At 51.6% G+C, this 70,797-nt stretch overlaps 2 protein-coding genes across 2 annotated transcripts in view; one reads left to right on the top strand and one right to left on the bottom strand.

The window, feature by feature from the left end:
- Positions 1 to 36,005: 36,005 nt before the first annotated feature.
- Positions 36,006 to 47,196, top strand: KCNA10 (potassium voltage-gated channel subfamily A member 10). Its single transcript, XM_059055623.2, has 2 exons — positions 36,006 to 36,035; positions 45,604 to 47,196. Exon 2 carries the CDS (start codon positions 45,661 to 45,663, stop codon positions 47,194 to 47,196), a length of 1,536 nt encoding a protein of 511 aa, XP_058911606.1. The 5' UTR covers positions 36,006 to 36,035; positions 45,604 to 45,660.
- Positions 47,197 to 65,769: 18,573 nt separating this feature from the next.
- LOC131751863 (chymosin) overlaps positions 65,770 to 70,797 on the bottom strand; it is an 11,559-nt gene continuing 6,531 nt past the window's right edge. The window contains exons 5-9 of the mRNA XM_059055714.2: positions 70,058 to 70,257; positions 68,261 to 68,374; positions 67,352 to 67,496; positions 66,658 to 66,756; positions 65,770 to 65,907 (exon numbers count right to left, since the gene is read on the bottom strand). Of these exons, the coding sequence (XP_058911697.1) occupies positions 65,770 to 65,907; positions 66,658 to 66,756; positions 67,352 to 67,496; positions 68,261 to 68,374; positions 70,058 to 70,257 (696 nt within the window). The remainder of the gene's footprint in view (positions 65,908 to 66,657; positions 66,757 to 67,351; positions 67,497 to 68,260; positions 68,375 to 70,057; positions 70,258 to 70,797) is intronic.

The raw sequence follows: 70,797 nt of genomic DNA, 5'->3' as shown, positions 1-70,797 counted from the left end.
ACTTCCTCCATGCAGCCCATGTGTGGCCTACTTCAGACAGGCATTTCTGAGTACACGAGCAAAACCCATCCTGCTGCTGCTGCAAGAAACTCTACTCTTCCCTGCTGATGAGGATGACCATGATTAGGATCATGAAGGCAATAAAAGTGATAAAGAGGGCTTCCCTGGTGGCGCAGTGGTTGCGAGTCCGCCTGCCGATGCAGGGGACACGGGTTCATGTCCCGGTCCGGGAAGATCCCACGTGCCGCGGAGCAGCTGGGCCCGTGAGCCATGGCCGCTGAGCCTGCGCGTCCAGAGCCTGTGCTCCGCAACGGGAGAGGCCACAACAGTGAGAGGCCCACATGCCACAAAAAAAAAAAAAAAAAAAAAGTGATAAAGAGAGGTAGATGCCTTCCATCTGTACATTTCATGGTTTGCAGTGCTCTTATACATTCAGACTCTCATCTTAGTCCCCTAACAACCCTGTGAGGTCATTGTGATCATTACTATCCGCATCGGGTTTACAGAAGAGGACACTGGGCTTCGGGGTTAAGTGACTTCATCCAGGGACAAAATCAAGGGAATGGCTAAAGCAGGACTGAGGATGTTTTCCGATGACAATTTCAGGCTGGAAATTTCAGAATGAGGAGACCAATTAGTTCTCCTTTCCTTTCTGGGGTCCCAGGCCTGGGAAACATAGTCTAGATGTGTGGATGGATGGATTTTCAAGTATTGCTACTCACACCAGTTTTTTTGGAGATGTTTGAGAGAAAAGGAGCGAAGAGAAAAAAACCTTTTTTAGTTCTAAATACATATGCAGACAGTGAGGGAGGAGCCCACACACATCCATTCTAGGAAGTCCACACACCGGCCTCTAATTCTTGCCTCCACCCCCATTCCCAAGGACGCCTACCTGATGTCAGGAAGACAGAGCTCTCCCGGGGGAACACCTGTCCCTTTAAGGCCAGCAGGAAGGCAGAGTACTCTAGGAAGAGGAAGAAAGAGGGAAGACCTCGCCCCACTGCTCCCCACAACCCGAAGAAAAGAGGGCCACCCACCTGCCACCCACCTGTCAGATCTACCTTATGCCCTAATTTGGCTCCAAGTTACCTCTAGGCCCAGGGTAGGAGCAGAAGATTGAGCTGGTTGCTTTATGCCACCTAGTGGATGGCCAATAAATGATCATTGGTGAATGAATGGAATGGAGTGGGGTGGAGTGGAGTGGAATGGAGTGGAGTGGAGTGGAGTGGAGTGGAGTGGAATGGAGTGGAATGGAGTGGAATGGAGTGGAGTGGAGTGGAGTGGAGTGGAGTGGAATGGAGTGGAGTGGAGTGGAATGGAGTGGAGTGGAGTGGAGTGGAATGGAGTGGAGTAGAATGGAGTGGAGTGGAATGGAGTGGAATGGAGTGGAGTGAAGTGGAGTGGAGTGGAATGGAGTGGAGTTGAGTAGAATGGAGTAGAGTGGAGTGGAATGGAGTGGAGTGGAGTGGAATGGAGTGGAGTAGAATGGAGTGGAGTGGAGTGGAGTAGAGTGGAGTGGAATGGAGTGGAGTGGAGTGGAGTGGAGTGGAGTGGAGTGGAGTGGAGTGGAATGGAGTGGAGTAGAATGGAGTGGAGTTGAGTAGAATGGAGTAGAGTGGAGTGGAATGGAGTGGAGTGGAGTGGAATGGAGTGGAGTAGAATGGAGTGGAGTGGAGTGGAGTGGAGTGGAGTAGAGTGGAGTGGAATGGAGTGGAGTGGAGTGGAGTGGAGTGGAATGGAGTGGAGTGGAGTGGAGTGGAGTGGAATGGAGTGGAGTAGAATGGAGTGGAGTGGAATGGAGTGGAATGGAGTGGAGTGAAGTGGAGTGGAGTGGAATGGAGTGGAGTTGAGTAGAATGGAGTAGAGTGGAGTGGAATGGAGTGGAGTGGAGTGGAATGGAGTGGAGTAGAATGGAGTGGAGTGGAGTGGAGTGGAGTAGAGTGGAGTGGAATGGAGTGGAGTGGAGTGGAGTGGAGTGGAATGGAGTGGAGTAGAATGGAGTGGAGTGGAGTGGAGTGGAGTAGAATGGAGTGGAGTGGAGTGGAGTGGAATGGAGTGGAGTGGAGTGGAGTGGAGTTGAGTAGAATGGAGTAGAATGGAGTAGAATGGAGTAGAGTGGAATGTAGTGGAGTAGAATGAGGTGGAGTGAAGTGGAATGGAGTGGAGTGGAGTGGAATGGAGTGGAGTGGAATGGAATGGAGTGGAATGGAGTGGAGTGGAATGGAGTGGAGTGGAGTGGAATGGAGTGGAGTGGAATGGAGTTGAGTGGAATGGAGTGGAGTGGAGTGGAGTGGAATGGAATGGAATGGATAGAAGAAAGGCAGAGAGCAGACCACAGCATGGCCCCCAACCTCAACCTCATGTCCACTTCCTCAACCTTCCTCCCATGGTAAGCACCTCAGTCTCCCGCTGCCCTCTCCTCTGTCTCCATGGCCTTGGACTTCCCTTCAGTGCTCTCCACAAGCCTTTCCCTTTCTGCCCCAGGGTTTCCGTGCCACTGCGGACATTGGTGTGACCTTGCTCAGCACACATACCTGTGTAGTCCACAAGCTCAGGAAACCAATGCCCTCGGAGGCAACACTCAAGCAATGGGATGGAGGAGCCAGTGGATAAACCCACACTCTCTGGTGGATGGTCATGAGATGAAGCCTATGTTCTCCCTGGATGGCCGGATGGCCTCCGTGAGACCCAGCCCCATTTCCCTGCATCAGTGTCCTCCTTAACGACCTTTCTCTTGGATGTTCCTCCTTCCCTCTCTTTCCTCGGGGCTTCCCAGATATACTACCTACCATGAGACCCCTCGGAGAGCTCTCAGGACTCCCAGCCCTCTGCTATTTTCTCGGCTCCTGTCCACAGAATAGGTAGCCTATTTCTACCTCCCCGAGAGAAATCCTGCACGCCACAGTCTCCAGAGGGCAGATTCACAATACAGCTGGCCTGGCTAGAGCACCCTGTTCTGTGCATGCAACTAGGCTGTGCTCTTTATAAACCTTATTTCCAAGCCTCACAACTACTCTCTGAGGCAAGTGTTACTATTCCCATTTTATAGACACACATATCAAGGTTCAGAATATGACACAAGTCACAACAAGATACAAGTAATTGGCAGAGCTGGAAATTGGCCCCAGGGCCAGCTGGGGTCCCACCTCAGTGTTTCACAGGATGGTAGGCCTGGCCCCAAAACAGCAGAGTGACCCCCAGGACCAGCCTGGAGACACGCAGAGCCCTGAGATTAGTTCCCCATCACCCCTGACAGAGGGGCAATAGAACAAGGCTAGAAGGCAGGAGAGAGCATGGGGTTGGGAATAGTGAAACCATACTGGACTAGAGCACGGGAGCAGGCTGAGGGGCTGGGAAAGGGTGCTGTAAGGTCTGGAGGGCCGTGCATGTTGGAATAAGGAAGGTGGATTCCTCCCTGAGGGCAATCTGGAGCCTGGGAAGGCCCTGAAACAAGGGAGTGGCAGGGTCGAGTTTCTGTTTTAGAGAGACTCCTTAGGCTGGGCGTGGTCACAGAGCAGCTGGACCCACTGTCCAGGAAGGAGATGATGAAGGCCTGAAGCAGGACAAGTGACATAAACAGCGCAGGGCGAGGAGGGGCTAAATGCAAAAGATGTGGAAGGCGAGGAAAAAGGTCGAGTTGAAGACAGCCTCCAGGGCTGGGTCCAGAGCTGCTGCATGCCCTGCCACTTCTCCTCAGGACCTGTCTGGAGCGGGGGTGTGGGTCCATGGGGGGCGTGCCCCAACTTCCGCACCCACCAGCCACAGCACAGCCAGCCTGGGCAGTAACTCTGGGCAGCCCCTCCATCCCCCTAAGCCTGGGGCTGGGCTCCTCTCCTGCCTGGGGCGTGGTCGGGAGCCTCTGGGAAAGGGTGAGGCTTCCTCAAGCCCCATCAGGGAGTCTCTGCTGGGCAATCTCTGCCCTCTGAAACCCGTGAAATATTTACAGGCAGCCAAGCACGGGAAGGGAGGGGGAGCTAGGACATGAATTATTGACAGCTCACTTTAATCCTGGCCCAGGCTGTTGGGCCGAGCAGAGACCCAGGGGACCCCCAAGGCAATCTATAGGCATTAAGCAGAGCTCTTGAGGAAGCCAGGGGTAGAGGCACATGACTGTCAGGGGAACCAGAGGTGGCCTGAGCAGTGTAGCTCCTGTCCTGGCCCCTTGGGGTGCCCAGTGTCGGGGACGGGGTAGTGAGCAGGTGCTTGGTAAGGAGCCCGGCGGCCCAGACCCTCAAGCCCGGCCAAGCATCCCCCTCCGTCGCTGGCTGCCTCTCGACACCAGGTATGTGGCCTGCCAGGGCTGCACCAAGTCTCCTGCAAGCTGCCTGTCACTACAGAGGTCCACTGCCCCCTCTGAGATGACTGTCGGTGTTGTTCCCAGTCTTGCGGGGCACCAAAGCCAGTCCCTGGGGCAGCCCTGAAGTGTAGGCCTCCTTTGCTCAAACAGCGTCTCTGCACAAACCTCTACAGAACATGCCCTAAGGAAAGGCCTCCGGGTGACCGCTCCCGACTCCAGCTCCCTGCCTCCAAGGAAAGAGCTGGATCCTGCTGTCAAGGAGCAAGGACTCAGCAGATGTGGGTCTGAGTCACAGCACCACTAGCCAGCCATGGATCCAAGCCTCAGTTTTGCTATCTGAGAAATGGCTATGAAGATGGAACCTCCCGGCCTACCCCCTGGGGCTGGCAGGCATATCCAGGAGAGCGCGTGAGGATGAACTCTGCAGACGGAGGTGTCGTTCTGACCAAGCCCCGTTCTCCCCGACTGCAGTCAGTGCCTCAACCTTCTCAGGTAGTGAAAACCTGACAGCCAGGGTGGCAGACCCCTCAGCCATGTGATCCGGCCCCAAGACCAGAAGCTTTTCATATTTTTACATTTGTCCTTCCAGGATGTGAGGCGTTGGAAGAGCCAGCCTCCTGCCTGCACATGACAGCCCAGTCCTCAGATGAGGGAAGAAACCAAGATGGGGACGGGGGTGGCACGGCTCTGGAACCCACAGTAGGACAGGCAGCATCTGGATCACTGCCCTCTTTCATCACCGAGCTGGGAGGCTCACCCAGCTCCTGTGGGCCTCTGGTTTTCTGCTGGTAGGCTCCGGAGGCCCGGAGCAGTGTGCACAGGGAGAGGTCCCCGCCCGACCCCCACGTGCCTCCCAGAAGCCCGCCCCCTCCAGCCCTGTGGTCCAGCCGCCCGCTGCAGGAGCCAGCCAGACCGACAGGCAGATGGGGGTTCTGCTTCTCACTTGCTTGCCACCTCCGTCTTCACAGCTCAGGGCACTCTGCGAACTTTCAAAGTTAGCAACAGCAGTATCTTCCAGAGGAGAAGAGAGGAAGAGAGAGGGAAGAGGTCAGTAGAGGGCTGGGTGCGTGGAAGGAGCAGCCCTGCTGACAAACCCTGCAAATCATTTGTATAAAATGTTCCATTTGACAGGACACAGTAGTTCTCAAAGGGGACCCTACAGGCCGTTGGAGTGAGACCACCCTTGGGTGTGTAGGATCATCCTTCACTGCAGGACACTTGGTTTCCCTGGCCCAGTTCCCTTATGCAGCACCTGCCCCCCACGGTTCGGTTACACGCAACCACCAAGCACATTTCCAGTGGTCTCTAAGGGCGCAGTGCTGCCCTATTAAGAACCACTGGTGGGGCTTCCCTGGTGGCGCAGTGGTTGAGAGTCCGCCTGCGGATGCAGGAGACACGGGTTCGTGCCCTGGTCCGGGAAGATCCCACGTGCCGCGGAGCAACTGGGCCCGTGAGCCATGGCCGCGGAGCCTGTGCGTCCGGAGCCTGTGCTCCGCAACGGGAGAGGCCACAACAGTGAGAGGCCCGCATACCGCAAAAAAAAAAAAAAAAAAAAAAAAGAACCACTGGTGGAGCCTCCCCAGACCAGAGACCCAGCCTCTCCCTTCCCTTTCTGCTTGACTCGCTCTGTCCATGGCACCAAGTACCCATCTCAGCCTGCAAGGTGCACACAAAACACACTCCTACCCGCCGACTCAGCGTCCACTCCAGGTGACTGCTGGACAGACTATCTCTGCCTGCCAGACTGACCGACTGCCCAGCTAATTGGATGACCAACTGAACTGACTGACTGCCTGCTTACCTAACCGACAGAAAATGCAAAAGCCTTTCCCGAACAAGTATTCCCTAAACGGGGCACAGATCTGCATTAGCCACGCCCTCTAGGGTCACAGACCCTCCACCCCCTCTCACAGGGGAGCCTCTCTTGCCTTGATTCCCTTTCTTTGGGAATCTCTGCCACCACCCTTGAGGAACAGAGGCCATTGGCCCTGGCCCTAAGACCCCAGACCTCCTCCAGGTAAGCCCACTCCCCAAGAACCCATCTCCTCCCCTGACTCAGCAACCCGAAGCTCCTGGACTCTGCCAGTCTTTAGACGGACCTCAGGGCTGTGTCACAATATGAGTCACGGCTCCCCAGCGCCTTCCCTGCAGGTGTCAACATGCAGGAGCAGCACTTCCCCACGCCTCACCTGAGCAAGATCAGAGGCCCCCAGCCCGATTCACACCTAACTGACTTGGCCTGTGTGAAATGCAAAAGCCCTCTCCTACCCACCCTCCCTCCCACCTGGACTCTTCCAAATCCTGGCCTTCATCCACACAGGGTAACATCGGTCCATCCATCCATCCATCCGTCTAGCTCTTCACCATCTATTCACCTACCCATCTGCCTGTCCAGCCCATACTCCAACCATCCGTGTAATAAGTCACTCACTCAACATTCAGTATTTATTCAGTAGGTAATAATGAGGCCACACCCAGCCAGTGTCAGTTACGCTCACTCAGCTAGCCCCCTATTGAAAAGCTTTAAGGTCGGTTTTCTCAAACTGTATCCCTAGAAGCCTACTTCTTCCACTCATTCCACATGCATTTATTAAGCACCTATTATGTGCCAGGCATTGTACCAGCTGCTGTGGATACAACAATAAAGGATATGGTACCTGCTTGCCCAGGGCTTGTCACTGAGGACAAACCACTGAAACAAAAAGGGGTCCATTTTGAAACAGTGATGAGCAGAGCATGCCAAGCAATACTAGCACTTCTACAGGGCTCGCCAAGTCTGGCACCGCTCTGAGCCCAGTACATATGTTAACTCATCTGATCAGAAGGGGGACACCTATTCCAGGGGGAGGGGGAGCTCCAGACCACGGGAAGAGCCTGTGCAAAGGCAAGGTCACAGTGACTGCAGCAGAGGAGACAAATGAAGGAGTGGCAAATAGAGGAGGCTGAGAAGAAGATAGTGTTATAGTCATTCTTCCCCAGACATGCATTGTGTTGGGATCCAGGGACTCAGCAACTGCAAGGCAGAGAGAGCCCCAGCCTCACCAAGCTTATGGTCTAGTCTGAGAGGAGTGAGGAGATCAGTAGGCATCAGAATCTACGGAGGACACTTTGAAAAATCCTCTGGATGATTCTGAAACGTACCCTTTACCCAGGCTGAGGATTATTGTATTAAGTGGTCTCAAAATTCACTTCTAACTTTAACATTCTATAAAAGGATAGGGACTTCTCTGGTGGCGCAGTGGTTGAGAATCTTCCTGCCAGTTCAGGGGAAACGAGTTTGATCCCTGGTCCGGGAAGATCCCACATGCCGTGGAGCAACTAAGCCCATGCAACACAACTATTGAGCCTGTGCTCTAGGGCCCGCGAGCCACAACTACTGAAGCCCATGCACCTAGACAAGAGAAGCCACCTCAATGAGAAGCCTGGGCACCGCAACAAAGAGTAGCCCCGGCTCGCAGCAACTAGAGAAAGCCCGCGCGCAGCAACGAAGACCCAACACAGCCAAAAATAAATAAATAAATTGATAAAAACAAAACAAAACAAAACAAAAACATTCTATAAAAGGATAGATTAGAGACAGGAATGAAATCATCCCACCTCAGATGAATCTGAGGTGCTAACGTTGGTCTTGGAGCCTCGTCAGAGTCATCAGACACTGCTGGGGGCCTCCAATCATGATGGGTGACATGGGTGTGGTGATGCATCACCGAGATCTCCCCTACAGGATGGAAGTACTCGTTCCCACAGCTGCTGACAGCTCAGAGCTGAGTCCCGCTCCAGCACTGCCCTCTGAGGAAGGGCTCCACCTCCCCTAAGCTTATATCCCAGGGCAGCCCACATCCAATGACTGATGGAGGGACATAAAGGCTTTGGCTCCCCGGCCTCAAATAGGAGTCTTTTGGAAGGGTCCAGAGCTCCCCATGGGATCAGCTGAGACCTCTGTGCAAGTGATCACAGTTCAGCCTTCCCCTTTGCCCAATACTCCTGAAGTGTTGATACTAAGTGCGCTTCCCAGTAACCCTCCTGCATGAAAATCTCTGTCTCAGAGTCTATTTCCTTGGAAAACTGACCTATGACGATGGGCCATACTGAGCTGGACCCTAGGAGGGTGCTGCCTTAACAAGCCTACCCATTCATCCACCCTCCCGTCTAAACTCCTCTTCTGACTTGAGAGGCCCACCAAGGAGACCTGCTCACCATTCCTTACACATCATTTATTCTTTCTGTATCTCTATATGCCAGGAGCCACTACCAAATCTCTCCTACCTTAAAATGATTATAAATGTGATGGCCCTGGCCTGGAGCTTCATCACCACAACCCACTACCCTTTTCTCTGTACTCCCTTAAAAAACAAAAACAAAAACAAAACCTGTTTACTCCTCCAGGAAGCCTTCCTAAACTTCACCTGAGTTTGATGAATTTAGAATCCTAGAGCACTTGAACGTCCAGCTGTTGTTAGTTTGGAAAATTTTGTGTGTTTATAGATGGACTTTTAAAGAAAAAAAATACATTTATTTATTTATTTATTTTTGGCTGTATTGGATCTTTGTTGCTGTGCACAGGCTCTCTCTAGTTGCGGTGAGCAGGGGCCATTCTTTGTTGCGGTGAGAGGTCTTCTCATTGTCATGGCTTCTCTTGTTGTGGAGCACGAGCTCTAGGCGCACATGCTTCAGTAGTTGTGGCACGTGGGCTCAGTAGTCATGGCTTGTGGGCTCCAGAGCTCAGGCTCAGTAGTTGTGGCACACGGGCTTAGTTGCTCCGCGGCATGTGGGATCTTCCCAGGCCAGGGCTCAAACCCGTGTCCCCTGCATTGGCAGGCAGATTCCTAACCACGGTGCCACCAGGGAAGCCCTAGATGGACTTTTAAAACCATGTTTTAGGGTTCTTTGAAGTCTATATTTGTGCATTCTCTGCCCTCGGGAATGTATGTCCTGCTTCTCCAATAAAGGAAGGGGTGGAGATCCCCCAAGATCTAGGAGGTCCTTCATCTATGTCTCACCCCACCTCTGCTTGGCAACCACTTGGCTGCCCACAGAAGTGACCAGGGTCTGATAACTCAACAGGAACTAGAAGTAGGCGCACAGCCTACTTGTAGCCCTTTGTTCCCATCAAAGACCTGCGTGCACAGTCTCTCCAGAACCTCTGGGGGGCAGGCAGGATGGCTATCATTATCTCCATTGATAAATGAAGATCCTAAGGCCAGAGAGGTGAAGTGACTTGCCCAAGGCCACCAGTCAGTGAGCAGCAGTGTTCTAGGCCAGAACCCAGGCCTCCCTCCCGCCAGCCCAGGGCTCCTCCTGTCTCACTCTGCAGGGAGGCGGCAGCCCAGTGCTGGTGAGACTGGCAGTGTGTGGGAGCTTGGGAATCTGGTCTGCAGCACAGCAGTGTGCTCCTGGTAGGCGAGGTGGCCCACACCCACCCGGGGGCTGGGAGATGCTGGCAGCTGCTTGCTGGGGCATCCCAACTGCCACCCTTTTCCCAAATGGCAGTGTGCAAAGAGCCCTTTCAGGAGATACAGTCACCAAGGAGGCCTGGGGAGCCACAGCCACAGGAGGAACCTGCAGAGTCCTCCAAGGACATGGCCAGAGGCTGAGCCCATCTGCAGGAAACAGGGATGTACCAAGCACACAGGACTCCATTGCGCCACTCTGCCTAGGCTCCCAGCCCTCCTGAGCTCGCCCAGACCCTGGGGAGTACACTGAGGGGCACCAAGGGCTCACAGGGGTCACAGCATGATTGGAAGTGAGACCCCTGAACCTTACTGAGCTACAAAGAGGGGCGAGAGAATGCTCCATCAGGACTGTTCTCTGGCAGGAGGCCTAGGAGTGGGTGGGCATCAGCACTGGCTTGTGAGGAGCCCTCAGAGCAGCCTCTGAGAGCTCACGTCCCCCAGCCTGCTGCAGTGAGGACCACCAATGGCTCTGTGGCCAACCCTGAGCCTCGCCTCATGCTAGAGGGGCAGACCCTGAGGCTAATAATAATAATAAACACTTATATAGGACAGAGCCCGTGCCAGGCTCCGCCCTAACATTTTACATAGAGTAGTAACACACACACACACACACACACACACAAGCATGCAGGCACGCGCGCGCGCGCGCGCGCTTTGGAATGGGATTCAGATGGACCGGGAGGCTGCTGCGCAGTGGGGGACCTGGAGAGGAAAACCCCAGACCGCCTTCTGCAGAGCCGGCAGTGCGGCGCGCAGCAGCCACGGCGCAGCCCCCGGCTCCGTCCACGCCCGCAGCGGCCCAGCCTACGGAACCTGGCCTCCATTTAGTTCAAGAATGAGAACCAGACCTTCTCCAGCCGCCCAGCCTTCCAGACTGGGCCCGCAGCAGGCAGACACCTGGGCCAGGTTGCGGGGGCGGCCGCCCACCGGTTCTGCCCCGCGTCTTCGCCGCATCCTTACCCAGCAGCGCCCTCTGCTGGTCGGGCCGGCTCTGTGCGGCTGGGAAGGCGACTCTGGGCCGGGACAGCCTGGCAGGAGCCGGCACCTTCTCCCCCACAGGGCTGTCCCAGGAGAGCACAGAGGCTGAGGCAGCCACTTCAGCCTGTCCTGCCAGTCCGGGAAAGCGCCGGCCTCGATTTATCTCGGAAGGGAGGCTGAGAAGAAGAGCCAAAGGAGAGACTTAAGATGCACAGGCTTCGGAGCAGAGAAGCCCCAGTTCTGCTTGTCCAAACCTGGTGGAAGCCACTTGGACCATCGTTTTACTGATCTCTGCAATGGGCATGACGGCTCCTTGGCCCCAGGGTTATTGGAAGGGCTGCATGTGGTGAGGATAAGGTTCAGGCTAACAAGAAGTGGTCATCATTACATGTTCCCCACCCCCAGCCCAGCAGAAGCAAAGAGGTGTCCCACTCTGCTGGAATAGTGACACAGGGCTTTGGCACTGCTGCCCCTGTGCAGCTCCCTTCCACTAACCATAAGAGTGCCCAAAAGATAGGCCCTCTGGGGAAGGTCATCTCCAGGCAGAGGTCAACCAACTCTCCATGTGAACTTGGGCAAATTAAGTCCCTTCTCTGGGCTTCACCATTATATGGGGGGACTGGACACGATTGGTGGTTCCCAGATACTAGACTATCGCATCCATAACACCTAGCGAGCTCTCAAGTAATGCAGATTCCTAGACCTCCACTTCCTGGGGTTCTGATTTATGAGATCACTGTGGAGTCTGGGAATTTGTATTTAAACATCTTCCTCAGTTTACTTGGATGTCCAACAGGATTTAAGAACCACTACTTTAGGTGTTCAGCAGGTCTTCTCCAGCTCCAAGATTCAGTAACCTTAGACATGTTGAAGAAAAGGCCTGGATTGATCCCTGAGCCTTGGTCTCCAGCCTGGAGCAGCCCACCTTCCTCTCAGAAGACAGCTCCAAGGGGTTTCTCCCTGTCTGTTTCTCCTTGGAAGAATGTTGGGAATTGGCTCCTGAGTAACAGATACTTCTGGTTGCCTCCCTAAAAATCATGCCTCTTGATTCCTTGGTAAGAGAACCCCAGTTTTGTGAAATGGTCCCTTAATCAGAGACAATGATAGTGATCTTGATTCTTCTCAGCCAGTTCTGATAATCTCATTTTCTTGTCAGCTATTTATTCAAGAAGCATCATATGAACCAGTTTTGGCCAAGGAAACATGAAGGGAAGTTTGTGGAGGTAGGGAGGGGTTGGGAAAGGTTACTTTAAAAGAGATACAGGGGCTTCCCTGGTGGCGCAGTGGTTGAGAGTCCGCCTGCCGATGCAGGGTACACAGGTTCGTGTCCCGGTCCGGGAAGATCCCACATGCCGTGGAGTGGCTGGGCCCTTGAGCCTGCGCGTCCGGAGCCTGTGCTCCGCAACGGGAGAGGCCACAACAGTGAGAGGCCCATATACCACAAAAAAAAAAAAAAAAGAGAGAGAGAGAGAGAGAGAGAGAGAGAGAGATACAGGAACAGACACTCCCTCTTCTTTCCTGGATATAGTCACCACTGGAAGTGATATCCAGAACTTCGGCAGCCATCTCTCAACTGTGAGGGGATAGTTTGAGGGAAAAAAACCCTCAGCCTGGAATTCTGTCTTCCACCTGACTCCTTCTCCAACCTGACTCTTCCTTGCTCTTCAACCCTCTTCTCAAACATCACTCCCTCAAGAAAAGAACCCGCACACTACCCTTATTCTCCTTGTTCACCCTTCTCAAGCCTCCTAAGCTTTACCTTTGAAACACACATCACAGTTTGAAACGATACATCAGTAAGATTATTTGGCCAAACCTGTCCCTCTGACTAGACTATAAACTGCACAAGGTCAAGAACCCTGTTTTTCTGGCTCATCATTTAACCCCAGCACCTCATACAATGCCTGATAAATCAGATGCTCTGTACATTGTTGTCAAATGAATGAATAAACAAACTCTCACCTTCCCAAAGATCATGCTCATTTTCAAACTCCACCCCCAGAGCTTTAGGCAAATAGACTCCCCTTCTGAACAACTCTCTTCCGTGAAATCAGAGAATGCCGATGCTAGATGAGACCCAAAGATTTTTTCAGATAAGCAGACCAAAGCCTCAGGCATTCACTGGATCATCAACAGTCCCTGTACATCCTCTCTCTGCCCGCTGCTGTGCTGGGTGTTGAGGACGCAGAGTTAACTAGGGCAGGGTCCCTGCCCTCCCAGAGTTCCATCTGGTTGATTTTCCCGATGTTTTTCTCCATTCTGCCTTCCCCTGACCCAGTTCTCCATCTGTCCTGTGAGGCACTAAAGCCAAGGCAAGTGTGACAGCAAGACACATGGGGCCCTACTCCCTCCTGGGGGTGACCTAGGGACTTCTTGAAGCTCTTGTCTGGAAGGACAGAGAGCTGTCCCATCAGTGCTGACCAGAGGCTGAAATGGAAGACTTCTGGCCAGTTCTTCTTGCCCACCAACCAAAGAAATCAGCTATCATGGAGTTTCCAGGGTACAACAGATAGCTCATAGTTGCCTCAGTTTCCCCAGGGTGACTTTCTCCCTCAGAAGCAGGGATTTCTGGGCAACAGCGGGGGTGGGGGGGGTGGGCGGAATTCAAGCTCCGTCTCCGAAGCAGATAGAGGTCCTACAGAACACTCCTCAGCTGCCACCTTCGGTGCCCCTTTGTTCCTCTCTTAGAGGAGATCAGTCTCACTGACCAGGTGGAGCTGTGCCAAACCCGTGAGGCTTGAAGTCAGGACTGACAAGGAGACGGGGGGGCGGGGGTCAGCTCAGGCTCTGGGTGGGGTAAGGAGAGACGCTCAGGTTGGAAAGTTGTCATGACAGGGTACGGGGAAGGAGCTGAAGAGGAGCTGAGAGAGGTCTGCAGGCAGGCATCTCTCAACAATGCGCTTTCCAACTGGGCACGATTACCCACGTCGGGCAGCACAGTCCAAGCTGCTGAGTCCACCAGTGCCTCTCTTTGCTTTACTCCCTCCCCTCAGATGAGGTGCCTCATGGAACATGCCCAGTCACCCAAGAAGCCCCTTCCAGATCGGCAGGCTTGGAGGGCCGGAATCAGACAGAACGTGACACCGGGGAGAAAGGATTCCTTTCTGAGAAACCTCAGGGGGTTCATCTTGGAGAGGTGGGCTGGGGTAGCAGCACAAAGGGGAGAGAAGAAAGTGGGAGAGGATATTCTTTTTTTTTTTTTAAAGATGTTGTGGGTAGGAGTTTATTAATTTTATTTATTTATTTTTGCTGTGTTGCGTCTTTGTTTCTGTGCGAGGCCTTTCTCTAGTTGCGGCAAGCGGGGGCCACTCTTCATCGCGGTGCGCGGGCCTCTCACTGTTGCGGCCTCTCCCGTTGCGGAGCACAGGCTCCGGACGCACAGGCTCAGCGGCCATGGCTCACGGGCCCAACCGCTCCGCGGCATGTGGGATCTTCCCGGACCAGGGCACGAACCTGTGTCCCCTGCATCGGCAGGCGGACTCTCAATCACTGCGCCACCAGGGAAGCCCCGGAAAGTCTTTCAAGGAAAGAGCTGCTCTGTAATCCCTTAAAGACATTCTCTCATTGCTTTCCTCCTCCTCCCCCCACTTCTCTCTCCTCCTTCTCTTCTCCCAGCTCCTTCACTCCCACTCCGTTTTCTCCCTCCTTCCTCCTCCATCTCTCATTTCCCTTTTCCTTCTCTTCTCCTTCTCTTTCTCTCTCTCTTCTCTTCCCTCTCTCCTTCCCTCTCTCCCTCACTCATTCTCCCCCTCTCTCTCACTCTCTCATTCTCTCTCTTCCACCTTTCCCTTCCAGCACTGACAGTCTATATACAATTAAAGTAGGGCAAGAATGTTTTCCAAGGCTTTAAAATATCCTTGTTAAGGAAATTCACTGAGAGGGAGAAACTCTGCTTAATTTCTTGGAAAATACAAAGCATATGGTGAGAACTGCTGTTGTTTCCCCTGTCCTCCAGATCCCCTCCTGAGGAGATCACATCTCAGGCTCACCTGTCAGGCAGGTGGGGCCTGGATGTTGATGGCCAGATCCAAATTTGCCATCTCCCATCTGGCTCCTGTCCTGCATTCTGTCTGACAGGTGAGTTTAGGGACCAGAAAAAAACGCCTTTGAACACCTGCTCACTAGAGAAAGAAAGCAGCAGCTCCTCCCATCTCCCTCAAGTGGTCCTTCTCCCTACACCCCAGGCCAGAGCTTCAGTAAATTCATGGGCCCCAACCACTTCCCAGAACAGTCACTGTAGAGGCTCACTGGGTAGGCAGAGGCCAGCTGGGAGGTGGAGAGGTGGGGAGAGGAAACACACCTAGAGATGAGGCAGCCTCTGTATCCTTGAAAGACATGGAAATGACCCAGAAAGGACCAATTTTGCCCATGAGAGTAAACAGAGTGGTTATAGTAGTGGTACTTAACTTTTCTGGACCACCTTGGGGATCTGATGAAAACTAAAGCTACTCCCCAAAAATGTACATGCACAGAACAACAAGATTTTGTATATAAGTTCTGTAAGTCCATTGAACCCAGGTTAATAATCCCTGCATCAGAGGATAGCATCACCCTTAGGCCCAGTCAAGAGGGGACCCTACCGTGTCTCAAGCTTTAAAGGGCCTCATATCAAGCATAATGGAATTCTCATTCTGTACTGATACTCATATATACTAAGAGATCATTGTTCTTTCCATCTTCCTAGTAGCCATGATTGCCTGCAGCCTTCATGTCTCCTTCCGCCTAGCCTCAGCACATATCATGGCCAAGCCCCGATGTTCCTGAGCTCTCCGCCACTCCTTCCCAATCCTCCAGTCCTTCCATCTCTCTGTGCCGCACAAGTCTGCCTGATCCCACTCTCCCTCTCACACCTGGTGGTCTGGCTTCTAGAAAACAGGAGGTAGCGTGATCACTGAGCCCACCTAGGGGTCCCAGAACAGCAGCAGCAAGGTAAGGACAACGGTGAGAGGTTGAGCCACTCCCAGACGCTGCCTTCCCCTCCGCGCCGTCTTCCTCTTGGTGGGTTCCTTCCCTCCCCAGTGCCTTTCAGGTTCTCTATGGCTTTCTGTTCTTTGCACTAAAACTGGCGTCAGCTAATATGTGTTGAGCATTTCCTATATGTCAAGTGGCCTGTACGTGCATTATATCTTTCACCCTTTACAGTGAAGCCTATGAAAAGGGTCTTCTTATGTCCGCTCAATAGGTGAGGAAGGGCACAGGCTTGGGGAGGTTACACTCTTCCCCACCAGCTTATCAATTGCAGTCAGATTCCTATTCAGAGCTTCTTCCTTCAAGTCCACTCGACTCCCCACTACTTATTAACTGACCAAAGACTGATAGTGAAATTTCAGGCTACAACCTGCCAGATGGATAAAGCATTCCAGGGTCAGAAAGATCTTGGAGTCCCACTGCAAAGCTGGCCTGCTTCCTCTGCTCTGAAAGAACTTAGCATGATCAAGGTAGTTCACACTGAAGCCTCCTGCCGGGCTGTCCAAGAGAAGCAGACCCATGAGAGCTAGTGTTAGGGCCCAGGTAGTGCTATCAGATCTCACTGATCAAAATGCAGGGCATCCAGCTCAGTCTGCATTTCAAATAAACAAAGAATCATTTTTTAGTATAAGTATTGCATGGGGTGTATTTAATCTGCACTATACTAAAAAATCATTCACTGTTTATCTTGAATCCAAATTGAACTGAGTGCCTTATATTTTACCAGGCAAACCTGGGCCCGGGCCCCTCAGGTGTGGGCTTCAGCCGGGCAAGTGGAGAGGAAGGGCAGCTGCAGTTAGTTCCCTGCACCCACCACAGGTGAGCAAAGAAGTCTGGAAAGGCCAGTCCAGCCAGGGCTGCCGGAGGAGGGAACCGGAGGCCCTCTTACTCTGAGCTGCCCTTTTCACCTTCCAGTTCCTTTGCCCTAGGTCACCTTCTGCCCTGTCTCTGGCCCTCCTCCCAGGCTTCCACCCTCCCTATCTGCTGAAGAAGCTGCCTCAGCCAAGGGGGCTCTCCTGCTTTGCTGATCCCAGTACACCCAGGTCTGTGATCCAAACATACAAGACAGCCCGGGCGTCTTTTCTGTGACCCGGGGTGGCAGGGGTGGGAGGGCGGCCAGATCCCTAGGCCAGCGCAGGTGCCTTTCAACCATGGCAAATGCCTTCATGGCAAACTTGCTCACTGGGGCCACGATTTCTTGTCCCTAGAAAGCTGAGGACTGTCCTCAGTGTAGAAGGACCTGGGTCAGAAGCCAGGGCAGGCAGGCCAGAGGCTCCAGCCTCCCTCCTACTCTCACAATCTCTCCATCTTGGCCCCTGGGGACTAGAGGGGGGGACACACGACATTTCCTGTTTCTCAAAGGAAACTGTGAGTCATTCAAAGCAAGTGCTTTGTCTGTTTGTCTTCTTGGAATGAATCTTTAAATTAGAGAAGGGTCCAATTAAGCATCACTCCAGCACCAGGTCAGCAGATGGGTTGAGGGAGTTAAGAAAGGATTGCTGAAGGGATGGGTGCACATAGTTTAAAACCAAGGGCACAGGGGTATCCAGAGCCCACAGGCTGGACAACTGGAGGAAATGGCCCAAGTATGTAGGTGCCGGCTGTGCTGAAGGCTGGTAGCTTCTTGGGTGTAAATCAAGGCCAGCAGCATGTCACTCTCATGGCTATGGTAAGTATCACAGGTGATAATGGGGAAGGAATTCATGGGATTCATACATTGCAGATGTGCTCATCTGAGGACAACCTCTGGCAAGGCATGTAGGGAAAAGCAGGAGCAGTGATTCAAGTAATTCTCGTATCAGCGTTGGTGCACAGTGGACAGGCTTCACTTCTTCCAGAACAGAAGTGCCAGTTACTGGGACCTCAAGACTCACCCCTCACCCTCCCAGCTTCTGCCTCTGGGCCCGTGCGCCCAGGGGAGAACATACAAGTTTCTCAGCTTTAAGCCATTCCTTCCTTTGCCTGGCTCTCTGATTGCCTCCTCCACACCATGCCCCACCTCAAGGCAGCAGAACCTATGAGAGGGCCCTCCGCCTCCTGCACACACACACACACACACACACACACACACACACACACACACACACTGGGAAGTTCCCCCCAACACACACAGCTTCAGAAAGACCCTGACAGCCCCATATGGCTCCAGGGACTTCGGGGACTTGGGGCACAGAGTGGGACGAGACCTCAGAGGTCAGCTCTTCTAGGCCCTTGATTTCCTCATGAGAGGGTGGAGGCCCGGGTGTGTGTGTGTGTGTGTGTGTGTGTGTGTGTGTGTGTGTGTGTGTGTGTGTGTGTGTGTGTGACTAGTCCAAGGTCACACTAGAGCCATAGAGAGACCACTCAGCTCTTAACTGGTAAGCTCCTTCTGCTATGTTACCCTGACTTTCTCCTAATTTTTGGTAAACTTTTAGCACATGTTACATTTCAGAGAAAAACAAATTTAAAGTCCAGTAATCCTGACCCAATTTGCTTTCATAACTAATAAATGCAGACGGTAAACTGACAAATAAGAAGTTGCTTTCTAAAGAAAAGAAGTGTTTTATTTAAGGCAGATATTACAATAAAAAATATATTTGAAAAGTAACTGCAGTCTTGTAACTTACTTCACTTAATTTATTTTCCAAAATAAACAAGTCTTAAAGTAGAGAGCATTGACTTTGGAGTCAGATCCAGGTCCACAGACTGGTTCTGCCATTTACCAGCTGTGTGACCTGGGGCAGGGAACTTAACTTCTCTGAGCCTCAGTTTCCCCACTCATAAAATGGGTATACGAGCAAGATAGGCTTGTTGAGATGATTAAAGGAAATAGTGTGGGGAAAGCACTTAGCCCAGGCCTAGCACACTTCAAACCATAGAAACGAGCCAGTATCCACTGAGACGTCTTCATGCTGTCCCCAGTCAGTTCTGAGGCTAATAGGAGCCTCCCACCAATTATTGTTATGAAACCACATGAAACAGAACAGTCACTGCCTGACTATAAGAAAGCTCTTTCCTGGACATCAGGCTGCTCAATCCAGAGAATGACTGTTATGGACTGAATTGTTTACCCCCGAAATTCATGTTGAAGCCCTAACCTTCATTGTGACTATAGTTGGAGACTGGACTTTTAAGAGTTAATTAAGGTTAAATGAGGTCATAAGAGTGGAGTCCTAATCTGAGGGGATTGGTGGCTTTATAAGAAGAGGAAGAGAGGGATCTCTTTCTCTCTCCATGTGCTCGCACTGGGGAAAGGCCACTTGAGCACCCAGCAAGAAGGCGGTCATTTGCAAGCCACAGAGAGGACTCTCATCAGAACCTGACCATGCTGGCGCCCTGATCTAAGACTTCTAGCCTCCAGAACTGTCAGAGAATAAATTTCTGTTGTTTAAGGCACCCAGTCTATGGTATTCTGTTAACAGCAGCCTGAGCTAAGACAATGACCAACCCATGCTGACTCCCTGGAGCATGACGGCTCCCAGCCACAGGGACAGAAAACCATACCCCACACCCTGGCAGTGGAGCCTCGTGGTGACGTACACGGGCTCTGACTCAGACTGCCTGGAATGAAATCTCAGCTCTGTCACCACCAGCTATGTGATGTGGGGCCATTTACTTAACCTATCTGTGCCTCGATTTCCTCATGTACAAAACAGGGCTCATAAATTCACTGTGGGAATTAAGTGGATTAACAAATACAGTGATCTCAGAGCAGTTCAATCAACAAATATTTACTGAATGCCTACTCTGTGTCAGGCACTGGGGGTCTAGCAGGCAAAACAAAAATATTCCTGCCCTAATGGAATGGAGGAAATGGCTGATGAGAAGATAAATGCAATAGTGATAAGTGCTAAGGAGATAAAAAGAACAGGAGGAGAGGGATAGGGCAGGGATGGGGGCTGCAATTTTGGATAGGTAACCAGGGATGGCCTGATACAAGTGCCCACGCAGACATCCGGAGGACAAGCATGCCAAAAGATGGAACAGCAAATGCAAAGGCTTCGAGGTGAATGCATGTCATGTCTAAGGAATGGCAGGTAGGCTGATAAGGAACAGAGAGAGCAAGAGAGAGAGCCCTGAAGAAGAGAAATAATGGATTACGTAAGGCTCTACAGCCATTGAAAGGACTTTGACCTGTACTCTGTCATGGGAGCCATTGGAAGGTTTTGGGAAGAGGAGACATGAGTTATGTTTTTACAGGATCACTTTGGCTGCTGTTTGGAGACTGTACTATGGGAAATGGAAAGCAAATATTAAAAGGCCAGTTAGGAAGCTACTGGAGTAATCCAATTGAGAGATGATAATGGCTTGAACTAAGGTGGAACAGTGGAGGTGGTGAGATGAGGTCAGGTTCTGGATATATTTTATCAGTAGAGCAATATGACTTGCTACAGATTAGATGTAGAAAGTGAGAGAATGGAGAATCAAAGAAAGCACCAAGGTTTTGGTCTGGGCAACTGGAAGATGTAGTTGCCATTTACTGAGCTTGGCAAGATGCCAAAAGAAGCTGGTTTGATGGGAAATATCAGATTCATTTTGGATATGTTTGTTTTAAAATGCCTATTAGCCATCCAAGTGTAGATACAGGATAAACAGTTAGATACACAAGCTTGGAGTTCAAGAAAGAAGCTCGGCTGGAGATAGTTTTGGAGCCATCAACATGTAGAAGATACTTAAAGCATGAGACTGGATGAGATCACCAAGGCAACAAAGGTATATAGAAAGAGATCAAGGGCTGAGCCCTGGGTCACTCCCATATTAAGAGCTCAGGGAGCCTGGGAGCAACCAGCAAATCAGAGTGAGAAGGAGTAGCTAGCATAGTTACCACAATTCAGTATTTGTAACTGTTATTGTTTACTGTTGTCATTCTTGGTTGTTGTTGGCTGCATTACTGCAGCACCAATCCTCAGGTCAGGGTGATGCTATCTAAGGCTGACAGAGGGTACCTGAAGGATCTGAAAATTAGAAATGCTGCCAGATTAATTTTTCATCAGAACAAAAGAGCAGGACAAAAGAAACACATACTCAGTTGTGTAGTGATAAAAGCTGGTGCAAGGAAGAGGAAAGATCTTGCCAGGGAAAGATAGAAACAGGAAAACATCCCCAATGTATAAAAGGAAAAAAAGGAGGAAAAAGGAGGAAGCTACACCACTCCCACCCCCCTGCAGCTGCCCCCTTCCACCCATCAGAACGACAGAATAACAGGAGACAATGAGAAGACAGAAGCATTTTTAACTGCTATCTTTATTTTAAAAGATCAACTATAATCATATAATTAAGGGGCCTTGTTTGATGGAAGGATGAAAATTCATGCTTGATTAGGACAGGAAATACGGCTCTTAGATGCTGTTTCATAACTAGCTGGCCCCTTTGACTTACATACCAAAGACACTTAGGAAATTGTGAATGTTTGGCCAAGGCAGTAGTGGTTGCTCAGGTTCACAGAGGATGGGAGACATCCATAAGGACCACGATGGGGTGAATATTGAGACATCTTTGAGGACAGTGATGGGGTGGATATGGAGATAGCTGTAATACTGAGAACCCAGGTAACCCTCCAGGTACAAAACCAACAGCTCAGTCTGTACCAGGAAAGATGTGGAACAAATATCCAAACAGTTCATGTGCAACCACCTGGAAGATGACAAGATGTGAGAAGATTGCTAGTGTATCCCTGAGGAAAAGCAGAAAGTGCAAGACCAAATTCAGCACCCTCATAGTCCAAGGAGGCAGGAGGGAGATGACAGCATGGATCTTAAGTTATCTGGTTATTGTTTCCAAGCAATCCACATATCATATGTACATCACATGTCTATAATAAAGAGGGCTGCCTTTTATTAGGCTATCATGGGCACAGAACTAAACCCTTTACATAAATTATCCTATTTAATTCCAACAACAACCCTGTGAGGTAGGGGTGCTATTTTTACTGCCCCCTCCCCTCTAACAAATTATTGGGTTTAGGCTTAGGAGTCAATTGACCTTTCCAAGGTCACCCAGCTATTATGCAGATAAGTTGGGCCTTGAACCTGAGGCTGACTGGCTCTAGGGTACAGGCTCATAACCCCATACCACTGCCTCTCTTCCCAAGGTTGCCAGAAACTCACCTTCCTCTTGCCTCCCAGCCCTCCTCCACCACTTTCTTGACGGGCACTCCTGGCCCCCACAGTCTTGACTGCCAGTAAGCCCTCAGCTTGCACCTGCTTCATGGTCAGACACAATGATAAGCACATGTTAAGTGCTCAATAAATACTTCCTGAATTAAATATCTGGTATCAACTTTGAATTGGGTTCTCCAGAGTGAAGAAACTCAATCCCAAGGGAGGCAGAGAAACAAAGCCTTTGATGAATGTAGACTCAAGCTGAGATGGGACCCTTTTCCATGTGGCTTTGAGAAACCCTCCACATAGGCCCATAGATTGCTCTTGGGCCATCACTAGCCTCCTGCCATTATCCAGCCTCTCCACCATCATCAGGAGGCTGATGACTGATTCATTCACTGAGAGACACTCCCCATTCTGTCACCACTATTGTGTCAACACAGTGTCAAAGAAACTGGTCATGTCAGTGGGGGCAGAGGAGGACCACTCAGACCCTCTAGTGCTGTGTAGACACCTAAATATCCCTTGTCTTATGTTTTACCCTTGTTAACGCTTATGCAATATTTAGTAGGCATGGCCTGCACAGAAATGCTTATTCCTTTGCCTTTTTACCCATAGAATGGAAGCTCATATCATAACCTAGGCATGCCCTCTAATCACAAAAGATTTTTTTTTTTTTTTTTTTTTTTGTGGTATGCGGGCCTCTCACTGCTGTGGCCTCTCCCGTTGCGGAGCACAGGCTCCGGACGCGCAGGCCTAGCGGCCATGGCTCACGGGCTTAGTTGCTCCGCGGCATGTGGGATCTTCCCGGACCAGGGCACGAACCCGTGACCCCTGCATCGGCAGGCGGATTCTCAACCACTGCGCCACCAGGGAAGCCCCACAAAAGATTTTTTTAATGAAAAAGAACAATTCTGGCAATTTCTCATCCAGAGGCTTTATAATCTCAACGGAAGAGATAAAGTGAGAAGGTGGGACGAGATGATCTGGAAGCACACTTCCTGAGTCACCATCCCAGGATTGTCTTTCTAAGTGAGACACAGGAGACTGGAAAGATACCTTAGCTACTGCATCTCTGAATCTGTAGGTCAGGCTCAGTGTCTCCCTCTCCCAACTTTTCCTACGAACCAGAAACCTAGACACATTATTGGACAAAAGATTATTAAACAACTTCCATAACCAAGAGACACAGTGGAGATGTTGTCTAGACAGCAAAATATTAGAATTTCAGGGACATTGCAACGATTTATGAAAACAATGTGATAGCATATTTGAAAATTGGGACAGTACCAGAAAACCCAGGATATATATTGTCATACCATCAAAATACAGGCTGTTCATTGAAGATATTTTGCCAAACCATTCTGCAGGCCTAGACAATACAAATCAAATTCTGTAACAATCGATTTATGAAAAAATCTTTGAGCCCCAGGTCTACAGCCTGCTAATTGAAGCAATATTTTAGGATCCAAATCTTAAAAGTTTTCAAAAATTTCAACAGTGCCTCCATTCTGTGAAGCCTATTTTTCTTTCCTAAAGTTGGCCAACGATGCAGTGCCCCAAATCTCAGCACCAAGTACAGAACTCATTATATCAGGGAGTCATGCTCAGTTTCTCAACCCTGCAGACAAGAAATTTTTGTGAGTTCAAGATGAAACCACAGAATATTAGTGCTAGAGGCAATTAAGCAGCTCAACATTTTCATTTTACAGATGAAGAATCTGGGTTCCAAAGAAATCAAATGACCCGCTTAACATCCTAAAGCCAGGGCACTAGAACTCAGGCCTTCTAACTCCCATCCCTGTGTCCTTTCCCTGCACCATACTGAGAACTGGAATCACATCCAGATCATTCCCATGCTCCTCTACAGAAAGCTTACCTGATCTGTCAGTGCTCAGTTAACATTAGTGCCAAGAGTGAATATTTGGGGTGAGAGAGAAAGGTAGAAAATACAAAGGAAAGAGAAATCTCCATGACTCCTCAATAGGGAAAGCTTTTCTTATTACGTTCTGGGAGTGTGACCAGTTGGAGAGGGAATACAGGTAATGAAGCACAAGTAAGTGGATTGCTCCTGCCAAGATCACAGCTTGAAAGAGTGGATGGCAGACGGGCAGCCCCAGCCAGCCAAACCCAGGACCGAGGAACAGGGTTTAGAGACCATTTCCCAACTCTAAATGTCAGCCAGTCAGCAGCACATGTTGAGACCCCAACAGACGTACACAGCCCCAGGTTCTTGGAGTCAAACACAGGCATGGTTCCTGCCCTCAGAGATGCATTCAGGCTGGCATGCAAGATCCCTGTGGAACCAGCCATATCACAGCGAGAACAAATCCGTGGCTCTCCCAAATGTGGACCTTCCCATGGGGAGGATGCAGGGGGCTGTGTGAATTTGGACAACTTATACTAACTCTCTGAGCCTGAGAATCCATTTCTATAGAGTGAAAGTTTAGACTAGATGGTCTGGAAGCACGCTTCCTGAATCACCATCCCATGATTGTCTTTCTAAGCAAGATATATGGGACTGGGAAGGTACCCTTAGGTAGTGGGTCTTTGAATCTCTAGGTTAAGCTCAATGCCTCCCTCCCCTAACCTTCCTTACCAGCCAGGAGCAATCACTCCCCTGATCTCACCCTAGACTTGTAAATGCCAAGGTGACAACATTAGCCATAGAATTGGAAAGAAAGTTGGATATTAATGCAGAGGTTACATGAAGCCAGCTGGCTGGACATCAGAGGCAGCTTTTATTCTGACAAGCTCTCTGCCAACAAGATTCCAGCCCTCATCCTTACAGACTCAAACTCAAACTCAAACTCTATCAGGACCCCAAATCAAATTTGATCAGATTTGGGGATACTGATATACACTAACAAACCTTACATGAAGACCAATGAATAAAACCAGAATGCCAATTAAATCACAATGAGAAATATAACTGTCAAGTGTATTGGAAACTTACTCAAGCTGACCACAGTCTCTCCGTGAGAGTCAAATCATAGCAACATTGAGGAACTGGCCAAGATAAGTTAACTAAGTTATTTGATCATTTAATGGCATCAGGCTCTCCTATCCTGCCATACCCATCTCTATAATTGGGGTTCACCTGATAGCAGATAAGCTCCTCCCAACAGCTACAGGGTGTTAGATGGACTTTGCTGCTTTTACCTGATTGATTCACCTTCCTTCTGCTTCAGTTTCTAATTTCTCTTCTGACTGGTACTTCCTTCATGTGTGTATAAATTCATTTACTATCGAGTCCTTTTGGTCTCACTGGCATTCTCTTTTTTTTAAGGTTATTTTGTATCTCTACTCTGATCTATTATATAGTGGTCATGTGTTTGGCTATTACTTGTTTGCCAAGTTCAGGAATTAGAGGAGGGACTCTGTATCAGTTAGATATTGTAAGATCACAGACTACCCTCAAACTCAGTGGCTTAAAACTACAATCGTTTATGATTTTTCATGCATCTGTGGGTGAGCTGATCTTGACCAGACCTGTTCCTATATCTGGGCGTCTTCTGGGAGTCATCTGACCTGAATGGTGCTCAGCTGAGGCAGCTCTGGTCTTCATGGCTCTCACCCTCCTTGGACTAGCAGTGTAGTCGAGGCATGTCTTCTGAAGGCAATGACTGCTGCATGAAATGAGGCAGAAACCCCCATGACCTCCTGAGGCCCAGGCTTGGAATTGGCACACTGTCACTTTCACCTCCCTCTACTGGCCAAAAAGGCACTTGGTTGAACCCAAAGTCAAGGGCTAGGGAAGAGCTACAAAGAAACTTCATAAATTTGGACTTGGTATGGTCTTCCCCACTTCACAAACAAGGAAACTGAAACTCTGAAGCATTTTGGAAAATTGATTCCAATTCCCCTATCTCCAGATGCATGCTCTTCCCCCACTTCTGCTCTGCTTCCTCCTGCCCCGACAGAGCCTTGGTGCAGAATCAGGCATCCTCTGTGCCTCTTGGACCCTGTGGCTGGTCCTCATGTGCCAGACCCCAAATCCCTGCCTGCCCCAGTTCTGAGTCAGCAACCCCCTGACTGACTGACTCTTTGAGGTCCTTGTCTGGCATCTCCCCACCCTTCCCCACCTGCTCCTCCACCCACAGCCAGCAGCCAGCACTCATTCTTTTTTTGTTGGTTTTTTTTTGGTTTTTTTTTTTGGCGGTACGTGGGCCTCTCACTGTTGTGGCCTCTCCCGTTGCGGAGCACAGGCTCCGGACGCCCAGGCTCAGCAGCCGTGGCTTACGGGCCCATCTGCTCCGCGGCATGTGGGATTTTCCCGGACCGGGGCATGAACCCGTGTCCCCTGCATCGGCAGGTGGACTCTCAACCACTGTGCCACCAGGGAAGCCCAGCACTCATTGCTAATCTGGGGAGAGAAGCATGCTCCCTGCCTCAATTCACCATCCCTGTGGGAGGCGGGTGTCCTGGGCTGTGAGGCTCTCTGCTCCACCCCTCTTGTTCCTGCTTCGTCTAAGAGCAGCCAAAGTTGAAGGGACTTGGCCTGCAGACCACAGACTGAGTGGCCCAGTGTGAGCTGGGACTGCTGAGACTTTCCTAAAACACAGAGAATTTAGAACCGGCATCTCAGGTTGCACTTTCAGAGGTTGCAAGGATGTAATTCAAACTCAAGGAGAAGAGTTATCAGGCAATAGGAACTTGTGCCTTTCCTAGGATCCTACCAGCTGTGTTTGGATCTCTCCTGAAACCTGTAGTCATTTATTCAACAAGGACTGATTGGGTACTTACTGTTTGCCAAACACTGTGCTAGTCAGCAATAATGCAAAGATGATTAGATACTGTCCTTGGACAAAGGAAGAGGGGACACAAGCAATTACAACATGACCACTGCTGTGTAGAAGAATGCACCTGGTGCTGTAGGAGCACAGAGGAAGGAGGGCCTGAGTGAGCTTGTATGTATGAATTGGAGAAAGCTCTGAAAAGAAGGTGATGCTCCAGCCAGCACTTGAAAGATACACAAGAGTTTGCCAAGTACACAGGCTTCAGGGGAATGGGCTGAGGGAAACATCCCAGACCAAGGGGACGTCACGGGCAGAGTCCAGGATACACGTCGTCCTGGCATTGTTGAAGGACCCATGCAGGAGCAATGTGAGGTGGGGCTGGTCTTGTGGATTAGGTTGGACTGAAAGGAACAAAAACAAAATAGGCTTAAACAAAATAGAATATTATGTCTCTCTTATATAAAGGCCAGATATGTGGTCCAGGACTGGTTTGGATCCCACCAGCAGGGAGCCAGGCTCCTTCTATCTTGTTGCTTCCCTGTGCATAGACTTGACCTCTGAGTCAAGAAGGGACATCTTATTCCACTCCTTAAGAAAGGAGAGCAGAGTGTGTGAGTGCTGACTCTTAGAACAGGTCTCCTAAGAAGCTACCAGCTAACACCTCACTTACTCCCTCCTTGGTCACGTGACCACACCCAGCTACAAGGAAGCTTGGGAAAAGTGGTCTTTGTTCTTGCAACCTCTCACCCAGCCAAAAATATGCTACTAAGCAAGAAGAGAGTACCAACATTCAGGGACAACAAGCCACATACATTATGAAAGGAGTTTCAATTTTGCTCGACGGCAGATGGTAAATCATTGAAGAATTTTGAGGAGGGGAGTGACAGATCTGATTTGCATCCTGGAACAACCACTCAGGATGCTATGTGGAGAAAAGACTGAAAGGGAAAAGGCAGAGGAACCTGTACAAAGACCACTTCAAAGCATCCACAGCCAGGCAGACAAGGAGGCAGGGCAGAAAGGAGAGATGCCAGGGAGGTGGAAATGATGGGTGTGGAGCGGGTGATTACTTAGAATAGAGAATGGCGCATGGGAGGGAGTCAAGAATGACCCCAAGTGTCTAACTTAAGACAATAGTAATGCTCAATAAATATTTGTTCAATAGTTCAATTTTTAAAAATGAAGAGTTGTTACGTGGGATTAAATAAATTAACATTTGTAAAGTGCTTAGAACAGTGTCAAGCACATAGTAAGCACTCAGAAAGTGATCATTAAACCTCTGGTCTCAGAAAAGGTCCTAGGTTAACAGTCTTTCTTACAGGGCAGGAAGAATGACCCTCTAGGTAGCCAGGTTTCCCCTCTCTTCCACTCCTCTCCTCCACACTCCAGGTTGAGTGAAGAACCGTCAGCATCCTGGCCCTGAATAGGTAGGACGCTGACACTGCTGGGTCGCCAAACAAAGGTAAAGAGAATGACCCAAGGGGACCCAGGCTCTTCAGCCCTTTTACAAAGACCTTGCTGAGCCCACCCAGAACAGGCAAGCAGTTCTAATTTTAAATCAGAGTAGTGGGAAATACCTGGTCAAGGGGTTTGCTCTGTGAGCCAAGGGATGGGCAGGTAGTGCAGAGTCTGTGAGCACATGCTCACGGAATTGAAGAAGAGATGTGCTTCCCAGCCCCTACCTCAGCCAAGTCAACCATATTTAGAATTAAAATGTTCTTTAAGAAATGACAACTAGTTGAGAACATCGTAGCTGTTTTCTTTGTACTCTTCTATTTTCTTTTCTGTTGTGAATGTGTATTTTTAAAGAGGAGGAAAATAAAATTTAAAACACACACACGCACGCACGCACACGCCCCAGCCCAAAATGCTGGCCTGCTGTAGCTCTGATGAAAGATGGGACCCCTAGCCAAAGAGGAAGCTTACTGATTCTTGTCAGCCGTCACGGAGGAGAGCACCCCTCTCCCCAGTAAACCTCTCAGTCCAGGAGCTAACTGACTTTGCTATTGGCCTGTGGATGTTCCTTTCATCCTACTGGTCAGCCCTGGGCCCTGCCCCGCCCCACTCGGAGACTCTTAATTTCATCAAACATTTTTCAGGTGCCTCCTGTGTGCCAGCAGCTGAGGACACAAAGATGACTAAGACTTGGCCCACGGCCTGGAGGCGCTCACACGGAGAGACCTATTAGGGCTGGTCTGCTCTGGCGGTCGGAATCTGGCTGGAGCTGAATGTTCGCGCTCCTTTGGCAGATGGCGATGGAGGGGTCTGGACCAGAAGGCAGTACCTGCGGAGACAGAGCTGAGAAGGGAGCTCAGATTTTCTGTTACCACCCCCACCTTCTGGGAGAAGCCAAATTAGAAATAAACAGAGCCCTGGCCCCGTCTCGAGGACAGAGACCCAAAATGCTGTGTCTGTGCCTAAAGCACACTCCCCTTTCCACCTTAGGATTCAGGGTGGGGTGGAGAGGCGGCCTCCAGCCTCGCTCACTACTGCATTGTTAGGAGAGGGACTTGTGAATTATGGGCGCCAGGGCTGCCCTGCAAGACCTTAGTTGGACTGGGTGGGCATTTTTCTTCATTAATGCGCCCCCTACAGGACTCTAATGAGAATGCATCCTCTCAATTTCACCTCGGCATCCTCGAGCTTCCTCAGGGCTAGGGCACCCCGCCCTCCCCACCCTGTCAATCTTGAAAGAGAGCCAGTTGGTCAGTGGGGTTGTTTTGTGAGGGTCAGAGAGGGAGGCCGGAGCCTGCTGAGGGGACTGAGCTCCCATCTGCCTTCACCAGACTAGAAACTGAGCCACTCAGAACCTGATCCAACGTGTTTTTTTCCAACCCAGTTTGATTACAGCCGTGGTCACCTGAAACCCTAGCCTAATGGATGACCACAAGGACTCACAGGTGGCCCTCTCAGCCGGGCACTCTCCTCCCTGCAGCCCCTTGGAACCAACCTCAACAGGCAGGAGGCGCCGTTACCACGGGGGCCAGGAGCTGGGCCTTGTCTGAGCGAGTCAGAAATGCCACTCTGGAAAGTCTCAGGGCATCAATATTTCATGCCACTGGAGCTGTCTTTGTATTTATGCCAATCGCTCAAGCTGCCAGATGGGCAAGGGCTGGCAACATCATCCATCACCAAGCTATCCCCTCCCCGCAGCCTTGCTCACTGCCAGGGCCCCTCAGGCTGGCCCCAGCTGTGGCCCACCATCTCACTCACTCTGCACAGCGGGCCACGGCCCTGTCCTGAACGCTGAGGGATGCAGAGGAAGCCAGAGGCCCGGTGGATGCACTGAGGGACTCATAAATGGAAAGACTTCAGTGATGAGACGGGAGGCAGCTCGTCACTTCAGTCCAGTGAGGCGGGCATCACAGGGCTTATCATTCCCAGTTTGCAGATGAAAAACCAAAGTTCAGGGCAGCTAAAGGGGTTGCCCAAGATCACGCAGCAAGTTGAGTAGCAGAGCTGGTCCAGTTTGCCCTCCAGTCCTCCAGCCACACCTCTAATCTGATACCACTGTGAGCTGTGATCTGGAGGCTCTGCCTTCCTGTCCCCGCCTGCCCATGGTCTGCACAGTTCCAGCTTACACAGCTTCCCTCCCCACAACTGGGCCACCTGACCCCGCCAGCAACCTCAGCCAGGCCACGACTAATGCTTGCCTGATTCTCAGGACCTGAGCCCACATCCAGGAACCTAGCCAGTGGCCGCTTCCCCGAGCTGGGGCTCTTGCCCCAGCTGTGTCTTGCCCCCTCAGGATGGGGAATGAGAGATAACCTAATGCCTACTCCCACCTGGTGGGTCCACCTATGCCAGGACGCCATGGGGTCTCTGGGCTCTGCCCTGTGGGGATACATAGACCCCTGTGCCCAGCCTCCAACACCAACTTCTAAGCTGGAGTTGCACACCCTTGGGATTCCTCAGCATGACATCCTAACGCTGCTACCAGCCTATCCCACCCCATTCAGTGGGTTTAGTCCCATCAGCCTGCCCCTTCTCCCCAGTGTCCCTGACCATGCAGGGACAAGGCCCCAGTCACAGCTTTCAGTCCTGCCTGGTCCATCCCACACCTCCAGGGTTCCAAGGCAGTAAAGGTGATGCAAGTGACCCTCAGTGTGGGACCCTCTAGATCCCAGGGGCAGAGCATGCAGGGGTGGGTCAATTCTCTGTGATGTCACTAGGCTGGAGCCAGCCCAGCCAAAGCCTGCTGTAGAACAGCTCTGCCCAGGGAAACTGGGAGACCTGTGGCTAACTCACTGGGGAATCATGAGTAAGTCACAGGTTTCTGGGTCTCCCTAACTGAGAAGTTGGGATCAGTGACTTCCAAGGTGCCCTCTAAGTCTCTGCATCTATGAACCAGTGCTCACTACTCCTAACTGCTCTCTTCTCCTTTTTACCTCTCCTCTAGGACAGGGTCAGCGTGAGATGCTATAGGGGATCACAATAAATGGCTATAGCCAGAGTTGTGCTGGGCCAGTGACCTTTGCACAAGCCCAGAAGTGTCATGCAGTCTTGTCGACACCTGGCAGTGCTGCTGTAGAGGGGCTTCCCGCGTTGAGAAGAGGCTAGAGCAGACCACTCCTGACACCTCCCGACTCTAGAATTCCAAGTGTCAGTTCCTGCATCTCGTAGAAAAGGTACAAAATCCCATGGACCATGTCCTGTGACTCTATGTTTTCATTTCATCCTTGCATCACAACAGCCTAGCAAAGTAAACCGCAGACTCCCTTTTACAGTTGAAGAGCTGAGACTCAGAAAGGTTAAGAAATGCCCCAAGGCCACAGCCCAAAAGCTTGAACCCAGGTGTGTCTGTGTCCAGAGCAGCTCTCCACTACACAGCGCTGCATGGAAGGGACCCTGATGTCATGTGGACGGGACATTCCCAAGCCTGGAGTTTGCCAGGTAAACCAGGCCTTCACATGCATCAGTGCCTTCCTCTGCACATGCTATATTGCACTTGCGTGGAATGCCCTTCTCCCTGTCCCTCCTTCCACTCCACAAACCAAACCTCTTCTCTGCTTTGGGAGATCCCATTGAGTTTACAAGACTCAGATCAGCCTGCTCCTGAGAGATGAGATCTTCCCCTCCTCCCTTTCTTTGTCTCCCTCCTCCACCCCAACCTAAGTGCTCCCTTCTCTGTGATCCCCTAGCAAAGACTCCCCTTTTATTTCCCCAGGCAGCAGGCTCAGAGCTGGGTGCTGGCTCATGCAGCATCCATCCGGTCCTCTCTGCATCCTGTGAAAGCAGCTCTTGCTACTTCCATTTTACAGTCATAGACCTGCACCTTTTTGCTCTTCCCCCCGCTTCCCCCAACCACATCACTGTCTCCGACACTGAGCACAGAGCCAGGGTGTGCATTAGGTGCTGAGCAATCCTGTGCTCCGATGACAAGAACCTACTTGCACCACTAACGTCTTCAGGGGCTGAGATGGAGCAGGTCTGCGCTATGGAACCGTGAGCCTGAGACATTCAGACCTGATGGTGGTTTGTTCTCTGACCTGTAGAAAACAGCTCTTTTTTCACTTGCAGTCTTGACTCCCTCCCCTCCTGCCCAGGCTGTCCCTTTCTCTCCCAGCCAAGTCTACTCCCAGAGTACAGAGTTGGGTGACGGAGGCTCCCTTGAGGTGTGTGCAGCCCTGCTCATCTTTTTTCCCCAGAAACTGGAGCACAAGGGTTTAGGTCAGAAGTACGGGTGCAGACTGAAGCCTGAGAGGCCCCCAGGATCTGATAGCGGTGTTCGTTTTTCATGGCTCGGTGTCCAATTGGTCAGATGAGGGGGCCCGGGCCCCTGGCCTTGCTCGCAGCAAGTGGTGGTAACAGAGCCAGAGGTCAGAGTGGAGAGCAGGAAGATCAGGTTCTTGGGCAAAGAACAAACTGGACTGCATCACTGGCCTGTATGCTGGGGAGAAGGGGGGTCACAGGACACATCCAGGTGAAGGGGCCAGGGTGACTGGGGAGGTCAGGCCTCAACTGGGAAGCATCGGAAACAGTAAGCACTTTAGCCCGGGGGTGTCAAATTGTGTTCCAGGGAGCTGGAGAGGTTCCAAGGACCAGTGTAGAAAGGGGTCCGGCAGGCAAGGTTCAGGACCCCACCCCATCTCTAGCTCAAGCAGAACAGCTTCTCTTTATCTGTTTTCTATATCGGACTTGCACACAGAATATCCTTTGAAGAAAGAAAGGGTTGTGCTGTGATGGCAATGAGGAAGGAGGAGGACTCACCCTGCCCCGGATGGTAAATGCCCTGGGTCTTGGTCCTCAGCTCTTTCTTCCTCCCTGTCACCCAGTCTCAGGCTCAGCAGAATGTGGAAACTACCAGCAGGTGCCCCAGTTGGCGAGCACCATCACTCTACAGCCAGGGTGGCCCATGGTAGACACTACCTAACGTGATCACTATCTTTCTGAGCACCCACATGCCAGTCTTCAGATAATCACTCTTCTGGACCTTCCCGCCATCACACCGCCAGGTCCCCTCTCCACGCGATGACTTCATCAGCTGCATGTCTTCTCTCGGAGCACGTTTCCTTTAGCTCAGATGCTACCCTCTGCCAACCAGGAGCCCTCACTGACTTCCTCAGGCAGAGTTCGTCCCAGGCACCCCACCTCCACCTGCTGTGCTGCACGTCATACACAACCTTCCGCCCAGAGGTCATCGGGACAGGTAGATCCACACTTCAGCTCTACCATCTCAGGAGCTATGTGAGCTGAGTTTCCCTAGAGATAATATTTGATGGCACCTGCTGCTATTGCTGGGGGTTGGAGGAGGGGTGTTCAAATGAGATAATATACCTAAACACTAGGCCCTGTACCTGGCACAGAGTACATGCTCAATAAATGGTAACTGCTGTAAATATTCTCATTGTCCAGTGAATTTTTGTGCGCCATTCCAAGCTCCGTCTCCTGCACCTTCTCCCCACCATGATTTTTGCACATGCAGCTGAATTGGATTTGCATTTTCCTTTCAAGTAACTCTTGTCTGTCAACAAGTGGAGGGATGACCATTGTATCTTACATCCACACAGTGGAGTACTCTACAATAATAAAAAAGGAATGAGCTATTAAATAGCAAAATAAAGCTATTTTTTTAAAAAAACATGTGGGCAGTCACCCGGTGCAAGTTATGTCCAGGGCACAGCCTCAGCCATGCCAAGGGGCTCCACCCCATATCCCAGCCCCCAGCACAGTGCCAGACACATAGGGGCCCAACAAATGTTGCTGGACTTAAAATGAATAAATAAATGTTGGCCTATTTGACTCATGTGGACCAGGAGAAACCTTTTCTCCTGGTCCTGGCTTAGTCACATCTGCGAAGACGTTTAACAACACTCATAGCTTAAGGATGATTAATCTGATCAATATTAACTACTAAGCAGAACTGAGAGCTGAGGATACCTCAACCCACTCCCTGAGCCGGCCTCCATCTCCTGCTCCCATCAGAGGACTCACGCCTCAGAGTCTGCTCAGAGCCCCCATCCGGGTCCGGAGAGAAGAGGATGACCTGGAGCAGACCTAGAGGAGCCTCACCTTCCCCCACCCCTGCCAGCACATCTGCATCCCTATTGGGAGGGCCCTCCCTGGGAAAGGGAAGGCAGACACAGCCCTGGGCAGCAGGGTAAGTGCCAGGCACTCTGAGTCCCTTACCATCTGGGATTCTACTCTCTCATCCACTCCTCACAAGACAGGGCCACCTGGGTAACACTGAGGGGGAAGCAACAATGGGAAGAGAGAAGCTGAGGGAATGAGGAGTGAGTACTAATGAGTACTGACGCACTCATTAGCTATTGAGGAGAAAGGCCTTGGTGTTGGCCATGTGCCTGTGCCAGGGAGCTGAGCTGCAGTGGGGCCAGGGCATTCCTGGTGGGCCACAAACACTTCGTGAGCCAGAACTCAGACCTTGATTCAAGGAATTGGTAGGGTGGTCACCAGGCTCTGTGGAGCACCAACTCTCCTCGGAGATGGGCACCCAGAAGGCACTAGGCTGCCCTGCACATGGGAAAATGAGCCAGCCCTCCGTGAGGAAGAACAAAATATCTATCATCCTAAAATCACCCAGAATACCCACGAGCAGAGCCTCTGGTGCAGCAAAGGCACTGTACATCCTCAGATCCCTGAAAGCAAAAGGTGTAATTTCCATAGGCTATGTCACTATGCCAGACATTATTTTATATGTATTAATTTAGCTAAATCTCACAGCAAGGCTGTGACAGATGAACTATTATTTTCATCCCCATTTTACAGTTGAAGAAATGGAGGCTCAGAGAGGTTAGGTAGTTTGTCCAAGGCCACACAGCTAGAAACTGAGCCTGGATTTGAACCCTGGCAGTGGGCTCCAGGGCCTGTGTGCTGAATCACTGTGCTGTGTTCCCTCAGAAAGATTAAGGGATAGGCTCAAAATGACCAGCTGGTAAATGTAAAACTTGACACCAAGTCTTTTTTTTTTTTTTTTTTTTTGCAGTACGCAGGTCTCTCACTGTTGCGGCCTCTCCCGCTGTAGAGCACAGGCTCCGGACGTGCAGGCCCAGCGGCCATGGCTCACGGGCCCAGCCGCTCCGCGGCATGTGGGATCCTCCTGGACCGGGGCACGAACCCGTGTCCCCTGCATTGGCAGGCGGACTCCCAACCACTGCGCCACCAGGGAAGTCCGACACCAAGCCTTCTAACACCAATGCAGGCTTATTCTACTGCTCTGCCTCTTCTTCTTACTGTTACCCAAATAGAGCACCTATTTGGATGATGAGGGCAGAGAGCCAGGGCACTTCCCTCTCCCTGCCTGGGCCCTTTGGGGTAAGTCATCCTCTCTCCTCCAGGAAAAGGCCCTCCCAGGAAGCCTGCAGCTCTGGTTAGAGTTGGAGAAAGGACCCTTCCCCTTTTGGTCAGGTCAAGGTCCTAGCCCCCAAGCCCAATGGGACTGAAGCAACCCCCAGCTGTACCCCTATCCTGGCCGTTCTCGCAGGTGGGTGGGTGGAAGCCCAGATGGAGTCCAGGGCCCTTTCGTAAGAACCTCCATGCCAGGGATCAGTCACTGAGCAAAACCATGCCTGACTCATCACCCATTTATGGGCAAAGTGTCCTACAAGCTGGGAGTAAAGATGGGGAGACACAAACTCACCACCACCACCCTCTGCACCTACATGTTATCACCGGCTCTTAAGAAATTGGGTCATACTAATTCAGCCTCTGGATCAGTATCTGATCTGTGCACCATCAGCCATGAAGGTGGAGGGCCATCCTTTCCTGAGTTCATTTTGCCAGGTTTGCCTCTGGGGCCCTGCACTTCACACCCTGCCCACTGACCCTCACTGGGTCCTCTCTCTCTCAGGCTTCCTCCAGAGACAGAGACAGCCAGCGCGATCCTGTTTCATAGGATAGGATTTCTGCATCCCAGGCATCAGCTGGGCGAGTTCCTCCTACCACAATCCCCGTCTGCCCTGAGACGAGCAGATCCCTTTGGCCATGGAGAGCTGACCTAGGGGAGCGTCCGAGGCTCACACAGGCTGAACCTGAAGCACCTTCTCATCCACTGCTCCTGCTGGTGAGTTCTTGGCCCCATTTTTCCCTTTGACCCACACTTCAATTTCTGCAACTAGATCTTACCCGCCATATCAAAGGGCCCCAAGTGTCTTTCTCCTAGACTTCCTGAAGCTTTCCGGGGAAATTCAGCTGCATGCAGGGCAGCAAGCATGAGCTACCCAGATGGGCTCGTTTCCCAGCCTGCTCTTAGAGAGACACATTATTCTGATGGTCCACATTCCTAGGTCACCTAGCTCAGAGCCTTCCAAGAACACCAGTTTCAATCCCTCACCTAAAACTGAGCCTTGTCTTTGCACCAGAAGAACGTATAGCTGTCCTGGGATCCCCACCATTTCTGCTCCAGAAGCTCCAGAGCTTTCTTGGGGCTTAAGGAGGCCCCAGACCCCGCTGCTCAGTGTCCCACATAAGAGCTAATAGAAGAACAGGCCCAGAAGGCAGAAGCAGAAGAACTTTACTCAGAAGACTAGACAATGGCCTCTGTGGTATTTTGTCAGGCACATAGGTAGCTTCCACTGCCGGCTCCACCCCACACAGGCAGATGGCTGCAATTCCACCATAAGTGCTTTGTTCCACTAGCTCATGCCTCTGTGTACCAATCAATGAATTATTCAACAAAGATTTACAGAGGTCCTTCTATGTGCAAGGCAACATACTAGATACTGGGGTGATCCAAGGATATGAATCCTTCCCCCAGATCTCTCTAATAACAATAATGTGTGTTATTATTATCCTTGCTTTACAGATAAGGCAATTAAGGCACAGAGATGTTAAGTAACTTGCCCAAGGTCACACAGCTTAATACATCCTGGAACACAGCTATGGGGTGGTTCTTTAGGGATGTGACCCCAAGAAAATAACTCAAGGTTGAGGGTTCTTGCTAAAAGGAGAGGCTGGCATTTGGCATTTTGTTGTTCAATGTCAACTCTTAGCCCCAGGACCTATTTCCCTGGCCCTGGGCAATCCGGACAGGGAGAGGAAGGTGAAAAGAAGAATGGATGTTGGGTGACTGCCAGGTGGAGCAGGGCCAAGCTGGTCCCTCCCCTTCAGTTCCCTGGAGGGTACCACATGTGTCCACAGACCCCGGAATTGGCTTCAGAGACTAGAGGAGGGCGGGTTTCCACCGCAGTGTGGGAGATAAATGGCCCAGGACTCGTGCCAGGTTGAGGAAGGTGGAGGCTTTGATCTGGGGGTGGAGGAATCCACTGGAGTCCTTGGACAGGGGTGACTGGGTCCATCTGGCTGTGAAGAAACCACATGGGGAGGACATGGTAGCAATCAGGTGAGAGATGAGGTCTGAACAGGCTGACGGGGGTGTGGCGATAGGGAGATGGGGCCTCAAGGAGGCAGATCCACAGGGTTTGGAAGATGATGGGGTGTGAAGGTCAGGGAAAAGGAAGCCTTTACCTGAACAGAGAACCAGACTGGGGGAAGGAGAAAACAATGTGAGCTCAGACAATGATAGGGGCGCTGAAGGAAGGCCCCAGTTATGCTCTCAAAACCAGACCAAGGCAAAGCAGCTATTCCGTAGGGCAGCCAGGCCCAGGCTCCTAAACACGTTATAACCAATCTTTAGGTAGCATTCACCACGTGGCTGGTGCTGTTCTAAGTGTTTTACAAACATTCACTCCTTTAATCAGTTTGACAGCTCTAAGATATAGGTAGTCTCCCCATTTTACAGATGAAGAAACTGAGGCACAGAGACTAAGTGACTTGTGTAGGGGTAGTTGGTCACAGTTGGAAACCTAGGCCTACTGGCTCCAGAGTCCATGCTAGTAACCACTCTGCAAGCTGCCTTCTGGGATGATGAGGAAAGGGATGAGGCAGTTTTAAGTAAATTTATAATGAGGAATCGTAACATGTTATTGAGAAAATCCAGGAAGAAAATCAGTGCATCCCTAACCTTGAATAAGGCTGCAAAAGTATTTCCCCCAATGTCGGGGGGAGCTGTTCCAGTCTCATGGTCAATAGCAGTTACCTTGTAAGCCCTTATATTCCTGCTGGAAGGAATTATCCTGTGGTCATTCTCTTCAGCATTGCTGCTGCTGCTCAGGTTTTCAATGAAAGAGCTCTTGCCCATATCGTTCTGTCTCTTTCAGAAGACAGCTCTGTCCTTGAGCAGTCCCTGCAGGGAGAGAGATGCTCTGCCCACGCAGGGTCCCTCCTGCCCTAGCAAGGAAGAGAGCCACATGACGGCTCCCTGAGCCCTTCCAGCCCTCCTTGTCTTCTCTCAATCTCTCCAAGTAACAGAACATCCTTCTGTTCTAAGAGGCAGACAGACTAGATGGGGGAGGAGGTGTCAGGGCATACCTGGGACAGAAACGTCTTGTGAACGTAGGTGGTTTCTGCGGCCGCAATTTTGTACGTGGAAGCCCACTTGTGTGTCTCTACATATTTGTACATGAGCACATGTCTATCTATGTGCACAGGTGTCTTGGTAATTTTCTGTGTAGCAAGTGTGTGTCTGTGACTATTGATGAGAAGTCACACACAGCCATATTAATGTGTGTGTCTGAGTGTGTCTACGTGGGTCTGTGGCTGTGTGTGACCGTGTATGACTGTGCACGTGTGGCTGTGTGTATATCCACGTCTCTGTGTGTCTGTGTCTCGGGCACCGTCCCTGGCTGAATGAGACTAGGTCACATACAGTAGTGGATCTGCTCTTGTGGGACTATAGGATAGAGGGAAGAATGTTGGCTTTGGAGCTAGAAAACTTGAGTTTGAGTCACAGCTCCATAACTTAGTGACCAAATGACCTTTGCCCAGTCATCCGCTTTTCTATTTGTTACATGGGAATAATAATCTCTACCTGCCTTAGGGGCCACTGTGGTGCTCAAATCCTGTGTGGAAACGCTTGGCCAGCAGGAGTGTAGGTGACGGGAGTGGACAGGAATAAGCAGCTTCACCTCGGGTGAGAGGCTTATAATACGGGCCAGACAAGTCCTGTCATCCGCCTTGAATGGCCCAGAGACGTCTGCCCCCAGGCCGTCCCCTCCCCGATGAGCATGCTTGTGGCTGCAGACTCGGCCTGAGCAGGGACAGCCTCCTAGAGGGCCCAGCTGCTGCAGCAGTGGGGCTGTGACCCACACATTCTAATAGTGCCCAAGAGGAAACAGAGAAGGGTCATCCTACCCCCATCTCTGACCCATGGTGCCCCTGACCCAGGCTACCACTGAGCACCTGTCACACGCGGTGTGCTTTCTATGCGGCATCACTTCCTCGTCACACACAAGGCGGGTGCTGGTGAGGCCACTTGTCCCCCATCATACAGACAGTAAGTGGTCAAGCCAGGCTTGAGAGGGGGCTGTTCCGTCTGCCCCAGAGCCTGAGTTCTTAACTAGGATGGTGAGCCAGCCTCTCACTCCCCAGGGAGCTGACCCCTTGCAGACCCCCACCCCAGCCTGCTGACTGCCTCCACCTACCCCACTGGGTTCAGGTCTCCCGGCAGGATGCTGGTCTCAGCTTCAAGCTCTACCCCTCTGATGCCTCCCAGGCTCCCATTTCCACCTGCTGCCTTCTGCTAGGACGGCTGGGAGAGCGGAGGACTTGGGTTACCTCCCCACAGGGATAGGAGGGCTCGGGAGGGCAGCTGAGCCAGCAAGTCTTACCTAAGACTCCATCTTACTATTCCTCACATGGGGAAACTGAGGTCCTTGGAAGGTAGGGTAACAATCCCGACCACTAGTGAGGCAGAAAGGACCAGAGCCTATGTTCTTCAGGCTCCTAACAGGCTGGGCCAGTGGTTCAGGATGAGACGAAGATATGGGGCTTGGAGCGAGGGCGGGGCTGAGACGGGGAAAAGGCAGCATGAGAGCCACATGGAGAGACAGTCAGCAGACCGGAGGCCTGGCTGGTGCCGAGAGAGGAAGAGAAGCAGCTCACAGATGGAAGGAAGGGGCACTGTGGAGTCTACGCTGAGTGGACCAAGGATTGCTTCCAGCAGAACAACGCGCCCTCTTCTGTCCGGACACGAGCAGCGCCAGCGTCTGTCTTCCAGCCACTCCTTTTTCTCATTCACTGGACGACCGGCACTGAAAACCCACCCTGTGCCAGGCCCACCTGCCCATTGCCAGGTCCCCCGTCTGCAGCCAGCCCTGTGACATCTGAGCTTGCCTTCTACTCAGTTCTGCATCCCCCGCCCCTGGGGCTCTCGGGGCCCCGTCTTGCTGTGCTCACAATCGTCGGCGTGATGACTTCTTTCAGCCGTTCTCTGACTCAGGGATGGCTGCTGCCTCACCAGAAAGTAGAGGAAGTGTTGGGGCAGCTAGGCAACCCAGGGCAACTGACTGCTCCATATCACTCTGCAAACCTGACGGCCAGACCCACAGACATCTGTGGGACATCTCTCTGGGAGAGGCGCAGGGCCAGCCCCGCACAAGGCCCTGCCTGCAGGAAGTGCCCAGTCAGTCCAGGAAGAGATCACCAGAACAACAAAGCCACATCCGCAGACTGGGTGCAAAAGTGACGTGCTACAGAGGGTGGGGAGGCAGCTGGGGTCACTGTGGTCCACACCAGGCAGCCTCAAAGGTTTCCCAGGACAGACGGGGTATAAACAATAGCAGCTCCCATCCTGCATGCTATTTGCAACATACATTATCTCTTCTTCCCCCAAGAACCCTGAGGGAAGCTATGATTAGACCCATTTGGAGAGGAAGAAAGCATTGTTTATGGAGGTGATGATTTGCCCAAGGCCATGTACCTACTGAGCGCACAGCTAAGATTCAAACCCAAGCCCATCTGGCTCTGGGGGAGGGAAAGGAGCAAAGGTCAGAAGAGGGGGAGGTGTAAGATGCACTGGGGACAGTGAGTGGACCAGCCTTCCCCCGTGTACAAAGATGCCGACGGACCAGAAGATGACAGGGCTCTGGGGATGAGATGTGGTTCAAATAATGTGCCAAAACCTTGTGCAGGGATTCTCAGGAGAGCAAGAGTACTTCTACCTGACTCCTTAGGGAAAGCTGTATCTTCAGGTAAAGTCAGAAGGAAGGGATGCAAATGGCAGGACCTGCACAAAGAGTGGCCTGGAGGAAGGAAAACACAAGTATGTTCAGAGGGGAAAAGAGGTTGTTTCAACCCACCACATTGTCTCAGCACTGTGCCAGGCAAGGCGGCGATTATGAATGGAATCAGACGTCGTAGAAGACTCTTGAATACTACAATCACTTCAGCTGTGGGTGACGGTTCAGCCTTGAGTACTGGTAATTCTATCGAAGCCCTAGAATGCTGGGCAGATGAAAAGATGCAAGACTCAGGGAAAGCTATCGAGAACGGCAAACAGGAGGCTCCAGGATGCTGCCCAGCCCAGCACAATGGGAGCTGGCCCCCAAGTATCCCAGCCGGGCAGCCCACCCTCACTGGGGTGCCCCACCCCACCCAGAGTGTCCATCTCCTCCCAGGGGGCCAGTATGGGGGGAGGAGGGTGACCCAAGATCAAAACCAACTTCCATCTTGGCTCCCCTGAATGGTAATTGCAAAGGCCTATTTAAGGTAGAATGAAACTTCTCCAGAGGAGTGGATATTTCCCAGTGCAGGCAGTGGCTTGTCTCCTGCCACTGAACAGACGAAATGCCAAGCACTAAGCTGAGGGGAGCCGGCCTGCCGGGGCCAGGAGCTGCCTTGACGTGTGCACACTTCCTACTTCTCGCTCTGCAGAAGGGCAGCCTGCTGGGTGTCCCTGGGGGCCTCACTCAGCCCTAGCTCCAGGATGCGTTCACTTTCTAAATTATTTGCTGAGCCCTTGCAGCATGAGGGCATGGCACTGGCATTGAGGTGGGTTCTACGTTAGAGTGACCCCCCCCTCCTTTCACGTGACCCATGCAGTTTACAAAGCATCCCCGTATCCCCTTTAGTCCTTACAAAAACTTTGAAGACTCATCAGCGGACCATACACTTTTATTCCGTTTTTGTTTGCTGTTTGCCTTTTTTTTTTTTACAGCTGTACTGAGATAAAATGATGCATACTACATTTAAAGTGTGCAACTTGACGAGTTTAGACATATGTATACTTCTGTGAAACCATCACCACAATCAAGATAAACATAATCGTCATCCCTAAAAAAGTTCCCTGGGCCCCTTGGTAAATCCCTTCTTCTCCCTCCCCACCCCCATCCCAGGCAACTGCTGATCTGCTTTTTGTCACTCTGGGTGAGTTTGCTGTTGCTAGAATTTTGTATAAATGGAACTACTCTATATGTACCGGTTTTTCTCTGCCTTCTTTGATTCAGTGTATTTTCTTATTACAGATTTTTTAAATGGATTCTTGATGAGGACATGCAAGTTGTCAGGTATCATAAAGCAGGGGAAGCCTTGCAAGTCCAGGATGCTATCTGCCTCACTTCGTTCATTCCTCTCTCATTCATTCATTCACCAGAGGTTAATTGGGCTCAGCCCTGGGCTAGGCCCTGGAACCATAATGGTGCGCGAAACAGATATGATCCCTGTTCCTGTGAGCATGAACTTCTCACTTCTCTTCTCACTGATGCATTCACCTGCTTAACAGGTATTCACTGCACATCCACAGAAAACCCTGTTTGAACTTGGCACTGCCCACCACCTCCTACACCACCCTGACCCTCATCAGCCACGCTGAGCTGGGCACTGGGGTGATGCAGGTGGGGGTCATCAGAGGTGAATCTCGTCCCCCAAACCCGTGCAGGGCAGAAGGAAAAACCATAAGACACTCCTGCACTCTCAAAGCTCACAAGAGAGCAGAAGCGCTGGGGCTGACCCTGTGGACACGGGGGCTCCAAACTGAGTGCAAACGTGAGCGATCTGGACAGGGAGGCGGCGTCTCAGGGCAGGCAGAGGACTCTCCAAGTGGGACTGGCCAGGCCAGGCTCGTCAGATAAGCAGGACCTGAACAGTCCCCAGATGGGCAGGGAGGAAGAGGAGAGACAGAGGAAGGGAACGTGGATGCCAGGCAGAAGCAAAACAGGCACAAAGTCAAGGAGGCTGGATCGGGAGAGCGGATCAGAGGAGAGTGAGCTGAGAATTCCTCCTGGGGCCATTTGAGGCCACAAAGAATGTGCTTTCTGCCCACAAATATGTTGTATTGCCTTTAGGTATGGAACAGAGGGGAGGGGACTAGGCAGGGTAATTCCTTTCATTTTTGCAATAACTTACTAAGTGTTCTCACTGTCATTACCTCATTTAGTCCTCAGTACGATCTTTGAGGTGGGAATTATCATTATTTTCCCCATTTTACAGATCAGAAAACTGAGGCTCATAAAATCCAGTGATTTGCTCAAATATATACAACTCCTTAGTGCTTGGGGCAGAGCCTCAAGCCAGGTCTCTTGTTCCCAAGACCAGTTCTCTCTTCCCTCTGTCTATAATGACCAACATTTGCTAATCTAAATGTAAGATGTGGAGCAACTGTACAGCACACCTCTGAGACCGCAGAATATGCCGTTTGAACTTGGCACTGTTCCACCCCCTCCTATACCACCTGACCATCTTCAGCCACCCCCGTATCTATCACTTTGAGCAGGGCGTGGAAGCAGCAAAGAGGAGAGGGGGAGTGGGGAAGAGAAGTGGCCTGGCTCCCAGGAGAGGAAGTTACTTTGGCCAAAGAAGCTCTCCCTCATCCCCACATGCCTCTGCCCCCTGCTAAGAAGGAGAAGGCTCCTGACACGGGTCCACTCTAGCCACTTGGAAGTGGTTCCAAGTCCCTGCCCCAGAGTCCCCAGATGTACCTCTTCCTCTCAGTCTAGATAAAACTGGGTGGGATTCACCCCAAGAAGGAAGTACCCCAAAGCTTCACCCAGGGCCAGAATTCCAAAGAAGAAAGTGCTGCTCTGAAGTCACAAGGTGGACACAGAGCTGGAGTCCTGGTCCCACCTCTGCCCGGCAGCCAAGTGGCCCAGGATGGGACCCTCTAAATTATCACAAGGATCACTGAGAAGGAATAGCAAATATTTCTCCAGGGCTTACTGTGTGCAGAGCCAGGATTCCAGCTCACAGCAACTGGCTCAGGTCTCAGCATTCTTAACCGCTGCTGCGTCCTGCCTTCCAACCCTCCTATTCCTCACATGATACCTGACATGCCCAGCAGTGGGCTCATCCTTCCTATTCCACAGCCCAGGAAGCTGCAGCTCAGTGAAATTAGGCAGCTTGCAAAGGCTGCACACTCCCAAGAGGCAGGGCAGAGGCCACCCTAACCTGAGCTCTTCACCCCACACATTGGAACTGAGAAAGGAGGGCGTGGGACCGAAAGAGCTCTGAGCTCCCACACTTCTGAGGCCCTGGCCTGCATCTCCCCACGAGGCCTCAGCTTCCACGCAGGGCACCCATGGTCTAGTGGGTCTCCTGGGCCAGGAGGCAGGTTCATGTCCGGTCTCTGTGCCACTAGTTGTGTGACCTCGGGAAGGTCACTTGGCTCCTGTGACTCAGTTTCCCCATCTGTAAAATGGAAATAACATTTTCCAACCTCACATGATTATTGTCACTTAAGTGAATGTGAATAACTGAATGTGGAATCACTTTGAAAAGAGTACCACACTGTACCCTACAGGATACCCTTGTCATCTGTAAGTGAAACTACTTCAAGGTTATGACCACTACAGATTTTATCTCTCCCAGCCTGACCCCCAGCCTGCCTGGTTTCAGTGTTCTTATGTTGAAATCAAAGGTTGAATGGACCTAAGGAAGGACTTCTAGTCTAGGTTTGTGGATATCCAAGCTCGCTGGGCATGCTCTCCTTAACCCCACCCCCAACACACACACACACACGCACACACACACAATTACTTACTTCCCACTGCCTGAATGATTTTTAATGAAATTATTCCCCATAAGCATCTTGGACTTAGGCCATAAAAATACCAGTGTCTATTGGCTTCTAAAGTCCCTGTTACGTGGGGAAGTTCACAAAAACAATGGCTAGAAATTTAATGATCTTTCCACCAGGCATTTTACATATGCTATCTCAGTTAATGTACCCTCAAAACAACCCTAGGAGTTACTTACAGAGGAGGGGTTAAGGCACAGATGGCTTATTGCTGGGAAGACAGTGGTTGCCCACCTAGCCTCCATCTTCTTGTTCACCCTTCCCCACAGAATCCCAGCTGGCTCCAAGAGGTAGTGGTGGAGGTGTTAAGAAATGGTTGAACTCTAGATATATTTTGAAGATATAATACCCAACAGAATATGTGAGGTAGTGGCTGTTAAGTGTGAGAAAAAGAAACAAGTGAAGGATGAGATTGGGCATGAAAAGTGTTGGGTAAACTGGAGGACTTCATACAAGTACAAAATTATACATTTTATTAAGAAACGTGAACTTCTCCATTATGGCCTCTCTCCGCCATGGTGTACAGAGACCCTTTTTGGCTGGAGGAAGTTTTCCCCTCTCAGCCAGGCTCTGTCTCTGCAATTCCTTCTAATTATTAGTGTGTGCAGACTCAGAGGGAGCAAATGGATTTCAAGAAGAATGTTGCCAAAATAAGCACAAGGTTCCATCCCAAGCTAAAAATAAACCATTTTTTAATCCGTTGGAAAACTTACCTCAGTGATCAAGAGCCAGCTAGCTGTACCCTATCCTAGCTCCTGCATGATACCCTTCTTCCTCTCCACAGCTCACAGCAGGCAGGGAAGACTGAGGGTCTTCAGGCTGCTTCCCTGACTCCCCTAGAATGGATGCGTGTGGCTGGAAAGAAATGGAGGTTGCCCTGGTCAATTTTGATAACTCAGATGAAATCCAGGAAGAGCCAGGCTATGCCACAGACTTTGACCTAACCACCCCGAAAGACCAGCCTGGGAGCAGCTCCTTCTCCAACTGCAATATCCTCATCAACGACAGCACCAACCATGAGACGGCCTTCTCCAGGCTCCCAGGAGACTACATCGATCCCCCAGGGCCTGAGGCAGTGGTCTTGAATGAAGGAAACCAGCGGGTGATCATCAACATTGCTGGGCTAAGGTTCGAGACCCAGCTCAGAACACTCAATCAGTTCCCAGAGACCCTCCTGGGAGACCGGGAGAAAAGGATGCAGTTCTTTGACTCCATGAGAAACGAGTATTTCTTTGACAGGAACCGGCCCAGTTTTGATGGAATCTTATATTATTACCAGTCTGGTGGGAAAATCCGGCGCCCGGCCAATGTCCCTATCAACATCTTTGCTGATGAGATCTCCTTCTATGAACTGGGCAGTGAGGCCATGGACCAGTTCCGAGAGGATGAAGGCTTCATCAAAGATCCCGAAACACTGCTCCCCACCAATGACATCCACCGGCAGTTATGGCTCCTCTTCGAGTACCCCGAGAGCTCCATCGCTGCCCGTGGTGTGGCCACGGTCTCTGTCTTGGTCGTGGTCATCTCCATCACCATCTTCTGCCTGGAGACACTTCCCGAGTTCCGAGACGATAGGGAGCTGAAGGTGATGAGAGACCCCAGCCTCAACATGAGCAAGACAGTCTTCTCCCACACCATGTTCACTGACCCTTTCTTCATGGTGGAGTCCACCTGCATCGTGTGGTTCACCTTCGAACTGGTTCTCCGCTTCGTGGTCTGCCCCAGCAAGACCGACTTCTTCAGGAACATCATAAACATCATCGATATCATCTCCATCATCCCCTACTTTGCAACCCTCATCATGGAGCTGGTCCAGGAGACAGAGCCGAGCGCCCAGCAGAACATATGCATGGACATCCTGAGGATCATCCGCCTGGTGAGGGTCTTCCGCATCTTCAAGCTCTCCCGCCACTCCAAGGGGCTGCAGATCCTGGGGCAGACGCTGAAGGCTTCCATGCGGGAGTTGGGGCTGCTCATCTTCTTCCTCTTCATTGGCGTCATCCTCTTCTCCAGTGCAGTCTACTTTGCTGAGGTGGACGAGCCGGAGTCCCATTTCTCTAGCATTCCTGATGGCTTCTGGTGGGCGGTGGTCACCATGACAACTGTGGGCTATGGGGACATGTGTCCAACCACCCCAGCGGGGAAAATTGTGGGTATTCTGTGCGCCATCGCAGGGGTCCTCACCATTTCCCTCCCTGTTCCTGTCATTGTCTCCAACTTTAACTACTTTTACCATCGGGAGACTGAGAATGAAGAGAAGCAGAGCACCCCAGGAAAAATCGACAAACACGTCAACAGTGTGGGCTCAAGCGTGGGTAGCACAGACTCTCTTAGTAAGACCAACAGTGGCTGCTCTGCAGAGAAGTCTAGGGAGTGATGTGTCCAGGGCTTCTAGGCCCCCTGAGTCTCCCGGGTCTCTCTGTGTCTCTCTCCCCCACCCACCTCTTGCTCTCTGTCTTTTCAGAAACCAAAATGGATCATTTGTGACCACCAACAGGCCATCTTTGATTGGAAGCTATTTTAATAAATGGATACTCCTGCTGTGTTTTCTGAGCTGTGTCTTTTCAATCGACTGTAGAAAGGTCCTTTCCTATGAGGGGGTAGTTCAGGTCCTTGCTACTCACCTGTGGTCCCCAAGGCCAGCAGTATCAAGAAGCAAGGAAATGCAGAATCAAAGGCCACCTCAGACCTGCCGAATCAGAATCTGCATTTTTTACAAAATCCCAGCTGATTCATCTCACATTAAAGAGGAAGAAGCCCTGGCTCTGGTGTCCCTAAGAGGAAGCGCATTAAAAGGCCAGGGATGGCTATGAGCAATGAGTAAGTGCTCAGAGTTGTTTGATAATAAGACCATACACTTGTGTAGCATTGCGTACAGTTTCCAAAGCTCTTTCACCTACATTATCTTACTGCATCTAAAAATAACCAGTAGAACAGATTTGATTATTATTTCCCCTTTGCAGATTAACAAACCAGGAGACAGCAACTTACCTAAGATCACCCAAAAACAGTGACATAGTCAATGCTGGAGCTGGAGTCTCCTACCTACTGGTCTGGTGCTCTTTCTACTAATGAAGAGAATGTGATAGAATTGGGTGCAGGAGGAGAGGAACTTGAGGGGTCAGTCTTTCAGAGGATCCAGGAGGCAAACTTCTGGGCAAGCACACTCTTCCCGCGGGGGTCTCCCTTCTCCATGCAGCCTGGGAGGAAATGCTGGCCTGGTACCCTTGTCCCTCAGTACCCCCCTTGGATAGTGGACAAGCAGAAACATTCCCAGATGTTTTTCTCTTGGCCCATCTCCATGAATTTGTGCAAAGACTGGGATCCTGTGTTTGGGAATTATATAAACCAGGGCCTCGGAGAGCTGCTCCAGGAAAGTCCACCTGCCGTGGGGTTCAGCTCCCACTGAGTGATCAGGAATTGACCAGTAGCCTGTGGGGCAGCTGGAGCAGGAACAGCAGGACCCTAAGGCATGTGTGCAGAGGCCAGGCACCGCCCCCCACCCTCCCCAAGGAGGGCTATTGTCACAGGAACTGAGGAACTGCCCTCTTGGGAGAGGATCTTGCTCAGTCCATCTAGCTCCCAGGATGGGGAAATGGAGTTGGGATTCCCCAAAAGGCAGGAAAGGAAGTCTCCTCTCTGTCCCTCCCTCCTCACCCCTCAAGTAAGGAGGTCTGTGCCTTCCTCGGACCCAATACTCAATGTCTGGCCACGCCTCAAAGGCGAGTCAACACCAGAATAATGCCCCTGGGCTGCAGGCCACTGCCCAGCTCCACTGCACACCCACAGCACACAGCCCTGGAACACACCCAGATCCACACAACTGCAGCCCCGGGTACCATCACACAACTTCCACTTCAGGACAGTCTAACAGATGAACTGATGTGGGAGAAAGCTGCTTCTTTCCTTTCCTGTGTCCTTAGTCTGGGCCCTAGGAAGCTGGACTTAGTCATTTTAAGTCCCCCTCCTGCTCCAAAAGTCTCAGTCTCCTTCTTGCACTTTAAACCCAAGATGTAATTTAGCACTGAGTCATGGAAAGATCCAGCCTTGGCTTTACAGCCCTTGGACCTGGGCAAGCTGGACTCATGTCCCAGGCCTGAGCCTCAGAGTTCTGGGCTTTGGAATGTCTTCCTCACAATTTTCTAAGCTCCCTTTCAATTCTTCCTCTTCAGATCATTCTTCAATTCTTTACCAACACTTCACTTCCAAGCATGTGGGGTTGACCAGATGTCTTGGACTTCTACCTGTGGGATTACCCTGAACCCCTGTGCCAGCCTCCAGTGCCAAGATGGTGGTCTAGTGAACAGATTGCTCCCACTGTCTTTTGTGGCATTTCTTTTACAGGATCTCACAAGCTCAGACGCCAGGATGCTGATTGCACTCTGATTTGGGGTGATGTAAATTTTTATATACACCAGGCCCTTGCAAAAACTATTTGCCCAGAATCCAAAGCATATTTGACAAAAGAGTCCACATGCCCACATTCTGCCTTCTGAGAGCCACGTCATCATAATCTTTTACACCAAAACTTCTCCCCAGAGAGAAACCCTTTGCCCTCTCACATCAGCTCTTCAATTTTGCAATGTGAGGAAACTGGCTCAGAGAGGTTCAAGGACACATGGCCAGGAAGCAGTACAGAGGGATGTGAATTTAGATCTCTTTGATGGCAAAGTGTATCTCACCAGGCTGCCTGCCCAGAGCACCCTAACCCGGAGAATGGCTTCTGCTGGAGCAAGGAAGTGGAGCTGTGTCATGCAGACAGGCTTGGTGCATTCCTGGGAGCAGGGAGGCTCTTCTCCTAAGGCCCCTGCTTTCTTACTCTCTCTGATTCCATGTTCAGTGGTGGAGCCACATGCTGGCCTTACGCCTTCACATACTGCAAACAGGGTACGATAATGAGACCCCAGAGCAGACTGGACCAGTGCCCCCAGAGGCCAAGATAGAGCCCTGGAGCCTGCAGCCCCAGCCATTTTCTTCCTGGGATCCTGCAGGAAGAGTCCAGTCTAGCAGGACAAAGGGAGCCACTCTTTCTCTCCAGCTAATCCAGTTACCCCACAAGGTTAGGAGGTCTGATCAGAGGCTTCTGAGGTCCAGAAAGCAGGTCCAGGCCTTCAGGCCTTCAGGCTTGAGTCAGGGAGTGGGGCTGCAGAAGAAAGCCCTCCACCCCCCACCCCCACGCTGCTGCTGCCGGTAGGGCTGGTGTCACAGTCCTGTGGGCCAGCACTGAGTCATTTATTTCTTCCCCAGAAACCCAGGGAGATGGGCTATGCGAACCCCTTTCACCATCCATCTGCCCAGACTCCTGTTTACAATGAGATCTGTGGTCCACAGTGGAGCACCCAAGATGACTCACTGACAGAGGGAAAGGAGAGAGGCAGGGCAGACAGGACAGGGCTGCCGAGGGGGTCAAGTGCAAAACACAGAAGGAAGGATATTCCCACTGTCGTCAAGGAGGGAAGGACTGGTCAGCAGCTGGGCTCAGAGAAGCCTGTCTTAAGGAGGGCAGAGCAAGGCCTGAGGCTTCATTCAGCCAGTTAATATTTATTGAGCTCCTACTATGTGGCAGACAATTTATAGCCACTGAATAAGGACACGGAAAGAACGAAAGTGTCCCCTTAAATTTTCACAGTAAAAATATGCAAATAATGGAAGAGAAACAACAGAAACATTTTCAGAGAGTGCTACAATTTGCAGAAGGCTTCCAAATCTTGTGTTTTCTTTTCTACCATATCATGCCAGCTATCTTTGCGAAGAACTGTGCAAGTCTGTACTAACAGTTGTGTCTATTCATCATTCTCTTTGAAAAGTGCTTTGCAAACCACAAAGAGTTTCCAAAATTTAAGGATTTTTTGAGTAGAAAGCTCCCTAGACTTCGAATCGAAAGACCTGGCTGAATTTTTAACAATTGTGTGACTTTGGCCTCAATGAGCCTCAGTTTCCTTACATGGAAAATGGAGATGAAAAAAAGGCCAACCTCACAGCAAATGGGGCAGTTTCCCCCCTCCCTCCACAGCAAAGAGTAGTCTCAGGGTCCTCCCGGCAACCCTCTCCCACCCAAACTGGCCAACCAGGCTCCTCAGGACCTCCGCAAGTAGCCAAAGTGGCTGCTTAGGACCTGCCCTCTGTTTGAGGCATGTCCTTTTGTGACTTCTTACTTCTCTCGTTCTTATACTTGTACTCAACCTCTTTGAACTTACTTCCAAATCTAAAAAAACAGACAGAGTTACACCTGCCTCACCAGGCTGCTGGGAAGAACTTCCCTGCGACTTGCTGAGCACTCCCTGACGGGGCACAAGCTGGTGCAGGAATGCGATGGGCAGGATACTTCTGGTTGCAGGTGGCAGAAACCCAATCAAATGGAACCAAAAGAGAGAGCTTTATTGGCTCACATGACTGAGAAATGCAGGAGAGCTGGTGGTAGGCCTACTGGGCCTGGAGATTCACACGCCACCTTCGGAGCTCTCGTCACTTCTGTCCATAGCCCTTGTCTGCTGGCCTCTGTTGGACAGGCAAGCATTCTCCATGGGGAGGGAGCGTGGCAGTCCCCAGGGTCCAGCGTTATCACCATCTAACCAAAAATACGTAAATACGTATAATCATCTTTGTATCTAATTACTATCTTTAATTCCTCACATGTTAGATCAAAGAGATAGACATTTTGTCTGTCTGGTCCACCGCTATAGTCCCAGGGCCTATCTCTCCCTCCCAATGACCTTAAAGAGACCGAACCAAGCCACTCTGTCGGCCTGTTAAGATTTTGTTCTCTTCCCACTCCCACTCTCCCCCAAATCCTAGACCTTCAGGCTGAAGCCAGATATTCCATAATGAAGAGTATGATGGGCAGGTGCCCCTTGAAGACATTATGGGGGTGGGCTCTGGGGCCTGGGTGTATGACCAGGAAGGGGCCCAGGGGGGGCCTGGCCTAAAGCATGCTCCAGCCATCTTTAGGGAAATCTTCCTGTCCCCTCCCTCTGGGGCTGCTCAGCCTGGTGGACAGGATAGAGGATGGCAAAAAGCCCCCCTCTGCAGATCTCCCTGTCTCACATCCCTTCACAAGCTTTCCACTGGAAAAGCTGAGCCTTCAAAAGTTTGCTCGGCTCAAGCATCCCGGATGTCCAGCCTCCCCAGTCAGTTTGGACTGCTCTCCCGCATGCCCTGGCTGCCCAGCCCTCGCCCACCTCAGCAGGCCCTCCTCCCATGGAGTCCTCCAGGCCCACCTCCACAGCAGCTTCTGGGGAAGGAGTGTGTCCCCCACTGGTGCCAAGGCACCCAACAGCCCTCTCGCCAGCCCTACCCTTCAGGTCCTGGGATGGAAAGGAAATAGACACCCAGAGTGCTCCTGCCCAGAAGCTGATTCCAGCCCCCTAAAAAATCAAATGCATTCACCCTGCGGAGTGCAGCGCTCCAAAGTCCCTTTGAAGTGAGAGGAAGGAAGCCACCCAGTCTCCCCAGAGACCACTGAGTCTTCCCGGCCGGCACATCCTAGAGACAGGAGAACGTCTGCCCTCAGACGCAGGGATGAAAAGGAACTGGAGGTGCAGGGAGCCAGGGAGATGGGGGAAAGGAAGATCAGACAAATCTTTGTTATTGCATCTCAGGGGAAGCAGAGGTAAGAAGCTGCCTGAGAAATGTCACCGGATAATGAATGCTATTTCACTCCAGCGCTGAGGTGTCAGCCAGATGCACACAGAGGGATGACAGCCATCCCCCTTAGGGACTCTGGGTGGATCTTCTGCTCTTCTGAGCCCCCTCCTTCCCACCTGACCCTATTGTTCTATTGTCAACAGGAAGAATAAATATAAATATAACAGGAAAAGATAAATATAGCAGAAAAATAAATAATGCAAAACTCCCACGGTTATTGTGAGAATTAAATAATGTATGAAATTCCTTACCAAAAGGTAAAACATGTTACAAAGTAGGAGGAGATGGCTGAAGCCTAAGATAAAAACTCCCCCGTTGGTGGTGAACGCTTCAAGGGCCTGTGCCTTTTTAATGTTAACATCCCAACACAGTGTCTGGTGCATAATAGATGCTCAACAAATCAAGGGAGGAAAGGAGGAAGAGAAAGAAAGGGACAATCCAAAGCAGAACTGAGGCCACAGGGGGGCAGACTGAGAGGCCCCTGACTCCCCCAAATGATAATCATCGTGACCCATTTACCTGAAGAGTTTGGGTTGAAGTAATTTCTTGACACAGAATCTTCTGTTCAGGCCCTGAATTCTCTGTTTTCTGAGATTCCAAGCAGGAGAAGATAATGAACACCCACCATGTGCCCAGTTCACTTTCTTAGGCATGTAGACAGCATGCACTCTCTCTCCTCCAACATTCACCCCATCCCTGCTGTGGACCAGACACCAAAACAGGTCCTGGGGTTACAGAGACTGAGAGGGGTCTCTGCCCTCAGGAAGTGGCAACAGCCTTCTCAGAAGAGCCAGAAATCCACACCTTCCCTAAGGATGGGTCTGAGGCCTGTGCCTCCTGATAAAACATCAACTTTCTGAGCTCTCCTTGTGAATAAAAAGCCAGCCACCCCTCCCAGTCCCTGGCCCCTTCAGACTCAAGGGGCACCAAGCCCGCATGAGCCCACCCCCCTAACTAGTCCTGGGATGGAGCCCACAAAGGGGAGCCTATAACCATAGCTCAGTCTCCCCCCCAGGCGTTCTGCTCCATTAGAAGTGTCGGCACCTTCAAGTGGGAAAGAATCTAAGCCCAGGCGGGCAGTCCTGTCAGCACTGACACAAATTCTAGTCCTGGAGAATTCTCTTGCCAGAGAGAGCAAAGGGAGAGTGATGTTCCCTTCCAGTTCTGAAGGATCAACTACCAAGATGCTTCCCTTTGAGTGCGGAGAGGGGAAAACAGGGTTTTGCATTTTCCAAGAGAGGCTCATCTGGCCTTGTCTTAGAGGAAGTGAGGACCTCACTGCAGGAGATGGAGAGAGAGGCCAGGCGTGTGGCTCTCTTTCTCTTCTTTGGGGTGACAGAGAGGCACTGAGGGGAAGGGAAGGTTTTTGGCCGGGGCCGGAAGTCTAGCATGTTGGTAACGGAGGAGGCATTTTTAAAAAAGCTTAAATAAGTGAGTAGAAAGAACAAAGAGCTGCAACTCTTTGAAACTGGAGAAAGGGGCAAAAAAGAGGGGAAAAGCTAAGACTAAAAATAGTTCCTTGTAAAGGCAAGAGGTGTTCAGATGTCTTGAGGTTTGTTATAATTTTCTCAAAAACATCATCTGTAAATGAAATGCTCAAGTTCAAATGTTTAATAACAGATGGGTGTATTTTTTAAGTTAAGTAGGCTCGGAGCACTTTACTTGCTAGGGAACCACGAGCAGAAATGGCCTTGTTGGATCTGGAAAGTCAGGATGTGTAAGGAGCCCAGGCTTGTCAGTCCTTACATTACGAGTCCTAGTTGCTCAAACTCCCCGAGACTCAATCCTTTCAACTATAAATTGGGGTTATTAGGGGTAATTCTTCAAGAGAATTAAGTGAGATGTCAACTACAAAGCCCCCTTCATAGAACTGGCACTAAATAATTAGTAGATTTCTGCCCCACACCCCTCCCCTCCATGAGATCTCAAAAAAATTTCAAGACATAGGCAGGATTCCTGTTGCCACTTGGTGGCAGCATACCTGAACTCAGGGTGGCTCAGTACTCAAAGCTCCTGAACAAGCCTCTGGCTTCTGCCTCTGTGGGATCCTTAGGACGGTATCGCATTTTCCCACAGAGCAGGGATGCCTCCTTCCATGCTCCCCTCTGACACTTTGCTGTGTCTTCAGAATTCCTTCTTTTGCCAGGAGTAACCACAGTAGTAATTAATGCTGAGGGAGGTTATAAAATGATTCCATACACATCATTATCTCACTTGAACGTCACAACAACGCTTCAAAAGAGTCGAGGACATTTGGGTATTTGCCTCACGTTAGAGTTGATAAAACTGAGATTCCGAAAAGTTCAATGACTTGTCCCAGGGGTCACCGTCTACTCTTTGGTGGGTGGGGACCTGAGTCTGTGGCCTCCCCCTGACACCACAGCTGCCTCCCCTGGAGCAGGGTCTCACAGAGCACAGCTTGTCAGACGAGGAACATTTGCTCTGGAAGAAAATGGGTGCAGGAATGGAGAAGGAGCCCCTTCCTTCTACCCCAGTGGGGATTAGTCTTTCCTGTAGGCCAGATGTTTGTTCTGCGTCTTCTGGTGAGTATGACTGTATCCGTTTACTAGGGCTGCCATAACAAAGTACCACAAACTGGGTGGCTTACACATCAGAAACTTATGGTCTCACAGTTCTGGAGGCTAGATTAGGGCCCACCTAATGACACATTTTAACTTAATCACCTGTGTAAAGACCTATCTCCAAATAAAGTCACATTCTGAGATACTGGGGTTAGGACTCCAACATATCCTTTGGGAGGGGGGGATCAATACCCCATAATAATTTTGATGTCCCCTCCCAGCTTCCTTTACAAATGAGGAAACTGGCTCAGAGAGGTTAAGTCACATGCCCAAAGTCACACAGCGAGGAAAAGCAGCAGCCACTAGGCCTGATACCAGAGTCTGTGTGGGTCCTACAATACCATGCACCCTCCCTCCATGGAGCCCACTACCTGCCATGGGAACAGAGGCCACCCCACTGCAGAGTTGCCCCTCAGACTGTGTCAGGGATTAAAGTGAAGAGTAGGAGAAACGTTCCCAGCCACAACCCTGGACCTTCCCCCTCTGTCCCTGCTGCCGCCTCCTCAGGCTGAGCAGTGGGGATCAGGAGCAGCGAAGGTGGAACAGGTGAGGAGTGGGTGGGAAGGAGAGCAGCGGAAGGCAGTCAGGCGAGGGGTGCCTGGAGTGCTTGGCAAGTTCCCAGAGGGTGGGAGCCTACCCCCTCCCGAGTTCCTCAAGCCTCGTAGATTTGCAATCAGCAGAGTGCCTGAGTAGGTTCTGGAAACAGCTCCCACTAGTGACTTGTAAAATGAAGCTTTTTCCTAAACTACTTGAGTCATGTTTTGGAGTTTCTCAATGGCTTGGTTTCTGCCTCTCAGGACCCCTGAGATCAAGAATTACTTACACACACACACACACACACACACACACAGACGCACATACCCTGCAGGCCTGACTCTGCCTCCGACACAATATCCCTGAGCCCTTTTCCAGGGAATGAGAAGCATCCTGGGCTGGGAGGAGGGAAGGAGAAGGGAGGCAGGAACACCCCGGGGGCCCTGGAAAGGGCACAGGACAGAGATGAAGGTAACGTGGGGCAGCCTAACATAGAAGACGTTTCTGGGGATTCCCTGGTGGCGCAGTGGTTGAGAGTCCACCTGCCGATGCGGCGGACGCGGGTTCGTGCCCCGGTCCGGGAAGATCCCACGTGCCGCGGAGCGGCTGGGCCCGTGAGCCATGGCCGCTGAGCCTGCGCGTCCGGAGCCTGTGCTCCGCAACGGGAGAGGCCACAACAGTGAGAGGCCCGCGTACCGCAAAAAAAAAAAAGACGTTTCTGGTGGGATGATTTACACACCCTTGCTCTGCCTCTGTTGTCGCACCTGGAGGGGGCGACCCAAGCTCTGTCAACGTCCCACTCTTCCCACAACCATACCCCGCAATTCTGCCCCACTCCCCCAGGAAACAAAACTAAACAAACACTAAATTTGTGCTAATCTGTAGCAACAGCAATAGGCAACTAACACAGCTGGTATCTGTTATATAGAAATCAGCCAGGAGATAGAGTTGGTCAACACATAGCTCTTAAACCTGACCACCTGGGGATATATCACTCTTGTTTACTCCACTTTGTGTCATCCAGAGCCTGTGCACTAGAGCCGTGTACCCCTACCTGAGCCAGAGAGTTAAAGGGAGCAGCACCTTTAACTGGGGAACATGTGGTGATGGCAGGAGTGATTATCAGAGACCCTCAAAGAAGAGGTGACTTGCCAGCGAGGTCCAGCCTCTGCTGTCCAGTGAGAGAGCCTCTGAACCAGGCCCACCCTGGAGGATCAGGTCTTATTCCATCAAAGACTGAAGTCACAGCGTTTAGGGCACCCCGCACTCCACCACCCCCCCAACCCCAGACATCCTCTGCAGTGCCAGGAGGCCTGACGTGAGAGTCACCTGCTCCAGGGCCTTAGACGCTGGCAGCTGCCCACCAATGGATCTAAGGAGACAGACAAAGCTGCCAAAAGCTTCAAGACAAATCCTAGAGGCGGTGCCTCTTCCGCAGCCTCCAGCCCCAGTTTGGGCCCCAGAGCCCTGCGGAGCCTCTGCTGGAGCAGCCTGCAGCAACTCCCCCTTCCCAGATGTCCCCATCACGTCACAGCTCTCGGCTGCCCTCTTGCTTCAGCGCTCAGATCCTCCCTCGAAACCTGTTGGGACTATAAAAATGACATCTTATCTGGGGCCCTTTCCAGAGGCTGGTGAAGTCCAGGTGGCCCATCAGGAGTAGCAGAGCGGAGGGAGCTGCTCATAGGCTGCCCCAGGGAGGGAAGGGCTTCCATGAGCCAGCGTAGGGCATGCTGGAAGAGCAGCTGAGTGGGTGAGGTTTCAAGGTGCCAGGCCTGCTCCCCTTTCCTCCATGCAAAGACACACTCCACCTCAGGGGCTCTGAAGCACAGGCTGAATGGGGACCATACCTTCTCGACTAAAAACTGGGACGCTCATTGGCCTAAGAAACAGTCGGGCAGATGGAGTTTGATTTTGGAATTACCAGGTTTTTTAGGACACTGCAATCAACTGAAAGAACAATGGGACAGAGTATTTAAATTCTAAAACATAATCTCTCCCAATAAATCTCACCATGATAAAGCTGATAATTGGCACCCCTACAAAGCTCTAAGAGGGTGAAGGTTGTGTTTTGCTCACCACCGTGGCTTTAGCACCTAGTACTAAGTACGTTACATAAATATTTAATGAGAGAGTAAGAGAGCGTTCACTTCGACAAGGTCCAGGCAAATTCCCAGAATATTTGTCCCAGACGTCAGGCCAGGGCCGCCAGCTCCGTGGGAAAGGCCACAGTCCCCTGTGTCACCCTCTTCCACCTCTCTAGCTCAGGAAACTCCAGTGGGGCAAGGGATTTTTCAGTGTCCTTCTGGTCCTGTTGGGGGAGACATGCTGCATCCCACCTAGTACTTGTACCCCCTCGAGGCCTGACCAGTCCCAGAAGGAGCTGCAGCGTTTCCAAGCAGCCAAGGCAGCTTTAGCCTCCCTGCGGGCCAGGGAGGGGTTTGGTATTTACTTTTCAAGGCTGGATGGGGAAGGACAGATGAGCAGCTGGGTGATGCGGGGCTGACAGACACAGCGGGGAAGGGAGGACACCCCTTCAGGATGCCACTTGTTATGGACTGAACTGTGTTGCTCCAAAATCTATATGTTGAAGCCCTAACCCCCATTGTGACTGTATTTAGAGACAGGGCCTTTAAAGAGGCAATTAAGGTTAAATGAGGTCCTAAGAGCGGGGTCCTAATCCAATATGACTGGTGTCCTTAATACGAAGAGGAAGAGATACCTGGGAATGTGCAGGCACAGAGGAAAGGCCCTGTGAGGACATAGCAAGAAGGTGGCCATCTCATCTGCAGGTCAAGGACAGGGGACCCAGGAGAAACCCACCCTGCTGACACATTGATCTTGGACTTCCAGCCTCCAGAACCAAGAGAAATAAGTTTCTGTTGTTTAAACCACCCAGTCTGTGGTATTTTGTTATGGCAGCCCTACCGGATTAAGACACCTCTCAAGGCAAAGAAGACGCAGAGGTCTGAGTGGTCAGAGGAGACAAAGAGGCCTGAGAGACACATGCACAAGTGCCCGGTGAACTTTGCAAGGAAGCACCCTGTGGGTGGCAGAAAGCTCTTCCTCTTCCTCCTGTGTCTAAATAAATCCTTCAAATACAGTCCAAATCCATAGCCCACCAGTGACTAGAATATCCATATGGCGCCTTCTGCCCTAGCCTGTCAATAGGTCTCTCATTCCTGAAGCTTCTCAGGTCCCAGCTTCTCTCCCTAACTGGTCTGTGTCTGGGACTCCCTGGAAATGGACTCAAGAAAGTGCTTCGAGATTCTCTATTCTTTGCATATTTTCCAAACCCACCAGGGCCGCAGGTGCAGGCGCTAGAGCTCTGGCCCCAGCATCCCTCCAGCTTAGGCCTGCCTGCCTCTTTGTCTTAGGAGCTGAGGTCAAGAGACTGGCCACCAGAGTGACCCTGGCAGTCCCAGGGGCACAAGCCTAGGTATCGGACAGCCAGTTTGCCTACAGCCCACTCCACTGCTTATGAATGTCTCTCTTGATGAGAAATGCCCCCCAGGGAGTTGATCTGGGAAACTTGGCTGAGATCTGGTGCTCCCACGGGAGGGCCTGGCTTACAGGACTTCCCAGGTCACAGTTCAAAGCTGCAGGAGGTGTGGCTGCCCCTACCCAGGAAGCTCCTTGATGCCTCTCACGGGCCCTAAAAATAAAGCTTCAAGGACGCAGCTGTTCTGGTCTCAATGTTAGACGGGGCCCTGGGAAAGAAAGAGACTCTTAGGTTTCGTGGTCCGAGCCAGAGGGGTGGAAAGGACAAAACGGGGGAGGCCCAGCACCTCCGATGGAATTTTATTTTCGCCCAGACGAGGTGCAAAGGGCAGGAGCAGTCTCCAAAAAGGAGGCACAGCTCCACAAGCCAGAACGGGGAGACTCCTTTGGTCTGCATCTTACCAGCCCCAGCCCGACTCCAGGGAGTATCTCATGCAGCAGGTCCCCGCTGCTCACCAAGCTCCCTGGAGAGGGCACTCCTTAGGGTGGAGAGCTGTTCGGCCGACCTGGAAGAGCTAACACCTCCCCCAAGCCCCTCAGGCACACACTCGGCACATCCTCACCTGCCAGCTCAAAATGTAATTCTGGTATGACAGATGATCCAGAAGGATGGAGATGGAGGATCCCCAAAAAAACAAAGACTGAGAAGGGAAAGGCTAACCAGCGAGAGGTCCTGCGAGTGAGGGGTTTGAGGGCAGGGACCACATCTCCTGTGAGTCAGCGCCTCCTGCAGAAGCTGGCACCGTGCCCTGTACGCAGTAGGCACTGAGTGAATTCTATTGTTTGGTTGGCCTGGGGTGATAAGGAGGAATCTTGCCAGATACAAAAGAATGTACACAAAGTTGGCTTTTGAGATTAGGTCACTAGAGGGCGCTCCAGGACAAGTGCTTAGCTACCTCATGCTCTTAAGCGTTTAGAGGACACTTTGGAGTGTGTTTATTTGTTCAACAAACATCTTCTGAACAAATTACTCTGTGCCAAACACATAAGTGCTATGAAGGATGCAAAAGGATTGAGACATGATTATTGCCCTCAAAGACAGGGTCATCTCTTTAGAAACATAAGAGGCGTGAGCAAAAAATAATGTATCCTTAATTATCTACCAGCAACTTCTATTGGTTAAGTGCTGATTAATCTTCACACACTGTTCCTTCTACCTCTAATGCTTGTCCCTCTCGCATATCCACATGCCTTCCCACCTCTTGCATATCTTTGCTCAAACATCACCTTCTCATGGAGCCTACCCTTCTCACCTCGCTTTAGAGCAAGCGTGTTCCCCGCAGCACTGCATCATCTCACCCGGCTCTACTTTCTCCCTTGGAGCTTCAGACTGATAGGGATTGAGTAGGATGATCAAATAGTCAGCTTAAAAACCCCATTAGGGAATTGTAGATAGAGAGGGAACTTTAAGGGGCTTTGGGAGACCACAGTAAGATTAATGATCACTCCACAAAGTCATGGGAAAATCCTGAAACGATGCGGGCTTGCTTGACTCATAAAGCAGAGCTGGTCACTTAACATCAGAGCCAGATTGGCATGCTTAACAACAAAATCAAGCTAACTTGATTAGCACAAAATCATGCAACAGAGGCACGAGACATGCTCCAAAACAATAAAACAACAAAACAATGGTAGCGTGAGACGTATATCCCGCCCAGTGAGCTCAATAAGTTAATGACCCCCCAAAACATGCTCTTTGACCCCCAGGACATGCTCTTTGCACAATGCCCTAAAAACAATAAAACAGGGCTTCCCTGGTGGCGCAGTGGTTGAGAGTCCGCCTGCTGATGCAGGGGACGCGGGTTCGTGCCCCGGTCCGGGAGGATCCCACATGCGGCGGAGCGGCTGGGCCCGTGAGCCATGGCCGCTGAGCCTGCGCGTCCGGAGCCTGTGCTGCGCAGCGGGAGAGGCCACAAGAGTGAGAGGCCCGCGTACCACAAAACAAACAAACAAAAAAAAACAACAATAAAACAATAGTGGAGAGTAAGGCCTACAACCTGCCCAGTGATGGGCACACACACAAAAAAAACAATCATTTATGGAAACGTGACATCTACTCAAGAAAGACAAAGAAGGTCTTCTCCCCCTCCCCTGTCTTCTTCTGATTATAAAAATGTAACCCACTAAGCACTCAGGGCAGCACACGCTTAGCCTCACAAGTGTCCTATTCTAATAAATCACTTATCTATCACTTTGCCTCTCACTGAATTCTTTCTGCACTGAGACATAAAGGACAGTGCTCCCAGAGCCCCCTGAAACGACACCTATCGGTTTCAAAGCCATCCAACCTGCTATGCAGTTTACACACTTCTTGTTTCCACAGTCTGTGCCCCCCACAGAGTTCCATGAGGGTGGAGGTTCCATGTGCTGTGTTCACTGAGGGACACGGTGAATAGAGCAGAGCTTCACACCCAGTAAGTACTCAAAATATAGTTTTTAATAAACAAGACAGGTGACAATTCTAATTAACCTCAAGTAAACCGAGTGGCCAGGGGTCAGCCAGCGAGTATTCCTGCCATTCGGAGGGTTTGGGTGAGGTGGGCATCATGTGCAGTAAGGGGGCTTCTCAGAGGAGGGCACATTTAAGCTGGTCTTAAAGGATGAAGAGCAGCTCACAGGTCAGAGAAAGTGGAAAGGGACATCAGATGGAGGGAACAGCATAAGCAAAGGCCCAGAGGCCAGCCCCGCAGGGTGGTAGGTGTGGCCTTGGCCGAAGGCTACACCAGATGTTTCTTCTGGCCTCAGCAGGAAGCTGCTGCCCACCCTGGCCCATCGGGGGCCGCAGCTCCAACCAGAGCTACTGGGCAGTATCCAGGCCATGTTCCTCTGCCTGACTGGGGCTTTCCCTCGCCCTACCTTCCCACCACCTGCTTCCAGCCTTTGGTGTGTGTTTCACTTGCATTTCCTGCTGTCTAGGGCTTCCTGACGTGGGCAACCTCCACCATTCCCGGTGCAGAGATATTCTCCCCTTCTGCTGCTGCAAGCAAGAAACAAACTGCACAGCCCAGAAAACAATCCATCATTTTGTCATAACATTTCCATTTCAAAGACTTCCTTTCCAAGCTTCTCTCTGGCCAAAGCTTCCTCTCATTAGCAAGAGAAGAACTGGCAGGAAAATGAGTGACAAGGAGGGAGAGGAACTGGAAATAGGGCTCTAGGCCTGAGGCCTCTGCCTGTGTGTACTCAGGGCCAGGGGCGGGGCAGGGACTGGTAGGAGACCTGGAGACTCGTGTGTGTGTGTGTGTGTGTGTGTGTGTGTGTGTGTGTGTGTGTGTGTGTGTGTGTGTGTGTGTGTGTGTGTGTGTCTGTGTGTGTGTCTGTGTGTCTGTGTGTGTCTGTGAGTCTGTGTCTGTGTGTGTCTGTGAGAGAGAGAGAGAGAGAGAGAGAGAGCCCCTGTTTTTCAGCACTTATGATTCATGCCACCGGGTCAGAGACTTGCCCACTCATATCACAAGGCATAAGCCACCCTTGGGCTCTTTCTCAACCTCCACAGTGTGCCAGGAAGTTTCCTGGGCACTGAAGATTCAGAGAGTAAAAATGCTGTGCTGTCCATCAGGGACTCTAGCAGAGAGACCAATGTGTCAGTGAATAACAAAGGAAAGATAAACGCTGCTTTAAAGATCCCTGCCGAGCAATTAGGAAGCTGGGAGCCAGCAGTCTGGTGCAGTGTGGGTGTCACCTCAGAGGACACTGAAAGCTGGTCTTGAAGGGTGAGGAGCAGCTCACAGGTCAGAGAGAGTGGAAAGGAGAAAACAGGCAAAGGGAACGGCATGAGCAAAGGCCCAGAGGCCAGTCCTGCAGGATACTGGGTGTGGCCACAGTAGCAGACAGACGGCAGCAACTGCACAAAGGGTGGGCGTGAATGGCCACTGAGACTTCCTCAGCTGCCCCGCCAGGCCCTGGTTCTCACCAGCAGACAACACAGGTAGGAGACCTGGTAGTGAGTCAGCCAGGTCTCTCCCAGCAGGGTCTCTCCCAGCATCATAGCTCCTCACCGGCCTCCAGGTTGGCTTCTTCACAGGGGAATGGCAGATGCACCCCTTCCAAGGCTCCTTTATCCCCTTGCAGACCCCCAGTGATCTGAGCCTGCTTCAGAGCCTGGTGTGGGCCCCTTGGCAGAAACTTAAAACCCTGCAGACAGCTTGGCCCCTTCTCTCCCCCTCAGTGTCCTCCCAGCATGTGCTGAGCCGTTCCCCAGGCTCACAATGGGAAGGAAAAGGTAGAGAGCAGGCCTGAGTGCGCAGTGAGGGCGGGTGGTTGTGAAGATGGAGAGCAAAGAGGAGACCAGCAGTGAGTAGTATGACTCGTCCAGACGAGTGAATCATTTGTCCATTCATTCACGCAACAATACCTGATAGGGGCATTCCATGAGTTAGGCCTCCAAGATATCAAAGAGAGGTACACAGTGTCTGTCCTCAGGGAGCCCACTGTCCATGAGGGAGACAGACAAGAAAATAAAAATACCAAGTGTACCCTAGGGAAAGGGCTGGGCCCAACAGGGCCACAGGAGGGCACCAAACTGGGCCTGGTCAGGAGATCCTAAAGAGGTCTGGACTGAAGGGAGATTTGAAGGACACTTAAAAGTTGGACAAAGGGTAGGATTGTGGAGAACATTCCGAGCAGAACTTTCTCTGCAGCCAGGAGAAATCCCAGGAGCAGACTCTGAAGCTGCCATGGCCCATGAGACCCAGAGGGTGCTGCCCCCTCAGGACAAGAGTCTCTACCCGGGCCGGGTGGGCGGTGGGTGTGGTGGGGGACCGTTTGTTCCAAGCTGCCCATTTATGAAAGTTATCCCATAAATACGATGACTTTCTACCTTCCCTCCAATTGAGGTCTAGATGTTTAAGATACAATTTGTTAAGGGTAAACCACTGAAATATAACACAATTTTTGTGAGCCTGTTTGGCTTTATTTTAATCTACAGGAAGCCTAAAAATAATGAAAGTGGCCCAGTTCTGTCTCATTCTTGGCAAACAGGCAGTATTGGTCTTAGATTTTTAAAAGTGCCTAAAGCCAGAACTTACTCAGCACCACACTCGCCTCCCCGACCCTGTAAGGCTGAAGCACCAATGCTGCCCTCTGCCCTTGAAGTCCCAGAACATTCTCCTGTGTCCTCTGCCCAAACCCACCCCAGGCGCCTCGGCTCCCCAGGGCTGCAGGCTGAGCCCTTCCTCTCCCACGTCACCCACCACGGTGCAGCCCTGCTTCTTCCCTACCAGGGGGTTCCAGTTCCCTCCGCGGCCAGCACCGGCTGCTCAGCCACAGACGAGAAAGCCACTGACACAGCATCTCCACCACCCTGGGTCCCATCTTGTTTGTCCTTGGGTACAGCTGGGAAAGACCCCAGGAGATGTCCCCAGAAGGTCCCGTCAACAGGACCCCATCCGCAGCTCCTGTGGGAGCCCCCTGCCCCCTTCCTAAAGGACAGCTTCCTGTGTGAAGCGTCACAGCCACACCTGTAGCTTCAGGCTCTCTGAGACATGCCACGTGACTCACCTGCCCCTCAGCTGTTTGCAGGGCACGTGTGGTCAGGATACAGTGAGGGCAGGGACTAGATAATAATGTGGTCCCAGCCCCCTTTCCAAGGCCTTCTGAGAGTTCAGCCACTATAAAGGTGTGACTTAAAGCCCAGTGACTGTACTGGGGGCAAGATTGGCTGTGATTTAGAAAAGTGAAGCCTGATCAATGGTACCGTCCCCTTTAGGGAAAAGACTGTCAAAAGAAAGGGTGCAGAGGAGGGAAGGAAGGTCAAGGGAGCAAACGTGCACAGCTCCTGCCAAGTGACCTAGCACTAGGATGGCCCCAGGAGTTTGGTCAGCCTGCCCCTCACAGCACCTCAAAGTAGCATGACTGAGAAAAGCCTCTTACCTTTGTCTAGAGGCCCTTGTTCTGACCCCCTGATATTTGTATTTCCTCGGTGGCCTCTCCCCTCCTCAGAAGGCTGCAGGGACCTGTGAGCATGTGTGGGCTGTTCACTGACAGCTGTGGTCTTTGCTGACCTTTGACATGTCTGCCTCTTTGAGCCAGTGGACATGGGTCCGCTCCGGCGACGTAGCTACTTTTCAGGCACTGGCGAGTCAGGTGTGGAGCCTCTAAGACTGAGATGGGACTCTGGGCTGTGGTTCTTCCCCACAGCAACCTCAGGACCCTCAGATCTTCCCAGAAGTCTCTGCCTGTTCCACTAATGTTTTCTCCAAATGGCAGTCAAGCCCTTCTCTTAATAGAACTAGAGCCATTCTCTCCCTAGGCCAATATTCTCTACTCGGCCAGACCTCAAGCCCTTGTTCCCCGGGCACAATTCTCATCCTGCAAAGGTCTCCCTTACTGCACTCTTTCGCCAGAAAGGCGGGGAGTAGGAGACCAGGAAGACAAGACTGCTCTTGCTTTTAAAAACCTGACCTGAGCTTGAAATGGCCAATTCCCTTGTGAAAGTCTCCATCCATCAACAGTGTCCCCAGTGCTCCCCTACCCATGTGACCCCAGTTCTGCCGAACACACCACGTGACTGTCACATCCCACCCCCAGAGCGGTGCAGGGATTCAGCCCCAAAGGAAGCCAGGCTTTGCAGAGATGTAGTATTTATTGAGAACCGTCTGCTTGAAAACCTCACCTGTGTGTGTGCATGCATGCGGGTGCATGTGTGTGCGTGTGTGTGTGTTTGGGGACAGTGAGGCTCTTGGTCAGAGGTGCAGTCAGACAGCCTTGGCCAGCCCCACGCGGTTGTTGGCCCTGTCAAAGATGCTGTAATACTCCCAGATGAAGACATCCCCCAGGATCCACTGCTGGGAATTATTTTCACCCTGGAAGCCACTGGTGCAGAAGCCCTGGTCCTGGGAAAGGGAAGGCTGACATGAAGCTGGTCTCAACCCCAGCTGCTGTGCCTCTCCGGACCCCACCCCCAATCACTCTCTCATCTATTATTTCCTCTCACCCTTGAAATCACCTTCTGAGCTAAGCAAACAAAGTATCAGATTCATCTACTCAACAGATGAAAAAATTGACATTCAGAAATGAAGTGTCAGATCCAAGATCACCTGGTGGATCCCCTCCCCATTCCCCCTCACTGGTCCTCCCCAAACCCCGCCCTCCTGGTCTCAGCACCTACGGCCCTGGTGACCAGCCAGAACAGGCCTGGGGACCCAAGACCTTGACAGTTCGGGGTGCTCAGGATTAGGTCAAAGCTGAAGCCAGCAGGGAAGTAGGGATGAGGGTTGGGTCCCCACAAAGCCCAAGGTTATCAAGAAAAATCTCAGACGAAGCCCTAGGCCCCAGGGCTTAGAAGCTAGTGCAGTGGATAGAGGTTCCTATGGGTGGCTGTGGTCCCACCCATCCCACCCTCCCTCAGGCCGCTGGGCTCAGTCCTTGGGTCCTTTCTGTCTGCACCGTTTCTCCCAGGATGAGGCTGCCGCAGCCACAAATGAGGCCCAAGGACAACAGATCCCACTCCGAAAGGCCAGGTGGTCTAAATGCACGTCCTGCTCTCTCCATCTAGCCCATGACACTTATCACCAATGTGCTGAGTTGCCAGGATGGAGGAGGGGAGCTGGGTGAGCCCAGGCTTCCTCTCCGGACACTCATACCTGGTTGGTGTAGGCGGAGGGGGTCAGTGGGTACATTCTGCTGTTGATCTCAAAGACCACCGTGGGCAAGCTGCTCAGGCTGCCGCAGTCGATGTCAAACTAAAGACCAGAGGGAGGTCCTCTTAGAAGGACCATGGGTGTGATCTGACTGCCAGAAGCAGAGAAAATCCCAGGTGGGACCTCTTCCTCTGCACTGCAGCCAAGAAGTGGGGAGGGACCTGCTACTCAGAGGACCCCAGGGAGGTCCTTAGACCTCAAAGGAGTCACAGTGATGGGGACCAGCCCAGGGACAGACACCAGCTCGAGGCAAGGAGTTGTTTGCCTCGACATTTCCCCTCCAAGCCCAGCCAGAGCTCCCAAAGACACTGAGAGCACTCAGCTGTCAGGGAGGAAGAGGGGAGACCCATGGGTGGAGGGGGACAAGCGGGCACAGCAAAGCTCAGTGAGTCAGGGATGTATGACCCTCCCTGGGGACAGGAAGTCAGATTGCAGCCACTGCACGAGACATGGGACCTCCAACGGCAAGTGAGCCAAAGCTAGAAAAGCTAGGCCATCTGGAAGGCCTCCCAAGAAATCCCAACCCCTGCAGGATTCCCAAACCCCTCACCATTTCCCTTTGTCATTTCTTCCATGTGCAAAGGGGTTCCCTCTTCAGGGGGGGTCTGGGGAGGTGGGGATAAGGGTCTGGCCTCACCTCACCATACCGGTCCTGTGTGGCTCCGATGGCCATCTGGAGGTTGAGTATGTCACCGCTGGGGCCGACCAGTATGGAGGTGCCCGTGTCCAGGATGGCCTGACAGCCACCATCACAGGCCACCACCACACCGCCAATGGTGACACTGCAGAGGGGAAATAGGACGGCCTCGCAGCACATCCAGCATCCACCCCTCCCTCCCTGGGTCCCTCCTAGCATCCCCTGCCAGAATCCTTGGCAGAAAGGAAGTCCAGCCACCCCAGATCCTTTTCTTTGGGCTCCTTCCTAAAGCCCCCATAACTTCCTCAACTCAGAGAAAAGACCCGAAACCATTTTCTCCCAACTCAGTGCCTCAATGGAGGCCAACTGACCTTCTATGGGACAGAAACTTCAATGAAACAACAAAGTCACGGGCATTAAGGGGTGGAATGAGTACCACACTGGTTGCCCAAAGATCTGGTTTCAAGCTTTCTCCTGCCATTTATTTGCTGCAAATTCCCCAATCTCCTTACACTCAGGCTTCTTATCTTCAAAATGGGTACATTAACCACCCCGTTCTTGATTTCCTCAAGGGATGGTCGTGAGGTTCAAAGTCGACGTTAGTAAATTAAAAAATGAGGATAATCACAGCCCCACGCCCACAGGGCTCTAGTGAGGATTAAACCAAGCCGTCATATTCTCACCCAGCACAATGCCTGGCAGGTAGTGGTGCTGGATAAGCACAGTTACACTTATTAATAAAGTGTAAGTGAATGTTTAGCATTCTCACTGACAAAGACACTTGACCTTGGAGCATCTGATTCATACGCTACTGTGATGGTCTTACGAGCTACAGGGCTGACACCCAGAGCCTCACATCTCCACACCCGGAGACAGCCTCTGGCGGGGCCACAGCTGCCGCTCACCCACCTGCCCACAGTGAACTGCCAGTACTTCTGCAAGGTCACAGGCACCCAGTGCAGGGATCCTGTGTAGTAGGACGGGTCAATGGCCCCTAGCGTGAGCATGCTCTCCTGGCCATTCCTGAAACCAAGGAAAGTCATGGTGTGGGACTTCGACACCCTGGCTCTGTGAGGCGGTAGCCCAGCCCCACATGGGGTTAGATGCGATTCAGACCCTGCCGCACTGTCCTCCCTGCCCCCAACACCCACCTCTTTTTGCGGTACGCGGGCCTCTCACTGTTGCGGCCCCTCCCGTTGCGGAGTGCAGGCTCCAGACGCACAGGCTCAGCGGCCATGGCTCACGGGCCTAACCGCTCCGCAGCACGTGGGATCTTCCCGGACCGGGGCACAAACCCGTGTGCCCTGCATCGGCAGATGGACTCTCAACCACTGGGCCACCAGGGAAGCCCCAGGCTTTTCTTTGATATCAGCTGCATCATCCTTTCTCTCTGAATTCTGCAGCACCCACCCAGGCTGAGGCAGCACTAGAGCCCAGAGCATGGTCATTACTGTGGGAGGGGAGGTCAGGAAGTAGGAGGTCACGTGCCTGCCAGGCTCTGCTCAGACCACTGTGTCCCTGCCCCCCACCACTCAAGGCTTTCGGCCCCCAGGCCTTTGGCGTCGAGTAGGGGAAGGGGTCTTCAACGAGGTCCCACGTACTCTGGATGAAAACTGCCACCCCAGCCTAAACGCTCTCTGTTCCTTCTGGGACTCTGTCTCATGGCCAGGAAACACTGGCACACTGTGGGTTACCTGCTTCTCACGCTGCAGCTCTTGTTCTTTGGCCTCACCAAGCTCTGTCCCACCTCCAGGTTTTGACACATGCCACCCCACTGCGTAAAATGTGCCATCCCTTTGTCTCACCTGTATATCACCCACTCAGGCCTCAGTGAAGCTTCCCCTGGCCACTCTCCACACACATACCTCGTCAGACTGGGCTGCCTGTTACTATTAAGGCTTCAGTACATGCAGATCTCCCCTGAAGGGAGTGCTCTTATCACAACTGTCATCATAATTGTATACGTAATTATGATCTGTGTGTTGTCCGTTCCCCCTGCTAAAAAGTTGACTCCCGGTTTGTCTTGTTTGCTGATGTATCCCCGTCTCCTGGCACAGCCCCTGCACATAGTAAGGGCCCATAAATATCTACTGAGTAAATGAATGAATGAATGCACCTATTTACCCCCTGCCAGGGTCACCCAGCTCCTTCTCCTGGGTGTGGTTCCCTTCTGCCAGTCCTGCCACCCACCCCTCTGTCTAGCAGAGCTGCCCCATCAGGCGGGTAGAGTGGGGAACACTGGACTGGGAGTCAGGAGCCCTGGGCCCCAGACATGGCTCGTCCACCAGTTTGAGGATGACCATCCCGCCCGGGCCTCAGTTCCCTGCATATTGAAAGGAGAAGGCTGGACTCCTTTAGAGCCGGCTCTAAACATCTGTGAGTCTCAGTGACATCAAGAAATGATTACTGAGGCCTGCCGCTTTGGAAGAAAAGAGGTGAAAAGCCCTTACGCAGAGATGGATTCAGGCTTCCTTTTTTAAATGCCAGAAATGAAAGTCAAATTCTGGCCCAGTGGACTCTGGCTGCATCAGTGTCCATGCGGGGGACCTTTAGACAGGAGGTTGGATGTTCCTGGAAGCAGGGAGAGGTTTGCTTGGATGCTGGTGACTACCCTTGTGTTGCAGTGTCCCCAAGGGGTGGACACTCCTCAGCCGACAGTCCTTGCCAGGACATGGAAGTCCAGCCCACGCTGGGTGCAGCTCCTACCTGGCCATGTAAACCGAGAACAGGTCTTGGGCCACCAGGTGCCTGTTCATCATGTTGTCAAACACGGGGACCGAGTACTCAGAGGCGAGGGAGGGGTAGGCCAGCCCCAGGATCCCATCGAACTCGGAGTAGGTGAAGATGTCACCAGGTTCCTGGGTGCTCAGGCCCACAGTCTGCTGGGGGTCCACAATGTTGGAGACCTGCAGGAAAGGCAGAGTGACCTCCACCAAGGGGCCCTGCAGGCAGAGGACCCAGAAAGGTCGAGGGTCAGGCTCTGCCAGCCCGCCCTCCCTCTTTCAGGCAGCGTAGTTATGTGAGCTTAAGGGAGAAAAGCCTCCTTTGCCAGCTCTGTGCTGTGGTTTTGAGGGAATTGGTCTGATGAGGCAGGGGACTGGGTGGCAGGGGAAGAGAGAGCATGGCTGGGGGTACGGACAGCAGTGCTCATGGTGCAGAAGTTGGGGGTGAGCCCAAAGAAGGGCATAAGACAAGGGACGCTCCAAGGCCCTCTGCCAGCCTGAAGCCCCCCCATCAGCTGCTGCACCAGGGCATCTGCCAGGGAAGAGTCATGGGAGCAGCATGATGGACAGAAAGAACACACACGCAGTTGGCATCGAAAAAGATCCCGCTGGGCTTCCCTGGTGGCGCAGTGGTTGAGAGTCCGCCTGCCGATACAGGAGACACGGGTTCGTGCCCTGGTCCGGGAGGATCCCACATGCCGCGGAGCGGCTGAGCCCGTGAGC

The sequence above is a fragment of the Kogia breviceps genome, chromosome 1 (assembly GCF_026419965.1).
Source record: "Kogia breviceps isolate mKogBre1 chromosome 1, mKogBre1 haplotype 1, whole genome shotgun sequence".
In the NCBI taxonomy this organism is placed as follows: Eukaryota; Metazoa; Chordata; class Mammalia; order Artiodactyla; family Physeteridae; genus Kogia; species Kogia breviceps.
This window is presented reverse-complemented; position numbering and strand designations above follow the sequence as displayed.

What these genes read in the sequence shown, in the direction of transcription:
- KCNA10 (XM_059055623.2), top strand. Translation starts at nt 45,661, where the DNA reads ATGGATGCGTGTGGCTGGAAAGAAATGGAGGTTGCCCTGGTCAATTTT.